The sequence below is a fragment of the Bidens hawaiensis genome, unplaced genomic scaffold, assembly GCF_021521415.1.
Source record: "Bidens hawaiensis isolate Kalapana, Puna unplaced genomic scaffold, B.hawaiensis_p1.1 tig00002935_1, whole genome shotgun sequence".
Classification (NCBI taxonomy): Eukaryota; Viridiplantae; Streptophyta; class Magnoliopsida; order Asterales; family Asteraceae; genus Bidens; species Bidens hawaiensis.
Genome location: NW_027491158.1, coordinates 2,274,969 through 2,347,057, shown reverse-complemented (window position 1 = coordinate 2,347,057; position 72,089 = coordinate 2,274,969). Strand labels below are relative to the sequence as shown.

The 72,089-nt window shown below is 37.2% G+C and overlaps 2 protein-coding genes and 1 pseudogene across 2 annotated transcripts; 1 reads left to right on the top strand and 2 right to left on the bottom strand.

Annotated features, from left to right (window-relative positions):
- Positions 1-42,412: 42,412 nt before the first annotated feature.
- Positions 42,413-44,840, top strand: LOC143621739 (small ribosomal subunit protein uS15-like). The gene is made up of 5 exons (XM_077093068.1): positions 42,413-42,528; positions 43,545-43,617; positions 44,119-44,257; positions 44,334-44,520; positions 44,612-44,840. Exons 1-5 carry the CDS (start codon positions 42,506-42,508, stop codon positions 44,643-44,645), a joined length of 456 nt encoding a protein of 151 aa, XP_076949183.1. The 5' UTR covers positions 42,413-42,505; the 3' UTR covers positions 44,646-44,840.
- A 3,123-nt stretch (positions 44,841-47,963) lies between these two features.
- Positions 47,964-49,784, bottom strand: LOC143621783 (UDP-glucuronate 4-epimerase 3 pseudogene; annotated as a pseudogene).
- A 10,193-nt stretch (positions 49,785-59,977) lies between these two features.
- On the bottom strand, positions 59,978-64,948 carry LOC143621782 (3-phosphoshikimate 1-carboxyvinyltransferase 2-like). The gene is made up of 8 exons (XM_077093103.1): positions 64,572-64,948; positions 63,442-63,686; positions 62,631-62,784; positions 61,800-62,014; positions 61,597-61,714; positions 61,308-61,518; positions 60,514-60,575; positions 59,978-60,419 (listed from the first exon to the last, which is right to left on the bottom strand). Exons 1-8 carry the CDS (start codon positions 64,887-64,889, stop codon positions 60,201-60,203), a joined length of 1,542 nt encoding a protein of 513 aa, XP_076949218.1. The 5' UTR covers positions 64,890-64,948; the 3' UTR covers positions 59,978-60,200.
- Positions 64,949-72,089: the final 7,141 nt, after the last annotated feature.

Below are 72,089 nucleotides of genomic sequence, written 5' to 3'. Positions count from 1 at the left end.
GAAGCAAGTAAATCACCGATTTGATATATATATATATATATATATATATATATATATATATATATATAAAGAAAGAAATTAAATTATTGCAAGAAGTGAGAGAAATGAATATGAGCCACTAGTTTTATTTTAGGTTTTAAATATTTAAAAATAAATAAAAAAGATGTAAATGCAATAATAAATGCACTCTCTCTCTCTCTAATTATTACAACTAATATAACCATCATAAATATCTCTAATTAATATATCTAACTAATTTAACTATAATAATTAAAAAAATAAAAACACTACTTTATTTTATTTAACATAAATATAATTTATTCATATAATACTATTTCTTTATATTAAAAAAATAATTTTCACTCAATATATTATCATATATCAACGTATTTAAGTTCAATAAATATACAACCCACACAAAGTTATATAACCTACACTTTGTTTTGAGCAATAAAAACGTACAACATACAAAAAGCATATAACTTACATATGTAATTCGACATCAACAATTGTATAAACTACACAAAGATACAAATACCCTACACATGCGTAGGTCATATGTTTTTCGTATGTAAGCTATATGTTTTCTTATTCTTAAAACAAGTGTAGGTTATATGTTCTTGTGTGGGTTGTATATTTTTTATTGACATTTAATGCAACCATGTGTAAGATAGTTTTTTGTATTATTCATCACAATGTAACTACGTGTTGATGGAATTGATATGTTGAATTTGAAGAAATTGGTTTTAAAAAGAAATTAATGTATGAAAAAATTGTAATTGTGTAAGATAAAATTTCGTATGTAGGTTATATGTTTTTTGTGTGTAGGTTATATGTTTTCGTGTGCGTGTGTATTTTATTGATGATGAATTATGTGTGTAGGTTAAATATTTTTCGTGTGTAGGTTATATGTTATCTTATTCTTAGAACAAGTGTAAATTATACGCTTTTGTGTAGGTTGTATATTTTTGTTGATATCTAATGCAAACACGTGTCAAATTGTTTTCTGGTATTATTCATCATAATGTAAGTATGTGTTGATGGATATTAACATATTGAGTTGGAAGAAATTAGTTTTGGATAGAAAGAAATTTTAATGTATGAATAAATTATACTTGTGTGGGATAAAAATTCAAGAAACAAAAAGTAAGTTATAAAAATAAATGAGTTCTTAATATTTTCTAATTATAATAATTTAATTAGTTATATTAATTAAATAAATAAGTATTATGGTTTATTTGTTATATTAATTGAAGAAAGAGAATAATTAATAGTTTCTTTATTTAGCTTTAAGCATTTAAAACTTAAAACAAAACTAGTGGTTCATATTCATTTCTTACATTTCTTGCAATAATATCATTTCTCTCTTGAACCAACCCTTATATATATATATATATATATATATATATATATGATTGATTGATTTCTTTTTAGAACCACTTTGAGTTTTAAGAACTCGAAAGAACTGAACGTAACAATTTTTTTCGAATTTTTTTTACACATGTGTAATACGTAAGTGTAAGTGATGTACAAGAAATCACGGTACTTTTTTACACACCGAATCGACTTTTTACACATGTGTAACTAACGTTTAAACTTGTGTAATTATCAAAAATACTTATTCTCTCTTCTGCTTCATTTTTTAATTAAATTTAATCTATGCCACATATTTCATATCATTTAATTAAATGTGTGGTTCATAATTGAGTTCTTAAAGTTCTTAAAACTCACCATGGTTCTCAAAATAACCCTATATTTATACAACCAACCTACATACATGTATGTAACATCATAAGAAAATGAGTGAAATTAGAGATTAATGGAATTACACATTCACTTCTCGCACTTCTCGCAATATCCATCCCCTATATATATATATATATATATATATATATATATATATATATATATATATATATATATATAATTATGATCATATGAGAACCATTTTGAAATTGTGAACTTTGAGAACAGTTTTAGACAAAAAAAACCACTGAGAATCACAATCCTAGTTCACTCGCCGAGTCTTATTGCGGGGTGGAGGAATGGTCAACTCATCACACTCATGATCTGAAGACTGCAGGTTCGAATCCTGTTCCCGCTTACTCTTTCGTATCACGCTAATTCAGTGCCAGCGGTTGGTGAAAGACCAGTAAGGAAGATTGAACCTTCTCATAGGGTGTGTTTGATCAAGATAAAACTAGTGGATGTTACCTCCGGATGAAAATGTATTGGAAAATCCCAAAGCAGAGTTTGACCAGTAAGCTAAACAAGGGTTCTCGTACGAAACAGTGAATGAGATTATGACAGCACATCGAAAGAAAGGGGTTGAATATCTTGGTAAATCAGAGATCAATCTCTTCGTACCAACTCTTTAAACACTCAATTGATGATGTGGAACGGAGAAAGGTCACCAAAGAAACAAGGTAGATTGTTTGGGTATCAAAAGAAAGTCCTTCGGTGGTCTTTTTATACGCCATCTTCTTGTTGTTCCTGAATGAAAATTGAGGGCAAGGAAGAAGTCCGTGTTTATTGATCCCTTGGGTCAGCTCGGCCGTCTTGTGTGAAGAGTCCTTGTTGTGGAAGTGCTCCTTCTCATTTGGTGCCATGCCTTGAACAAGCCAATCAATGAGACCAGCCAGCTAGTGCATACCTGTGTTTAGGTTCTATTGATCTTCTTAGTCGTATTCCAGGTCTTGGCAGCTATTCGGTGGTGTTGACTAAGTGTTGCAGACTTAACATTTAGGTTTCGGCATAACAAAGCTTGCACTGTCTTTTCGTACTTAGGAGCACTGCGTGCCATTGGTAATAATTCTACTACGGTGCCACAAATTCGCAAGCTGATCCTAAGTAATCGTTGTTGTTCATTGGATTCCGGAGGAACTACTTCGTTAGGATTGAGGAATTTGATGGTCAATTAATTTGTATATATTTTAGTTCGTTTATTGTTTAGTTTTAACTGTTTATTCTAGAACTATCGATACTTCATACGTGTATTATTGGATTTCAGATCACAAGTGTTAAAGTGCTCAATTTGGACCTATTGTGACACAGAATGAAGACCCGGGATGTCCAGCACGTGAAACGAGAATTATTGAAGTTTGCTAGTGACAAGCCTCATCACGATACGCGATGGGCTTGGTTGAAGGCCCATCGCATATCGCGATGGGTTTAAAATACGAGTTGACTTTTTGGTCCATCGCGATACGCGATGGACCATTGAAGACCCCATCGCGTATCGCGATGGGGTGCAGACGGGAAAATTAGGGTTAAATAATATGTTTCATTCTCAATAACCCCAACTCCGTTTTGACGAACCGAAGGCGATTCTAGCAGCTCCAAGAGGCAATTTCCACCATAATTGCTTGTGTCAAGACCTTCCGCATAATTTATATCATCCATATCGAAGATTCAATGATGTCACGGCTCGGCTAATCTCCTAGAATCGCACCCGGGATGTATAGTTTGTAATCTTTACAGTTTTTCTCATGTGATTAAGAACACTTGTGTATTATTATTGATGATTGATATATGATTATTGATGTTTGGTATTTTTGAGTGTTCGGTCGGTTTAGGTTTACGTTGATCTCAACGATCTGTTACCAATTGCTAGATAATTAGTCATATAACTATTTAGGTTTACGGAACCTCTTCAGCTACTAGGTCCCAAAGCTTCGTTTTTAGCAGGATTGGCTTTGCTGTTCAAAAGGGGGTTTCGGCGCAGCTTGTTGCCCGTTTGCCTGCCACTTTATTGTAATCGTTTTATAGTAAATTATATAAAACTTCGATTGTGATGAAAAAAAATACGATAAAACATACGATTGCCCTTAACTGAGTCACACTGGCAATGACTGTTTGATAACCAGTGCCGTGTATAAAGTGATTGTTGATGTCTAAGGTTTTGTCTGATTTTTTAAAGTTTTTTGTATTTTTATTGACAATTATAGTATATTAATTTTTTAAAGTTAAAGAAGTATAATAATATCATACTCAAATTAAAGAGAACAAAATTCTCGTTTTTATAAGGTAATTTGTTTAGAAAATTATTAACGTGTGAAAAAGTTACGGCCCCTAAAAAAGTCGTGGGGTAGTTAGTTTAGAATAAGGGTTAAATGTGTAACTATTATATAAATTAACAAAAGTTGATAGAAGTTCAAGTACCAAACTTGTAAATTCAAATGTAAAAGCTTCTATCTAGTTTTTTCTCAAACGTTAGTAATAGTAGCGTTCATATATGGAGCCTTTTTTACCAACCTAAAAGCTTAAAGCTACCTTAACCAAATAAAGTTTTTTATTGAATATGAGCTTTTTCTTAAAAGCTTGTAGCTAGAAGCTCCTAAAAGCTCATTGACAAACATACCCTATATGTTTTCTTATTCTTAGAACAAATGTAGGTTATTTGTTTTTGTGTAGGTTGTATCTTTTTTGTTGATATTTAATGCAAACACGTGTAAAATAGTTTTGGTATTATTCATCACAATGTAAGTACGTGTTGATGAATATTAATATATTGAGTTGGAAGAAAGTGGTTTATGATAGAAAGAAATTTTAATGTATGAATAAATTGTACTTGTGTATGAAAAAAATTCAAGAGACAAAAAATAAGTTATAAAATAAATGAGTTCTTAATATTTTCAATTATAATAATTTGATTAGTTTTATTAATTAAATAGATAACTATTACGGTTTATTAGTTATATTAATTGAAGAAAGAGAATACATTTATACTTTCTTTATTTATATTTAAGCATTTAAAACCTAAAACAAAACTAGTGGCTCACATTAATTTCTCATAGTAATTTCATTTTTTCTCATAAACCATCTCATATATATATATATATATATATATATATATATATATATATATATATATATATATATATAACAAATCATTATGTATTGTGAAATTGGCAATTGCATACAAGTAATGTGGTGTCGTTTTGCCATAATTAAACGAACACAATTGATGGCTACTAAGTCAGAGTATGATCCTACTATAATGAGAGTATGATGGAGCTCTCTGAATGCGGTAAATTAACAACTAGACCATTAGCACAAAATAATAAAATAAAAAGAACACGAATTTTAATGTGCTGACGGGTCCGACACAAAAAGACATGCAAATTTGAGATAACAATCTAGTATCAAACTCGAGAATAACCCAACTGTAATTATAGCTAACGAAATTACAAAACTTGAGCTTTGAAATAAACAAGATTTAAGCGAGCTGATGCGGGTTAGAATCCGACCAGTGAATGGGTTCAGGTTCTGGCTAACAGATGTAAAACATAAAAACAAAAATAAAACTCTTCTGGACCAAAAACTAATTCCAACCAGAAGGTTGAGAAATCGATTACATTAAACTTGCTTAAATTGAACCCTAAATGGGCCGATTAGCAATTGGCTGGAAAAATCCCGTCAATCATGAAAATTGATTAGGGCTATTGTTTGTCATATCAATAAGAACATTTCCTCTTTTTATAACTTGCCAGGATTACAAATAGAGAAGGATAGAATTCGAGTCAAAGAAAAAGTCTTGATGTTGGAAAGTCAAACCGAGAAAAATTTCAGCAAAACACAAGAGAACACCAATGGAGGTCAAGTTTTATTATGAAGGCTGCAATTGCAGAAGGGTTTTTGATGCGTTGGTTTATATAGCAAAGACCTAAATTAGTTTTAATTAAACAATTAAGGTAAACGAGTTCGATTTGGAAGGAGAATAATTGGGTGATTTAACCCAATGATTCATTTGATGTCCAAGAGAATGAGCCTAGGCTTGATACATGACCAAATTTCTTTTCTTGTGGCTCATTTTTTGTTAAAACACTCCAAATAGAACGATTAGGAGATCGAATAAAAAATAAATGATTTTTTGGCTGATCTGATAGTTGCCAACGTCACGTGGCCAACTTTAGGTATAATCCCCGCGCGACGCGGCTAACTCAGATCATCAGAATGTTTAGTTTTTGTCACATTTACTCCATATACTTCCCAATAGGGATGGTAAATTCGGGACTGGTGTCGGTACCAAATCGGTACCAACGTTTTGAGTTTCGGTACCGGTACCGGTACCGATACGGTACAGGACGGGTATTTCCCGAAATTTTACCTTAAATACCGGTACCATCCCGGTCCCGTACCGGTACCGGTACCGAACCGAATATTTCGGTACCGGTACCGGTACCAAGAATCCGCGATTTTCGGGACCGGTCGGTACCGGTACGGTCCCTATCTCATCCCTACTTCCCAAAATGTGGTATATAGTCATTTTAGCGATTTTAAAGGGTTTTAAGAGTTGTGTTGACGAGTTTGAATAACATGAGGATATAAAATGAATTAAACAAAATTAAATACTAATAAATGCAAGATTTTATTAATATAAAAGATCAAAATTACATTCCCGAATTGGGTAACATAAACGTATACAAATACGAAAATCCGAAATGTTATAGTATTCCCTACTTTTAGAAATTTCGTAACAGAATTAAAAAAATAGTTGTATCGAAAAGATGAGAACAAGCATGGGATTGCAAGGGTTGCGTACAATACAACAAGTCAACAAATTGTATAGAAATTTCACAAGATTGCAAGGGCTACGTACAATATCAACAAATGAAATGCTAAATAAATTAGACCAATTTGATCAAAAATTCAAAACCGGTCGGGGTTTCGGAAACTAATGTCACCTTTGTTACTTTGCTTCTAGTTTTTTATTAATTTAATCACCAATTTGGATCATTTCGTTAATTTATAGATGTAAGTGAACTATCATCCAAACAAGATACAACCTTTGATGTAAGTGAACTATCATCCAAACAAGATACAACCTTTCTGAGCATTACAACACTATTCTTTAAATCAAGTTGACCATAAACTCTAATGATTTTGACTTTTTATCATAAACCTGAGATTTTATCACTCATGTATTTGTTGCCTCATGTAGTTGCAATTTGTTATGAGTTTTGTTTGTTTGGTTGCTATGTTTGTCACGGAACTGATGGCTCATGGAAAGGATCATTTGTCTTAACATGGAAGCATTGGCGGATGGAAGCATACTTGAAAGGGAGGGGGGGTATAGACCCCACTCAACCAACTTTAACAAGCTTAAATATATTGATTAATTCATAAGTGCCCCTAAATAAATTCAAACAGGCCCCTTCGAAACCCACAAAAGCCCAGTACAAAACCCATAAAACAGAAACTTTAATCCATTTTGAGTTATCTATATACAAATGACTGCAAGCAAAATGGTTTTCTTAATTGACATTTTCTTCCATTCATTGATTACCTCTATTGATTTTCTTTAATATAATTGATTCGTTTTTGTTTTTTCCGAATTTTAGCATCACAAGTTCTCCACTATTTTAGGTTGTTTGTTTTACACACAGACAAATAATGCGTCTAAAACACACACACACACAAAATATATATATATATATATATATATATATATCATCTAAATCACACACACATACATACATATATATATATATATAAATTGTGTGTGTGTTTTAGATGCATTATTTTATCGTTTTAGATTTCCATTAATTAAACATAGTTAATCAAATAAATTATTATTATTTTCGCTCATTTTGACCGTCCCATTTTTACCATTTTGATTGTTGATTATTTACTCATTTTGTGTTGTCTCTGTTTTGCCCCCACTAACGGAAAGTTCTGGATCCGCCACTGATTGGAAGCCTTAATCCTTCTCATAGGCTAAAATTATACGTGTGTTGATGTTCATATTCCGTCACTTACTGTTTGTAATTAGATTGGTCTTAACCTTTAGTGTTAATTGGTCTTATGTGTTTGTGAGAAAGGTTCAAATAAGAAGTTTGATTTTCTTAAGAAGGCTAGGAATGAGGGTATTCTAGTCTACTACCTTAAAATTAAAAATCCACTTAATTTAATTTCAAAAACCCACTTAATTAATCTTAAAAACCCACTTAAATTTTCACTCATCTCCTACAACCACCTGTTGGTGCATAATGTCAGTAGTTCAGTATCTAGTGTTTTGTATGTGTCTGTAATCGTGTTAGATTGGTTGTTTTGGTTTTAGATATGGTGTCACACAAGTTCGCCTGATGTAAGCGAACTTGTGGACAAGCGAAGTTAAGACAACTTCGCCTAGTCTGTTAGGCGAAGTTGTCGAGGCCTATATATGCCTAACTTCGGCTTGTTTAGAATAGGTTTTTGGTGCAGAACGTGTAAGTGATATTGGAGATCACGTGTTGAAGTGTTGCAATACAACGTGTTTATTAGTATTGTAACGTGTGTTTGTGTATCGTCTCAACGTATTATATATCTTACGCTCGTATCGTATTATGTGGGGATTCCGCACCCTCGTGTTACGAGATACTCCTGTGTAGATCTGGCTGGGAACCTACAATTGGTATCAGAGCTTTTGCTCCTCGTGATTGTGTGGTTCGGGATTATCACACGGGTGTTAAGATCGTTCCGTTTGACTATTCGCGGAACGAGTTTACGTTGAAATACCTAGTTTTTGTGTCTTACCCATCTCCCACCATCAAATATAACACATTACACCTTCACATACCTCGCAATACGTCAAATTAAAACCTGCAAAAACCTTATGTTCATCAGGCGAAGTTGTCGTCATCGTTTGTAGGGTTTAAGCGAACTTATAAGGTTTAAGCGAAGTTATAGAGAAGGCGAAGTTGTCAACAGCGAAGTTGGGAAGTTAAGCGAAGTTAAGTTGTTAAGCAAAGTTATAGTGCAAGCGAAGTTAAGGACAAGTGAAGATAGGAAGAAGCAGCGAATTTAAGCAGGCGAAGTTAAGCACAACTTCGCCATCTGATCACAGTTCAAAATAAAGAAAAATTAAATACTTTCTTTGTATGTCGAGACGTGTTTCTTTCAACTATGACTTCGATAAACATTATAGAACTGGTAAAAATGGAGGTTGAAGCCGGTTCAGCAACTAAAGCTCCAAAAATGCTTAAGCGTACCGATTTCGTTGCATGGAAAGATCGGTTTGAACAGTACGTGAAGTATCAAGACGCTAAGATGTGGGTTTGCATTCAAGATGGATACATTCCACCAACATCCTTGTTTGAAGGTCGTGATCAAATTAAGAAGTACAGTAAGATGGAAGAAAAGGAAAAGAAAATGTATGAGGCAGAGAGTAAAGCTCATGCAGCAATAACCATGGCTCTTCCACAAGAGATTCTTCATACCTTCAAGAAGTACAAAACTGCTAGAGAGCTATGGGAAGCACTAGAAAATCGTTATGAAGGTAATGTGGGGATACGTACTTCCAAGGCAAAGCTGCTAAAAACCCAATTCTCTGTATTCAAGTACTTGAAAAATGAATCACTTGACGATATCATCACCAGATATTATCACTTGATGACCGAACTCAGTAATTACTCCATTGAATAAAAAGAAGAAAAGATAGTAGAGAAACTTCTTGATGCTCTTCCACCGAAATGGGAAATGTATACGGTTTTGATGAGAGAGGATAAAGAATTTGCCAATATTGATTTGGAAACAGCAGTCAATAAGTTACGAAATTTTGAACTTAACATGGTTCGGAAGGAGACACCAACTGATCAGGTTCGGGATCCGGGAATGTATGGTGCGAAAGTCACTTCAAGTTCAAGTTCAAAGTCAGAATCCTCTACCTACTACTCAAAGGGAGAATCAAATTCAAACTCAACTCGTGATGTTCATGTGATTCTCAATATGGATGGCGACGTATGTTTCGTAGCTGGAGGTAGTAATCCTTCAAAACCTCAAGCCACAACTGGAAATTTCTCGTCAAATGTTCCGAGCTACAACTACTCACAGATGCCCATGAGTGTTAAATCAGCTGAGCAACAGTTTGCTCTTATGCATCCTTCATTGCATCTTATGAGAACTACATCAAAGGTAAAATAGTCGACCCTGCAACTTTGGATGAAGACTATGATCAGATCGATGCTGATGATTTGGAGGAGATGGATCTGCAGTGGCAGATGGCTATGATAGTAAGAAGGGTAAAGAGATTCATAAAGAAAACGGGTAGAAAGTTCGTTGGAGAAAGACCAGGGTTTGATAAATCAAAGGTTCGATGTTACAACTGTCAACAGAATGGTCACTTTGCTAAGGAATGTACAAATAAGAAAGTCGAACGAAGTCAGAACAGGCCTGCACAACAGAATGGGGGTGGTAGTGAGAATAGAGCTATGGTATCTAGACAGAATGGTGGATACAACTGGAATATACAAGTTGAGGAAGTGTTCGAAAAGACTAATTTGGTAAACATCGAAACTGGAGGAAGTGAGCGGGAGACGGGAGAAAATCAAGCATATATGGCAGAAGTGAACGATCAGCTCTCTGAGGTAAGTTCTAAACCTCATTGTATACAATGTGAAAATCTGTCTGAACAATTGAAAACAGTAACTGATCAGTTTATTAGTTTGGATGCACAATTTAAAACGTTAAAAAAGAAGATCATCACTACACTAAAACTAAAGAAAACAGTTGCTCGGTAAAAATAAAAGCTAGTGAAAAGGATATCAGAAGTCTTAAAGCAAGTCTAGCTGATAAAATACAAGTAATTGATCTTAGTTATGAAGTGTTAGAAGAAAAAACCAAACTAATTGCTGAAAGAGATAAACAGATAGCTGATTACCAAGTAAAAGTGGTAGAACTAAACAGAAAAATTGAACAATTTAGAAATTCTTCAGCAATGCTTGATCACATCATAAGTGTCCAACGTTCCCCAGTTGACAAAGGGGGAATTGGATTTTCTGAAGTTCCACCACCGTATAACAATAACTATACTTATAATCCTAGTAATCAGAAATGTGCTGATGTGGAGATTAGTCAGACAGTTCCAGTCAAAATTCCGACTAAAGAACCTGAAGTTGATAAGAGCGAAACGAGTAAGCCAATTTCTAATGTTAAGATTTCTGTTCCTAGCTCTGTCTCATCAAATTCGGACAAGTCATCTGAATCGGGTGAGATAAAAGAAGAGGTAGTGTTACTAAAACGTGGGGAGGAATATAAGTCTGATGAAAAGAATTCTTCCCTAAACCCGTTCGTCCCACCATATGTAAAACAAACGGGTAGTAATGCAACCTTGACCTCTACAACAACTGTTAAGACGAGAGTTGAACACAGAAGTTGTTTCAGATGTAATCAAGTAGGACACCTTATTGCTGATTGTCCTCTAAACCAGAGAAAAGTTAGAGGTATGAGGCATCCGAAAACTGAGAATAAAATGAATATTAATTATAATAATGGTAAGAATGTGAACACACAAAATTTCAGACATTGGTCTAATCCAAAATTTCAAAGAAATCGATCTTAGTTTTTCCAAGTTAACAACCAAACCAACAATTATAACTCAGTTAATTCACTAAGGTTTGGATGACCTCATAGTCAATCCTCGAGAAGGTTTCCTTTCAGAACTTATAGAAATCATTCTCAAACTGACTTTGGGCAACCAAAGTACTGGATGCCGGTCAACAGATTTAATCGACCCAAGACCAGTAGGTCTTGGGTCCCCAGATTTTAATCTTTTTCTCTAATTGTGCAGGAACAGTCGAACAGGGCTGTAAACAATCTATGGGTTGTGGATAGTGGCTGTTCCCGGCACATGACTGGTAACAAGAAATTGTTACGTGATTGGAAACCTATTCAAGGAGGTAGGGTTAGTTTCGCTGGAGAGAGTGGAGGTAGAATCAGTGGTATTGGAACTGTGACGAATGGAAAAATGAAGTTAGAGAAGGTGAATTTTGTAGAAGAATTGAAGCATAACTGCTAAAGAATCAGAACATGAAGTCAACAACCGGTGGATGTCAGTTTCTGGGAGGAAGATTGGTGTCGTGGCAGTGCAAAAAGCAGACATCAGTAGCCATTTCCACCTGCGAAGCAGAGTACATGGCAGCATCGAACTGCTGCTCCCAGGTTCTTTGGATACAACAACAATTGCGCGATTACGGTCTGAATTTCACTCAAACCCCTATTTGCATTGATAACACTGCTGCAATCTCAGTAACTAACAATCCCGTCAAACACAGCAAAACTAAACATATTGACATTCGTCATCATTTTATACGGGATTGTGCTGAGAAGAATTAATTGTGCTTGAAAAGGTTGATTCGTTGGATAATTTCGCCGATCTTTTTACTAAAGCGTTTGACCGATCCCGTTTTCAAAATCTTGTTGAACTTAATGGGATGATCAATCCCGAGTAACCTTGTTTTCCGTTTTTCTTAAAAAAAAAAAAAAAAAAAAAAAAAAAAAAAAAAAAAACATCACTATCGCTTAGAATTATGTAGGTTGCTTCAATTTGAAGGACACATCTTCGGATATGTTTGGTCCTTACTTCTACTAGTAGATTATGAGGATAGCCATTAACCAGATGACTGAAAGTGACCGGGGCGGTTTATGATGGGTTTTTATTCTTTCGTCGAAAAATAGTCGTTCATACTTAGTTAGAAGGACACATACTCGTATGTGGTCGGTCTAGCTGATCCATTGGATCTTCAGGATAGCCGTTTACCTGAAGACTTTGACTTGATCGGGGCGATAGAATTTAAAATTTTTAAAGGGAGATGATATAATTTTTTAAGTCTATAACTTCGTAAGAAGTTTCAATACAATGTTTAAAAGAAAATTGATCCAACCATGGAAAGTGATAGAAAAACTAATTCTGTGTGCTTAACTGGTGAAGTTATTAGGCCTAAAAGACTCTAGAACAGCCATTGTATGTTATGGTAGCTTTCTATGGTGCGTAAAAGTAGAAGTGATACAAACTAAATCTCCTCGATTTAATGTGGAGAATCATTCTGAGTTGTGCATGTCTCCATATACATCTTTCCGAATGATAGGCAGAAAAGTGATTACCCAGTTATACACGAGCCCGTGAGTGTTCTGATTCCCGAGAAGATTGTGTCAAGTACCTGCAGTTATCCAGATTCGGGACTTGCAGTTGTCTATAAGTTGAAGCTGTGTTAATGTCTTTATTAACAAAAAAATAAAAATTAAAACATATATGTTGTTAAGCCTTTGGAGCTTATGTTATTTCAAATATCAATCAAGAGGCAAGAAAGAGAATGGGAAGTAGACTCTAAAGATCGATGTGTGCTTAATGTTTAATCAGACACTACGGGTCAAGGTCAATTCGGGGTGACTTAGGGAAAGCCAAATACGCTTTGAGAATAGATAGGAGGCATCACAATCTCTCATGTGATGTCCATCTAAATTTTGAGCTTAATTGAACCTAATCCGTATCACAGAAGCGATGAAAACCATACTAAGTTTTATACCTGCTTACAACCTGTTTCTTTATGTCATAATACCGCTGAACATGGATCTATGTGACAGCCACTTAATTAGTATGATTCCTGTTCGGATCTTTTCTAAAACATGCAGGTTCTCGTCAAGACTGAAATTTGATCCCTTTTATTTACTTACTACAATTTTCACACGCATATTTTGTTTTATGGTTTAAAACTTGGTCACTTGCTTATTTGATCATAAAGTTTAAATCTTTAACGGAGGATTTTAAAAGACGGTTGCACTTTGATCAAATTTATAAGGTCCTGTTTTGTAAATTAAGTTAGGCGAACTTGTGTTAAGGTAAAGAGGCGAAGTTGTCCATGCTTGGTGTTAAGTGAAAGAAAATGAAAAATCACAAGTACTCTCGAGCACACCCTTGCTACCGAGCACACTTTTGCTTCCGAGCACACTTTTGCTCCCGAGCATGCTTGTGTTAAGTGAAAGAAAATGAAAAATCACAAGTACTCCCGAGCACACCCTTGCTACCGAGCACACTTTTTCTCCCGAGCACACTTTTGCTCCCGAGCATGCTTGGTTTTATGTGAAAGAAAATGAAAAAGCACTAAGTAATCCGAGCACACTTTGTTTTCGAGCACTAAGTAATCCGAGCACACTTTACTTCCGAGCACACTTTGTGCTAGTTGAAAATTGAAAAATCACAAGGGTTTTGATTTCCGGGTACACTTTGTGCTAGAAAAGTGCTTCCGGGTACACTTTGTGCTAGTTAAAAATTAAAAAATACAAGTGTTTTGCTTTCCGAGTAGACTTTACTTCCGAGCACACTTTGTGCTAGTTGAAAATTGAAAAATCACAAGTGTTTTGATTTCCGGGTACACTTTGTTCTAGGAAAGTGCTTCCGGGTACACTTTGTGCTAGTTAAAAATTGAAAAATACAAGTGTTTTGCTTTCCGAGTAGACTTTACTTCCGAGCGCACTTTGTTTTCTGAGTACACTTTGTTTTCCGAGCACACTTTGCTTCCGAGTACACTTTAGACGAACTTGTAAAGAGGCGAAGTTGACCATGGTTGACCTTGAGCGAAGTTAATGACAATCTGTTGACCAGCGAAGTTGTCACAGGGGCGAAGTTAAGGTTGCATTTTCAAACCTATATAAGGGTCAACCTGGTCAAACCCTCGGCGAACTCATATACACTCCTAACCCTCGGCGTACTTAATCCTTGAATCCGTATTATCTGTTTCCAATCCGTGTTAAAGGTGTGTAGGCTCGGTATTACATGTAATTCATACTAATGGTGATAATCAAGGGCCGTGGTGATTCGATGTGTGACATTGTTTATGCTAACTTTTAAACAATTGATAAACCAATCTGTTTCTAATGTGTTCGTAACTCAGTAAATCGTCTAGATCTCCATAGTAACATCTTTTCATGTTTTCAATCACAAAAACACCAAACAAACCATGATCGGACCTCTGTTTTACGCCGTTTCAGATTCAGGCGAAGTTAGCTTTAGGCGAAGTTGTTCTCAACTTCGCCCTAGGCATAACTTCGCCTGCTCATAATTAATTAATTAATTAGTCTGGTTGTTCTCAGGCGAAGTTAGGGTTAGGCGAAGTTATACTCAACTTCGCCTTATGCATAACTTCGCCTGCTGCTAATCTTATTTAATTTAAAAGTTCTAGTTTGTTATCAGGCGAAGTTATGTTTAAGGCGAAGTTGTACTCAACTTCGCCATATGGTTAACTTCGCCTGCACATAAGATGTTATCATAACTTCGCTTATGGTACCAAGCGAAGTTATGATCTGCTTTGTCGATGTTCTAACTTAGACCGTTTGTTGTGCAGATATGGCTACTGTAGCAGGAGCTGGTGGTGCTGGTGGTGACAACAACCGACAGTTCTTTCCGGGTCACAACATGTACATTACTTTGGATCCGGATGCTAGTGGTATCGACGATTATCGCGAGATCATCTCCTTCCTAGTTCGCTCACGTATTTTTTACGCTATTACTACAACTCTCCCCATTTCTCTACCGAATATTGAAGATTTTTGGCGAACGGTAGAATATGACTGTAGAGTTGAGCCTTCAGTTATGCGCGCCACAGTGAACAATCAGGAGGTGCAGTTCTCAGCAGATCAGATCAGAGTCGCTTTGCAGTTCGGGACTGAAACTAGAGATGATCCTACAGATTTTTCAGCTCCATTCAGAGATGGTGCATTTTTACGTATGGGCTATTCGGGTCCTTTCGGTGACACTTAAAGGCGAAAGGGATTCTTGCTGGATCAGTGGCGTTTTCTGATGCACGTGATGATTATGTGCATGTCGGGTCGTAAAGCTGGTACTGACGGTATGGGAACAACGATGCAGTCTGCTATGACAGCCCTGACTTACAACAAGCCCTACAGCTTCAGTCAGATGGTGTTTTATGAAATCGATCGTCAGAGACGCGCGGTCGCTCGTGAAAGATTTTTAATGTACCCCAGATTCTTACAGATGATTTTGAATCATGTAGCACCTATGCTACCTCAACGACGTCCCATCCGTTATGTTGAGAGTGTAAGTAAGAGGATCTTTGCACAATGTAGTCGGTTATTTGGTTATTTGGTGAACCCTGCTTATATTGCTCCTCGTGGAGATGAATTTCGGGACCCGGCACAGCAACAGGCTGATGTTCCTCAACCACCACCTGTGGTACAGCAGGCTTTGCCTACTGATCCTGTTGCAGCTCCAGAGGAACAGGTAGATCTTGAAGCTGCTTTTGGTGGCCAAAGGTTCTTTGATATGGAGCAGATTGATCCAGCTGCAGAGGTTCAAGCACCAGAAGCTGAGGCATCTGGTGTGAATGTTTCGATGGTAGCTACGTCTGTAGCAGATTCTGAGAGAACCGACTCTGACTCCTCCGCTGACGATATCGCTGAAGCACGACAGATTCTGGTCACACAAGAAAGAATACATGGTAAGAGAAAGAAAGACTCAGATGACAGTGAATCTGACTTCGAGGAGGAGTTAGACCAGTTGATACGTCGATCAAAGAGGGCCAGAACTGGTGAGGGTTCGGGAGCTGGTGAAAGCTCAAGGGTGGTTCGTTTCTCTCCACCCTCGTTATCTGGTATGACCATGGTTCCGGCTTCGATGACTGTAACAGTACCGATCACCTCCAGTGTTCCCGTGGTGACAACATCATCATCATTTGGTATTCCATCAACCACGTTTCAGTTTTCGGCTCCGGAGATAGTTTCCTTGCCACCTCCTACTCTTACTCCATCGTTGGTTGTTGCAAGATTTGTTGAGTCGACGTTGGTTGCTACTGCGGGGTTATCTGTCACAATACCACCCGCGGTTACTTTTCAGTCTGTTTCTGACACTCCAGCTAGTTTGGGAATACCTCCACCTTATGCTCAAGACGTTTCTCATATGCGGTTTGATTTTGATGCTACCGTATCCGATTCTGAAAGGATAGCTGCTCTTGAACGGGTCGTTGCTGAACAGTCAAGAATCAATCTAATCCAGACTCAAGCTATCCAGCGCCTTGTAGCAGAGAATCAGATCCAATCGTCCCTCCTTGTTGAACATGGTAAACTTTTTGATGCTCTAAAGCAGTTCTTAGCATCTCAGGGGGAGACGAGCTGCAAGGGTGACGAGTTGAGAACAAAGAAGAGTCATGATAGAAACGATGATCCCAATGCATCGAAAGGTGCAGGTGGTGAGTTGCCAAGAACTGAACAAACTCTTTGGACTTCCACATCTCAGGGGGAGTCAACTGGTACAGCAGGTGGATCAGGTGGTGAAGATGTTGTGGTTGTGGATGATGAGGAAATGTTGGGTGATGATGTTGTGGGTGATGATGATGTGTTACCTGTCAAGGAGATAGAAAAGATAGGAGAACAGATTGTGATTGATAGTGAGATTGAAGAGGGAGAGATTGTGGATGACAGTGTAGAACATGATATTCCAGACGTTGACAAAAGTAATGTGAATCAAGATATGGATGTGTCAGATGAGTCTGAGTGGGAAGAGCAGCCGAGATGGAAAGAAGGTTACGCTCAGTGGTTTGTAAAGACAAAGAAGCCAGCGGTTCCTACAACGTTCAAAAAGAGTTACAATATCAAAGGGTATGCTGAGTCGAAGAAGGGTATTATATGTTGGTTGTATGATGAGCAGTTGAGATTATTTGTGATTAAACGCTTTGATAGGATTTAGTACTTTAAGAGGATGTTGAGATCTCTGAATACCTTGCCTGAGTGTGAGGTGAAGGATTTGGCTAAATTGGGGTTGATTAATAGAAGTGATGACAATATGGCTACAATAATTGGGAAGATTGTGTGGAAAGAAAGTGTGAAAGAGAAGAAGTTTGAATTGTTAAAGCCGTAGAAAGGGAAGCTAGTTGAAGATAAGGAAAGAGGAATGCGAGCTGATGGTAAACCTTGGATGGTGATGAAATATAAACCGGCTCGGTGTTTGAAAGAAGTGCCGATGAAGACAATGCCCAAGGATGTGTTAAAGAATCTAAAGTGGTGGTATGTTGATAGCCAAACAGCTTAAGCGGTTATGGAAGATGAAGATGAACAAGAAGTTCTGAGAGTGTATGATCCCATGCACTTGGTAAATTTGTCTCAAGCTGACTTGCAGGTGCTAAACGATAAGAAGATATTCTATATTCCTGCATGGAAAGATGAAGCCAAGAAGTACCAGAGAGTGGTCTCTGTTTGTGTTAGACAGGGCGTTCATGCTTGAAGACGGGTGACATGAGATTTTGGGGATTACTAGACACGTGAATGAAGATAGAGATATGAAGCTACTGCCAAGGGGGAGTCTGTTGGTGCATAATGTCAGTAGTTCAGTATCTAGTGTTTTGTATGTGTCTGTAATCGTGTTAGATTGGTTGTTTTGGTTTTAGATATGGTGTCACACAAGTTCGCCTGATGTAAGCGAACTTGTGGACAAGCGAAGTTAAGACAACTTTGCCTAGTCTGTTAGGCGAAGTTGTCGAGGCCTATATATGCCTAACTTCGGCTTGTTTAGAAAAGGTTTTTGGTGCAGAACGTGTAAGTGATATTGGAGATCACGTGTTGAAGTGTTGCAATACAACGTGTTTATTAGTATTGTAACGTGTGTTTGTGTATCGTCTCAACGTATTATATATCTTACGCTCATATCGTATTACGTGGGGATTCCGCACCCTCGTGTTACGAGATACTCCTGTGTAGATCCGGCTGGGAACCTACACCACCACCGTCACCCACCGCCACCACCTTGCCGGAAAAGTCTTCGGAAATTTCGCCGGAAAGTCACCGGTAAAACACAATGGAAAACACTATGAAAAAACACAATGGAAAAAACACTATGGAAAAAACACTATGAAAATAAAAAACACAATGACAAAAACACAATTAAATAACACAACGTAAAAAACACAATGCAAAAAAACATTATGAAAAAATAAAACACAATTGTATAACACAATTTTCGTAAAACACAATATGTAAAAAACCCAAGAAATTTTTTTTATTTTTGTATAGCAATATGGTACTCATATAAAAGATAAAAAAACACTCGTTATTAAGGTGAAATTGTTTTTAAAAAAAATGTCGTATAAAAAAGTTATGGACGTTTTAAAATGATGGGGGTATTTGACATGTGTCTTGCATGTGGAGAGAGAAAGTCAACAAATGTGTTATCCCTATTATGCCATTATCCTTGTTTTACACTTGATGATCTCTCTAATCTAATCTCAACCATTGAAGTCTAAAATGAATGGACAAGATTATTTCCTATCTTACCTATAAAAACTAATATTCTTATTATAACTCAACCCATGTGTGTTGTTATAATATTATGCCATTATCCTTGTTTTACACTTGATGATCTCTCTAATCTAATCTCAACCATTGAAGTCAACAAATGTATTATCCCTATTATGTCATTATCCTTGTTTTACACTTGTTGATCTCTCTAATCTAATCTCAACCATTGAAGTCTAAAATGAATGGACAAGATTATTTCCTATCTTTCCTATAAAAACTAATCTTCTTATGATAACTCAACCCATGTGTGTTGCTATAATATTATGCCATTATCCTTGTTTTACACTTGATGATCTCTCTAATCTAATCTCAACCATTGAAGTCAACAAATGTGTTATTCCTATTATGTTATTATCCTTATTTTACACTTGTCGATCTCTCTAAGCTAATCGCAACCATTGAAGTCTAAAATGAATGGACAAGATTATTTCCTATATTTCCTATAAAAACTAATCTTCTTATTATAACTGAACCCTGTTGTTGGCAAAATTTATGAATTTCACTTCTTTAGAAAGCTAACATATTTGGAAGTCACGAGTAACTCACACGTCCCACTTTACCACACATCGATGTATAAAGATGAAACTTTTTTTTTGAACAGCCAACTAAGTAACGCCGGGTATCTCGTACGCGGTTCCCATTGGCTAAAGGTAGCCCGAGCCGGCCACTAGTCCGGACGGACGGAGCCCCTAGCGGTCCACCTGTTGAGGGATTCACCGGATAAAACCCGACCCCACGCCCGCCAAATAGCACGACAGCGAGGAGCCGGTAAAACCGGGTGAGATCAGGACTCGAACCCTGGTAAGCCAGAGTCATCCCTCATATCTCCCATATAAATTGGTGGTAGTGAGATTTGATCCCCTAACCTCTCACTTGTAAAGTGAATGCTCTACCATTGAGCCACTACCAACTTGTTTATAAAGATGAAACTAGCTAAAACTTGTTTATCAAATAAAATAAAATAAAAATATGGGGTTAAAACTCTTTGAAGCTCGGCTGGAATTTTATAACAAACCACTTTGGAGAATTTAACGGCGTCTGAACCTCTGAAATCTGAACCATTCATTCGCGTGCTTGCTCTTCGATCAGGTTTCAAGCCCTATAATCAAATTTTATATAATTTACTATAAAACGATTACAATAAAGTGGCAGGCAAACGGGCAACAAGCTGCGCCGCAACCCCTTTTGAATAGCAAAGCCAATCCTGCTAAAAACGAAGCTTTTGGACCTAGAAGCTGAAGAGGTTTCGTGTACGACGCGCTGAGCCCTATAATCATTCCATTATATGCTATTTAATTCTCTGTACATCTCTCTGTAAATAAATAATATAAACCCTTTCAGTTTAGTTAATTGCAAAAAAAAGATTTAGCCCTGTTCTTTAAATATATCCAACACACCAATATAAGGATTCTAATTTGAATCAATTTGTAATATGGATATAATAGTCTTGATTCCTTATACTACAATAGTTTTATAGAATTTGTTGTAAACAAAGTATTTGGGTAGTTAAAATGTTATTCATAAATGAGTAGAAGGCAAGCGGGAAACAAGCACCCCCTTTTGAATTGCAAAACCTAATCTTTTAAGAACTGCATTGGCTTATCTTAGAGTCATAACATTACTATGCATGACCCGCTGATCAACTCGGCTAAGTAACTCTTATTTGGTAGCAGGTTACAGTTAGAAATGTCAGCCCTACAACATGAAATTGAAAAGGAAGGAGTAGAAGCTGGCTAGTCATTCTTGTGAACCATTGTCAAGCATTCTATAATGTGTCAGGTATATATGTATGTATCTTGATTAATTCCAGAAGCCCTGATTTTCCGGTGGCAATTAATTGTGTCATCTGATTTATTTATTGTTAAAGGAGATATTACAATTATTAATTGGGTATCATGTGCTTGAATATACCTGTCCTGGTAACTTGTTTTAAGAAGTGAATGAGATAAATAATTAAATATACATACAAATAATGTTCTGCTTTATATAATTTTATATCCACATCAGCTTCTGTAGACTTCAGTAACTTGATTATATGTTTTTCTCTGTTGGTATATTATCCATCTGAAATCCGTTCCGACCTGAAATCTATTCTGACCCGAAACATGTTCTGTACGACCGTACCTGTCCGATCCCGAAACCTGTTCCAAACCAAGCCCGTTCTTATCAAAACTCATCCCGACCCGAAACCCTTGCAGACCGAAACCCGTCCTGGCTCGAAACCCATCTCGGCCCGAAAGAAACCAATTCTGACCCAAAACCCAATCCGAATTGAATCATGTTGTGATCCAAAACCCTTTCGACCCTGAAACCTGATCCGAACCGAAACATGTTGTGATCCGAAACCAATTCCGACATGAAACCCGTTCTGACCCAAAACCTGTTCCAACCATAACCTGTTCCGACACGAACACGTCCCAACCAGAACCAAAGTATATCAGTGATCCTAATGATAAAATCATTATTTAGGAATGGCAAAATAAAGAAAATAATAAAAAATAAATTAAATAAATAAAACCAACGAGTGTCGATCCGTAACCTATTCCGACCACCCGGACCCATTCTGAACCTTACTCGTTTGGACCCTGATCAGGTCTGATCCGGACCCATTCCGACCTGAATGAAAACACCTCTTTTTTTATTTGACCTGTTTCAACCCGAACCTGTTCTGACCCAACCCGGCCCATTTGCCAGTCCTAATGACATGCGAGTATTCAAAAATATTATTTTGAATGGTCCGGAACTAAATAGTTTATATTGACCTCTCCTTACTGTTGGTAAGTTTTCATCTCTAACCCAAGGTGTAGATGATTCGACCCCAGCCTCATCTAAGCTAAAAAAATTAGGCCCGTTTATCGTAAGCTCAGATGGTTTCTTGCTATGTATTTATAGCTCGAATGCGTAAGTAATTTTTCAAGCTAGAGTTCGTTTTAAATTTATTAATAATTTAGTTATTTTTATCATTATTTTGTTTATAATAATAATAATATTTATTGTATAAATATATTTAACATTATGTTAATAATAAACTCGTTAGCCTAGTCAAACTCGATGTATAAAGATGAAACTAGCTAGAACGTGTTTATATAAATAAAATTATCAGGTCAAACTCTTTGAAGCTCGACTGCAATATATTTCATAACAAACCACTTTGGTGCAGTTAATGGCATCTGAGCCTCTGAATCTGAACCATTAGCATGCCCTATAATCATTCCATATGCTAGTTAATTCTCTGCCTCTCTGTAAACAATATGAACCGAATTGCTAAAAAGGATTTAGTAACCGTATTCTTTAAATCCAACACACCCATATAAGGATTCAAATTCGAATCAGTTTGTTATTTGGATATAATGGTCCTGATTCTTTATACTGCAATAGTTTTGTACAATTCGTTGAAAAGTGTAAACTAAGAATATGGGTTAGTTAAATCAGTGCCGGTTTTGAGGGGGACAGGGAGGGCGACAGACACCTGTCCCGATCACCCTGGTAGGCCCCGAATTTTATTAAAAATATTTATATATGAATACTCTTTTTGAAAAAAAAAAGTATGTAATCTTAATGCTAAACGCCTAAACCCAATTACCCAATTCATTTAAGCCCATTTTTATTAAAAAAAATTACACAACCCAAATCATAACCCAATAGGCTCATTTAAAATTTTAATTGTACTAAAACCAACAACAAAAACCGTTTTACATAAGGCCCAAAGTTTTTCTCTCTTTCGGCCCCAAGTTTTTTAACGATTATCAGGGACAGACCTGAGTTAAATGGGTTACAGGTTAAATTGGATTTCAGAAATTTTTTCTCTCTTTCGGCCCGATAACCGACCTATATCTTTATTCGGTACATCGGGGTCGGGTTTTTTGGGTGTTTGGGTTGCAGGTTACAGTTGAAAATATCAGCCCTACAAGATGAAATGGAAAAGGAAGGAGTAGAAGCTGGTTAGTCATTCTTGTGAACCGTTGCCAAGCATTCTATAATGTGTCAGGTATATATTGTTCTTGATTAATTTCAGCAGCCCTGATTTTCCAGTGGCAACTAACTGTGTCATCTGATCTATTGTTTATGGAGATGTTACAGTTATATCTTGTCCTTGAATATACCTGTCCTGATAATTTGTTTAAGAAGTGAATGAGGTAATAAACATACAAATAATGTTCTGCTTTATATAATTTTATATCCACATCAGCTTCTGTAGACTTCAGTAACTTGATTATATGATTTATTCTATGGGCATATTATCTATTTGAAGTTCTCTATCAAGTGAATAATATATAGGCGACTTATTGACTACACGCTACGAAACTAAGGTGTACGTTTTATGTTTGGTTAGCCTACTTTAAAGGAATGAGCTTTCAATAAAACTTTTTTATCATATAAAGACAATCTGCAATTGTATCTCAACTTTATACTTTATTTAATGTAATTTGTTAATGCAAGTTAAATATGATAAAACCTCGTTAAAACTTCCAACCTGAGTTTGGAATATAAATGGTGATTTGTAACGTTTTGAAATTTGTTTTTTAAATAAATTTATTCTAATTGAATATTACATTCATAATAATGAGTTACCTTGGTTGAAATAAATCTGTTTAGATATTTCTGTGAATTTATCGTCGTTGGAGATTTGTCTTAAGTTTAAGCAAAGTTGTTTCTATGCCATATCTTTTATTGGAATTCTAACATATTCATATTGTTTCTATGCTATCTTTTTGAGTTTCAAGATCATTTTGGTGTTTCTTTTGAGTTAAATCATATGGCCACTCTAAGTTTATAAGAAATGTCTTGTGAGGTGTTGCTATAAAACAATACCTTGGAATAAATGAAAAGTGTACTTTATGTATGTACACTTGATTTGGATAATAAAGTTGTATGCACACAATTTAGCGGTGTGGGCACAATGATCGCGTGCATTCACAACACGGCATCGTTTTACTAAGGGGTATTATTGTAATTTCAATGTCAAATTCAACCCTAATCCCCAATATCAATCTCTTATATTTGTGCTTAGCGGCTCATTAGTCACAATTTTCGCAACTACATTATCAGTGCACCGTCTTTGCGATTGGAGGTAAATTTTCTTTCCTAGCTTCACTCTTGATTGTTTTCTTTTTTGCTTGTAGATTTGTCTTCATGGATTCTTTTAATTACAACAGTTTGCCTTATATGCTTTGAGGTTTAAAGTTTGATCAACAAAATATACTAAGCTATTTAGTTGCTTATGGATTTCAATTTACAAATCTTATACTTATGTAGCTCACTTAATTTGAGATTTTTCTCTTAATTGCTTGTGTGTGTCGTAATATATATAATTTCGTTAATTAACGGTGGTATATATGTGTAACGGTCGGTAGCGATGAAATTTGGTTTGCAGAATGAGCAATTGTGATCTCTATGACGAGTTAATTGCAGAATGAGCAATTGTGATATAATTTCTTACATCAAAGCTGTAATTGTAAAGGGTCATGTAAACTTATGTATAAAGCAGGAGTTGCTAGACTTGCACCTCTCCAAGGACATGATCGAGATGCTAGTTCTTGGAGGTGTTCCTTTAGGGTTTTGCGCAGGAGTATATAGATTTGTCTGCGGTCTTAGCTTCTGTTTTCTTTTGTTTGTCTTAGCTTCAACCATGCGTTAGTATTGTCTAGGTGTATAGACTTTTTAAAGGGGTGTACAGATACCTGCATAGGTGTCATCACTGTATCCACTATAAGTAGTAATGCATGGTTGTTTGCTTTTTGATTCTCTTAGCTGCATGTTGTGCTATCAAGATTGTTATATTGTACTAAAATAGGAACTTTTCCGAGCTGGGGGGCTCAACAGGTTTAGCCTCTCTATCCCCTGTGATAGAGGTAAGGTTTGCCCCATCATGACTCCCCAAACTGTAGCACTATACCAAATGTTGTATTGCTATGAATGGGATTATACTATATGTTTGCTTATTTTGTTTTTGTTCGTTCTTGCAACATTTCGTAAAGTTCGATTAGTTTTGAAAATCGTAGTATCCGTATATAAATATGTGGACTTTTTATTTACCAAGAGCTTGAATAATTAGTTTTCTTCTAATCGTGTAGAAATGGCTGTTACAAGAAGTGTGACAAGAAAGAAGAATGAAGATGAGTACCACAAGAAAAAGACCAAGGCTTTGGAAGACATTGCTTCATCACCATGGTCAAATCTTATGGGAGATTTTCTTTTCTTAATTTTATTGAGGTTGGGAGTTTCTGATTTCGCATCATTTAGTGCTGTTTGCAAACGGTGGAGGTCGATCGCAAACTCCAACAGGAACATGTTCATAGCAACGAGACAGCCAATGTCATTGTCTTTCTCTACCGCCGTTTACAAGAAACATTGCTACTTAGAAGACATTGATAAGAGTAGAAAATTCAAGATCAATGTTCCTCATTGTATGGGCAGGACTTGTGTTGGAGTAACTTGTGGTTACTTAATATTATATGGAACAAAAGCCTATGATTTCTGGCTTGTGAACCCCTTCAGAAGACATGAGCTGCATTTTCCTTGTTTCTCCGTTCAAGATCCAGCAACAGACATAAAGGGTATCCTTGTGTTTTCCCCTTCAATGTCAGGGTTGGTGTTTTTGGTCACACGGAGACCATTCAAAGAATTAGCATTCTGTTTACCTGGAAAAGAAACTGCCCATTGGAAGCATATTTCCTGCAATTTCCCCATCCAAGATATTCATTTTTTTCAAGGAAAGATATACACCCTAAACGAAGGTGGTCGTTTATTTGAAGTGCGATTCCAACCTATACCCCATTTAACACTAGTTGAAGTTAATACCTTGAAGGGGGGCCTCTTACATAAAAAGCTAGTAAGTTGGGGTGAAAACTTGTATGTGATGGGAACTACTCTGGATGGTGATTATGGGGCGTTGTTGCTAGATTTTGACCAAAAGAAACCGGGGTGTTCTGTAAAGATGATAGATAAACATGCATTGTTTGTAAACATGTCGAAGTGTTGTGGTGGTGGTAATGCGGGTCTATGGGTTGAGCCAGATGAACAATACAAGATGTATGGTCCCTTCCATGGAAATGTTTATCGCACAGGCAAGGTGTTTCATGCAAACATGTGGTACTTCCCACATGACTGCTTGAGTGATGTTAATCGCATTCTGGAGTGATCTATCGTTGGTTTTCTTTGTGTTAAGGATGTTATCATGTACTACTAAACTTGTTTTTTGTTTCTTGATTTGCATATCATATATCTAGATTTTATCTCTTCTTATGACATTTAGTTTGAGTTTTATGAATGCACTGTTCTATTATGATCTATGAAAGTCTTTGGATTCATATTATTTATGAGTACAGGTCCACTATTGCAACTGGCTACCATAAAAACAAATATAGCAGAACCTACTCTGACCCAGCCCATATCCATTGGACCCGGCCCGTCTACTGTAACATTGTCATTTGGTTCTCTTTGGAGGACTTGGTCCATGGTTTTAGGTTTTTTCGGTTATTGGCTTATGATGGACCACCTATTCATTTGTGAAAGATGATTTGATCATCTCAACTGTGAGATGTCAATGCTAGGCCATTATTTCTATGCATAATAATTCTGTAGGAAATATGAATATCAAATCAAATTATATATAGGTAAGTAGAATCAATTTCTTGTTTGAAAAGCGGATCACCCCAAATTCATTCCCGACTACAATTCGCTGCATAGACTTGTGTGTTTATTTGCTTACTTTCTCAAAGATTACGTGCATGGATTACTTCAAGATAGTACGATCATACGCCCCTTTGCGCTCAAGACATTTGTTGTTATGAGTGGAAAATGGCCTCATTATCCGAGTACGTTGGTGCACAATCCCAACCGGAAAGGACCTTACTTGCGCTTATCTGAGTACGCTGGTACACAATCCCAGCTGGAAAGGACCTTACTTGCTCATTTACACTTGTTCATGGAATTGTATGATTTTTATGTACTTATATCAAAACTTGTGTGAACTCACCAACTATTCATTTAGTTGACTTTATTTTATATATAAGTTAAAGGTACAATTATTAGAGAATGAAACAGAGAAGAAACTAGAACTTAGGTTATTAATAAATGGACAAGTTGTTAATTGTTCTCGTATTTTCCTTGTATTTCTTGTTACAAACTTGTGTACTTGATGTTTAAATTAACTAATGATAATATTGTCACTTAATAGTGTCACATGTGTTTTAAGCAATCTGTAGGTCACACTCGAGCGTATTTCACTTTAGCCGGGGTGTTACACTCTCGTATTTGGGCCATGGAAATGATTATTCACACTAGCCTTAAGGCCCAAATTCTTCAAGCTCAAGCCCAAGTGGTAGCCCAAAACAATTTCAAGGCCGAATTGGATTGTGGAGCCGAAAAACAGTTTGAAACTAAGTCCGATGGAGTTCTTTACTTCATGGGACGCATATGGATTCCAAATTCCTAATATCTTCGAAATCTTATCCTTGACGAAGCACACAAAACTCGATACTCGATCCATCCGGGATCCGATAAAATGTACCACGATCATAGGAAATTCTATTGGTGGCCTGGTATGAAGAAGGATATAGCCTTGTATGTTGGGAGGTGTCTCACTTGCTCCAAGTCAAAGCCGAACATCAGAAACTCTCGGGTTTACTTAAAAAATCCGAGATTCCTCTATGAAAGTGGGATCAAATTTTCAAGGATTTCATCACTAAACTACCAAAAACCACTCGTAAGCATGATTCTACTTGGGTTATAATCGATCGTCTCTCCAAATCTGCTAATCTCATCCTTATTAGTGAAGCCTACAAGATGGAGAGGTTGTCTCAAATTTACATCAACGAAATCGTGACATGTCACGGTGTTCCCTTATCTATAATCTTCGGCCGTGACAGTCGCTTTACCTCCAACTTTTGGCAATCCCTACAAAAAGTTTTGGGGACTCGCGTAGATCTTAGCACAGCCTATCATCCCCAAACGAATGCTCAAACCGAGAGAACCATCCAAACATTGGAAGGCATGCTTCGTTCTTGCATAATCGAGTTTGGAGGAAATTGGGATGATCATCTACCTCTCATTGAATTTTCCTATAATAACAGCTACCATACTAGCATCAAATATGCTCCTTTTGAGGTTTTGTATAGTAGGAAATGTCGAACACCCGTGTGTTGGACCGAGATTGGTGACTCACAAGTTATTGGTCCTGAAATCGTTCAAGCAACCTCCGATAGGAGTGCCATCATTCGAGAAAGACTTAAGGCGATCGTGATCGACAAAAGAGTTATGCTGACAATCGAAGGAAACCACTTGAGTTTCAAGTCGGCGACCAAGTCTTACTCAAAGTTTCCCCCTGGAAAGGCATTGTCCGATTTGGGAAAAAAGGAAAGCTTGCTCCTAGGTATGTTGGACCTTTTGAGATTCTTGATACGATTGGTCCAGTGGCATACAAACTCAAACTACCCCAGGAATTGTGCGGTATTCATGATACTTTCCATGTTTCTAACCTCAAGAAATGCTTAGCCAATAACACTCAACCTATTCCCCTTGACAATATCCGCATTGATCATAAACTTCACTTTGTTGAGGAACCTTTCAAGATCGTGGATCGTGATGTCAAGAAACTCAAGCGAAGTTGAATCCGTCTAGTAAAAGTCAAGTGGAACTATAAGCAAGGACCCGAGTTTACTTGGGAACTTGAAGATCAAATGAAACAGAAATACCCTCATCTTTTTCAGTTTGGAACAATCTCCACTATTTAATTACGGGATGAAATTCCCTTAAATGGGGGAGACTGTAACACCTATGGATTTTTTTTTGCTAATAAACGCTAGGTTTTTGTACTCATATTTAATTATGTTCTCATATTTATTTCATCTTCTACATTTATTATATGTTATATATTAAATAACATTAACTTTGTATGCGTAATTATATGATCATATACTCATTTCATCATAAACATGCTTAATCGTTAATATGACAGGTTGAACCGAAATGCCTAGATTAATATTTTATAACATGTAACAAAAAATTTTGTTATTATTATTAATGTTATTTTTATCCAACGTATTTAAATAAACCATGTGATTAAAAAGTGTAACATTCTAGAACCTTCGATCTTAATCTTGTTCCTCAAATTTCACTTTATCTATTACTTTTAATTTGAAAAAGAAAGAAAATAAAAAGAAAACAACTTTTTTTTTCAAAAAGTGCCGTGCACTTTATGTGCACACACATATACATATTTTTTTATTATTATATTATTATCATTATCATTATTAATATTAAGCTTATCATTTAATCTTTAAATAAGTTTTATCTCCATCTAAATCGTATTCAAACCTCAACTTTTGGCCTATAAATAGAGCCTCTCATTCTCATTATTTTTCACACCAAACCCCATTCTCTCTTTTCTCTCTACGCATAAACAAGTAAGTCTTTATAATTATTTTGCTTTTCATTGTTGTTTTTATACTTTTTGTTTTCTATTATGAATTTCTTCTTGTTTGTTCTTATGCTCTTGAGTTTTCCTTTGAATCTTCATAGTTGTTCATATACTCTCACCATGATTATCATAAATTGTTAATAAAACCCTTACTTTTCGCTTTAAAGATTATGATGATCATGTTATTCCAAGAAATCACAATTATTTTCTCGAGATCTTGGATCAAAAGTATAATTTTCCCATGAACAACCATGAATATTCTTATGATCTTCAAAAACTCATAAACTCATCATAAATATCCTAAATTATAATATTTACACTTTAAACCTTATACTTTCATAAATGTCAATAAACATCCTAAACTTTTATAGTTACACTTTAAACCCTATACTTTCATAAATGTCAATAAGTATTCTAAACTGTAATATTAACACTTTGAACCCTATACTTTCCTAAATGACTATAAATACCCAAAACTAAATGATATTACACTTTTAACCTCGTACTTTCTGATTAATCAAAATCATTCTAAAACATTTGGAGTTAGTATACAAATAGAGTATTAACCGGGTATGTATGTAATCGATGAGCAAATGGTTCTGCCTAAGGCAATAGTGGCGTAAATAATCCCATTGGACCCATGACTCTTATCTAGGAATCAACTTGCCGGAAGTCATGCTCTTGGTTTACAACATTCTAGTATGCAACACTCTAACTAATTTAAAAATCAAAACTTAATCTAGGGCATCCCGTGACCGGTTCAACAAACTCTTGCTCGTAATCGTGTTCATCCATCAAGCAAGGTGAGTTCATAGCCCCTTTTACATGCTTTTAAACGTTTTATACTTTGGGGTGGAAACTTGCAACTTATTTATTATATGTTTTATAATATTCAAGCTTTATTCATAATATTCATTGTGTGTGATCATTACAAGCATATACTTAATTGCATGTACAACCATTAACTTGTTAAGCCCGTGGTAGTATTATGATATATCTATTGGCCCGCCGCCCATTCAGATCTCGAGTAGAGGCCTATGTGTTCAGAATCCGACGATCATTAAACATTAAACATATTAGTCTAATCGTGGATTAGATGACTATATAATCGTGTCAGAAGTTTGGTTGTAATCACTTAAGTATACAAGTAACGCAACACATATGGAATTTTTTCAACATAAAACATATTTTTCTATTATTTTAAATTTTAAACCTATGTTCTCACCAACTATTTTTAGTTGACACTCTCGCATGTGTTTCAGGTGATAGAAATTAAGTTATGAAGATTCATGAAGTATTACTTAGGGATGTGTCAGACCTAGAAGTTTAAATAAATCAAGTGCTATGTCATGCTTGTTATTTGAATTACGTTTGGTTTAAACAATGTGTTGGTTTATTTTAATAAGAGTTTCAAATTTAATACCATGTGCATGATTTCAATCTACGCACGCCCCGGCGTTTCCGTCTTCGGCCTGGGGGTGTGACGCGCCACACCAAAGATCACCACCAGAAAACTGATCACCGGTGACCGGTTGCCGGAAATCAGATTCCGTCCACCACATCCGCTTCCGCTAACCGACATCACCAGCTCCACACTAGACCACTGTCTCTCATCAGCCTTAGGGTCACCGACCACCACACTTGTCACACCCCGACCAAAGGCGGCGGAACATGCCGGGGTGCAACGTGATTGGACAAATACACAAGACACTATCTAAAGTGACAATTTTTAATCAACTCATTTTATTTCATAAATCAATAAACAACACATCTCGTTCATACAAACAAATTGAATACAAGTAAACAAATATATTGTTCGTTTTACTAATATCCTAATAGTCTTGGTAACGTTTTTCGTCAAGTCCTCGAGTCAACAAAAGTCAAACCTGTAACATTTCATAAAATAAAGTTTGTCAACACAAAGGTTGGTGAACAATACATAAGTTTGAGCATATAAGTATATAGTAAGAAAATCCAAAAAACTTGTATACGAAACGATAAATAAACGCAATAACTTGGATAAATAAATATCGCTAATAGAATTACGCTAGCGACACCTAGCTATAAGGGGATGCCAAATAGTCTAGGATTTTATAGTTATCGTTAATTGCATTACGTTAATGACACCTTGCTATAAGGGGATACCAAATAGACTAGAATTTATAGATCAACCAACCAAAAGCGATAAACACATAGGCATATAATCATAGAACACCAAATCGAGCATTTATTTAAGTAAGGTATACAAATAACATTTGTGGTTTAATACACAAGTATAAAACATTTAGTTTAGATAAGATGAAATGTCACCCCAAAAATAAAAGATAGAAAACGGGGTATAAAGTTACTCACGTTCAAGTAATAAACTTGAAAAGTTGGTAATTTGAATATTTGCCTGAACGACGAGTTAATGTATGAAGCCTAAATAAAAGAAAGTCTTGGATTTAGAAGGTTGTCTTGAAGATCTTTAAATAAAATAATTGTTGCAAAAAGTAAACAATTAAAGTTCAAGGTTTATAATGTAACTATTTAAGAATTTATAATGATAACCCTTTAAAAATGTAAGTTTGCTCGAAACCGGGTTAAAGTATCTAACCTTAATATTTACTTAACCTATGTTAAGTAATAAGGTGAGAAAATGCTAAATGCAAGTTCCTTTGGGACAAAGATACTAAAACGGGTCTTTAACGAGTGTTCGGGTTGCTGGTTCGGGTCTTGATAATTGGTCAAACCCAAAGTCAACTTTCCAAAATAATGAATGTTATGAGATAACTCAATAAAACTTTATAAGACTTAACCAAGTATGTAGATCTATTGTTTAGAACTAACAACGTACGTTAAGCGAGTGTTCGGTTTTGTCGGTCCAAACTATGTTATGAGATCAAGTTGGATCCAACATTTCCAAGTACTTAAGAAGATAATTAAAATTAGTTTGCAAACTATTTTTAATGAAATATACAATTCTTGATAGCTAAAAACACACTTGTGTGTCTTAAGCGAGTAAAAATCGGATCGGTTCGGTTTCCATCTCACAAAACGTTCCTTGATGGTCTCCACATGCCCAAATAACCAACAACTTGTATAAATGAATTTTAGAAACTTAAATCTAACATAAAGCATGTTTAAAACAATTATTTAACAAAACTAGTAACAAGTTCGGTTCACGGTTTGGACTATTTACGGTTAAACCGAGGTTAGTCTCTACAAACCCCCACCATGGAACTTCATAAATATGACAAACAAACTAAAAAGAGCATAAGTTAAACAAGATTAATATGTGCAAACAAGTTATGTGTGTGTGTGTATATCAAGAACACGAAGTCCTCCATGAAGCCTTGCCTTACAAGGTCCGAAACTTAACCAACCGGAGTAGGAGAAGTAACTGCCAAAGGTAACAAGGGGTGTGTATTATATATACGTTGTGTCACCATAAACAAGCATTAATAAGACTACATAAGCTAAATAGAAGAAAATATTAAACTTGGTTTGACATTTGGAAATCAAACCTTCAAGAACACATAAATAAAACAACCTTGGATATATGGAGAATTGAGAGAGTTTTTGAAGATATAGCAAGGAATAATGAAAGGGAAAAGGTGTGCATATATGGGATAATGTTGGTGGTCAAATATGGGTGTTAAACACAAAAAAGTTTCATGCAAAAAGGGGTCAAAACAAGCACAAAACAACAAAAACCCATAGCTGCAGCTAAGCAGCTCGCGCCGCACGACCGTATGAGGCTCCCCCGTCGCGCGGCGCGACAGGGTGGAGGCTGGAATATTTTTTAAACCTTCAAAAATGACAGTTTGGCCCCCGGAGTTGGTTTTAAGTGTTTTTAACGCGTTTTAAGGCCCGAAAAGGATGTTTTCAAGACCCAACAAGTGTAAAACAATATTATAACATAAAAATCATCATTTTGAATATGTCGAGGGTTTCGGTTTACAAAGCGGGTCGGTCTACATAATAAACGAATACAAAACAAAAATACGATTGACCCGAAATTGACGAATGTCACAACACTGTATATCCTTTGCCGGAGTTCCACTACCGGTCACATCCCTCCAGATTCGGCCCTCTGGTCGGAGATATAACCACTCTTCCGCTTTAGTTACCGGCGACTTAGCAGCCGTTCCACCAGAACAAATTTCGGGGTGACATAATCATCCGCTTTGGTTGCCGGCACCGTTCCTTCGAAATAATCTAGTTCCAGCAGCCGTCATCCATCACGGGCCACCTTTTGACCCCTGTCGAACACCGCTTCACGTCACCGGCGTCTCATCCCACCGGAAAACATTGATAGGCTTATCACCAACCACCATTAACCAACACCATCGGCAACCTTTCTAGCCGGAAAATTGTTCTCCAGCCAATACCCATCATCGAACACCCCATTTTCTTGTCGATTTAAAGCATAATCAACACATCTGACTTTTATCAGTATCGACTCTTTTGAACGCACCCACTGTTCTTTATCCCACAGTTGCAACAATCAGAGATAACCGACACTCACCAAACTGAATATCGGAGTTTGATGTGTGCATCTCCAATAGCTGAAATCATCGCCGAAGAAGAACCATAGGCTCGTCGGAATTTCGGTGCATGACGGAACAGTCCCGAAATGCTGAATCTACAAAGAAGAACTTCTAGCACGATTATTTCCAACTTTATTTTTAAGATTTTCAAACTTTATTTTCAAAACTTCAATGGGTCTTTAAGAAATTAACGTCTTGGTTTGGGTAATTGCGGAAATAGAACTCAAATATCAAGAACAAAGTTGAATCAGTTGATTCAAGCCCACTCGGATACCACTTGTAGGTCCTGAGCACCGGGTTTGACACAAACGAACGGATTTTGTTCTTGATCTACGATCGAGACGGGTGCGGTAAATCAAACGACCGAACAAATAGTATAAAGAAAATATAGACTATTAACGATCTTGTTATTGGTTGCAAAAGATTAAATATATAATAAATGAACCGACCTCACCCAAGGTGTGCTCCCCTTGGTTGGGTGATATACAGCATTGAAACACACACTAAAATGAAATAAAACCCGATTATCAAGAACAAATTTGAATCAGTTGATTCAAATCCACTCGGATACCACTTGTAGGCAATGTTGTAAAACTTGTTAGGTGTTCCCTAGGCGGCCGACCCCTTGTAGGGAGTACTCGGCTTGTACTCAGACATGATAGATGTAACATAAAATAATTATTAGACATTATATATATATATATATTAAGATAAACATAATTCATATCAAAATAAGCATAATTCATTTGAACAAAAAAACATAATTCAAAAAATTCATGTATTGTTGTTAGTTTTAATTTTTTACTAATAATAAAAAAATCAAAAAATCAAGAAAAATAAAAAATAATTGTGGTCGAGTTGACCTTGGAGGCCAAGTAATCCCGTGTACTCCGACTTTTGACCGAGTTGGACCTTGGGGAGTAATGGTGGCCGAGTTGGGAAAAGGCGGCAAGGTTGATGTCCGAGGACCTTGGAATCGCCGATTCCAAGGTCTTGGAATCCGACTTTTACAACACTGCTTGTAGGTCCCGAACACCAGATCTGACACAAACGAATGGATTTTGTTCTTGATAAACAATCGAGACGGGTGCGATAAATCAAACGACCGAACAAATAATATAAAGAAAATATAGATTATGAACGATCTCGTTAACGGTTGCAAAAGATTAAATATATAATAAACGAACCGACCTCACCCAAGGTGATCTCCCCTTGGGTGGGTGATTTACACCATAGAAACACACACTAAAATGAAATACAGAGTCCTATTTATAGCAAAAACAATAATATTCTAGAAGCCCTCCTCGTTGAAGCTAAACGCGTGCATCGAAGCTCTCGTCTCGTATTTGGATTTCCACCCACTTTAATTATTGACTTGGCCATAATATATTTAACGGGTTTCGTTCTTTCGATATCTTAAGTCACATTTTTGGCCTTACAGTTTCCTTTGGTTCAAACTTACATCTAAATGCCAATAGATTAGTTTGTCAGTTTTGTGTAAGTTCTCCTTGATGTAGTTTATAGAAGTTCACATTTCGAAAAAAATACATCACACTGGAATTTAGTCATAACGTAGAAGTTGGTGGTAGATTAATCCCAGTTGGTTTAATGACTTTTAAATATTGGTTAGAGTATAGTGTAAAGACGGATAAAGTATTTTGCTTGGTTGGTTACATGTTCAGTGAAAACAGTCAAAAATATGCACTTGTGCACTATAGATATCATAGTTGGAACACAAAGAAAGATTGGTTGCTCATGTAGGTAAGCAGAATAGTTATCACAACAAAGCAATTAAATGGAACCTCGCCTTGACCAACTCGAAAAATCTGAACATTGAAAAAATGAGACCCCATTGAGCAAAATTCTTGAGTCTGCCACTGCCTATTAACTTATTCTAATTCTTACAAGAAGTAGGGGTGCAAATGAGCCGAGCTGCTCGTGAGCTACTCGAGATCGGCTCGTTAAAAAGCTCAATCGAGCCGAGCTTAATCGAGCCCCAGCCCGAGCCCGAGCCTAAAACTAAGCTCGTTTAATAAATGAGCCTGAGCCTGAGCCTGAGCTTCACTTGTCGAGCTCGAGCCGGCTCGCAAGCCTAAAAGAGCCAGCCAGTTATATATTTATTTTAAAAATATATTTAATAGTTATTAGTTATTATATATATATAATGTTATGTAAAAATAACTAAATAATATATATTATTTAATACATAAAAATATAATAGAAAAAATATATAAAATAATTATAATTATATAAAATAATTAATAAATAGTAAACGAGCCGAGCCCGAGCTTATAAATCCATTAACGAGCCGAGCTTGAGCTCAAGCTCTGTGTAAGTTAAACGAGCCGAGCCAGGGCCTAGTCGAGCTCGGGCTCGGCTCATTTGCAACCTTAAAAAGAAGTATATAAAACATTTTTCATTAAAGAATCTTAACAAATCGGCACAAACACAAAAACTAAAAATACAATGATGCATGATGTAGACAGGGTGCACCGTAATCCATTAGTGCACCACAATTTGTCTACATTAGATATAATACACAAAGGGGGTGTTTGAGATTCCTTATTTTTACCTCCTTGTGACTTGTATAACAATAAGTTATAAGTTATAAGTTACAAGTTTGTAACTTATCAACTTATCATCTCACATAATATTTTATTCCAAACACTTTCTTTTCTTTTTAACTTTTTAATAAGTTATAAGTCATAAGGAGCTAAAAATAAGGAATCTCAAACACCCCATAAGAAATGTAACAAAACTTCAGTCAAAATATAAAAGACATGGTGTTAGCTTGATGTAAGCTCCTTTAGGAATAAGATTCCCGAAGTTATTTGCCCTCGAGAAATCTAAGGATTGCTTGGTGGCGTATAGACTATTCATGTTAGATTGTTGGATTTGTGGGGTTTGGAAGTGGGTTGAGGAATCAGGCCGGGTTTGAGGAAATAAGGAGCTTCGTGAAATTCTCAAATTGTGTGAAAATGTTGTGTTAGGGATGGGGAGGACTCGATTTGCTGGTCTCTGGACACTTCGGGAAGTTTCACCGTAAATGGGTTGAAGAATTGTATTTTGGATAAATTCAGTTTTGGTTACGGGGTATGTGTTTTAGCGGGGAACAGGTTCGTACCAAAGAAGGTTAATTTTGTGGCTTGGGGCTATGCTAAGTCGCTTGTTTATGTTTGATATGTTGAAGAAAAAGAAATATTCTTGTGCTAACTGAAATTGGTCCAATTTGTGGTGAGGTTGAGGAGTCAATGGAACATTTAGTTGTTTCGTGTGGGCTCACCCAAACTATGTGGTGTATAATAGCTCAATGGTGTAAGCAACTGACAGTTATCCTATTAAGCTTTCAAGACGCTATGGATATGCGTAAGTTTTTGTAACATCACGAAAATTTCGTACCAAAAATACCAAAGTCCCAAAAATCCAAGGACCAAAAATGAAAAATTTTGAATTCGCGGCCGATAGCGATACGCGACTGCCTTGGGTCGCGTATCGCGAAGGCGATATCTGACAACCCGACATGTGTCTTGCCACGTGTCAACACGTTTCACTCCAACTGACACGTGTCACCACGTGGCATAAAGCTCGCCACGTGTCACCGTGTCAGCCACGTGGCAGATCTACATGTGACTCACCAACCCTACGTCGCGATACGCGACACGGTTCTTATCAGACCAGCGCGTATCGCGATGGCTTGCCTGATCAGCCTATAAATAGAAGGCTATCACCCTCATTTTCATTCACCCATTTCACTCTCTCTCTAAATACTTTCTCTCTGTCTAAAAATCACCTCATTAAACGTGTACCGACCACCTCGTTTTCTGTGCCAATAAATCGACGATACCCCGAAATACCGATGACAATATCTCGAAGTACGCGCCGACCCGATACGACTCAACGATCTGCCTTGAAGTGCGTGCTGACAAGACTTGAAGACCAGCGTGCCTCGATTTGTGTGCCAAAGAGGTGTTGATCAAGATTCTCGATATACGTGCCAACGTCGAAGTGCTGCCAGTGAGTTTAGAAAAAAATAAGCCAAACAAGGTAGGCATAATTCCCGAATAAAATATTAATAAAATAATAAAGGCTTAGACCCTAGTCAAGGATATAGTCAATACCTCGAAATTAAATAAAAGAAAAGCAAGGAAATTAAATAGAGAGAGATATAAATATAGCTATTGGTTATATATAAAGCGAAATTATTATTTAAAAGGAATTTAGATAATAATAAAAGAAAAGAAATAAAAGAAAAGTAAAATAATCTTTATTAATAAATAAATATAGAAATATAGACAGTGTATTGAAGTTGATCAAAAAGAAAAGGCTATACTCGTACTATATGTGCGAGATAGCAATGGGAAAGACCCTCGGACGGTGTATTGAAGCCGATCCAAATCGAAAAGGTGAATACGGCCCAAACTTTTAAACTTGTTTTCAAACGAGTCAAACATGTTATGTGAAAAGCGTTTACATGAGACTACGTGTCTCTAAAACATTTATAAACAAGAGTAAAACCCTATCCCTCAAGCTGTCGTGTACGTTTGCCTGGATCCTTACATATGTGGTAGTACGCGGTGTGCGCATCTCACCACACCTGGTCGTAGTACGCTTTCCTGCAGGGAGCACGACCTTGTGTATACGAACGGTACTTAACTAAGTTGAACGCTGCGGTGTTTGCTGGGGTACTTAGGTAGAGACTTGAGTTTGTAAATAGTATTATAACTTTGTTACTCTTAAGCCAAGATGGGCCGAGGCTTGCGTAACCCTCGAGGGGTAACAAAGTAAAATAAAAAAATTTTAGAGTCAGCGTATTCACCCGCTTATCGCTGACGTATTTTCTAACATTTCAGGAAATTACAGTATCAATAATTGGAGTCATTCATGAAGTGGATGTTCGCAAGGTAGAGATGAATCATAGTTTTAAATGAATAAAATATTGAAAAAAATATTTAAACAAGTTTTATAAACTCGAAACAAGGTTTATAAATCAACCACTTGGATATTTATTATCCGAAAAGTTTTCTAATAAATAAAAATGTTTCATTAAGGTATACAAATAAACTAATGTTTTAAAAATATATAAATATATTTTATTATAAATAAAAGTTTATAAATAAATTAAAATTTCAGAATATAATTTTTATAAGAATTCCGCTGAACTCTGATACATTTAAAAAACCAGTACCAACTGTTGGTCACACGCCTAGGCACTAAGTCGGGGTGTGACAGTTTTGTTCGCTCCCGAAGGAGAAAGGAAAGGTACTTCATGCTATTTGTCTAATTGCTACCTGGTGTTTGTGGAAAAAGAGAAACGACTTGGTCCACTCGAGGAACCTAATTTATGTGTCGACTTTGGTCCAAGAAATAAAGGTGTTGCAATATTTGTGGAAAAAAATAGGGCAAATAAACGTGGGCTTACATGGAAAAATTGGTGTGGATTCGGATTTAACAATTGTATGTGGGTGGATTAGCCATTGAGTTTGTCCATGTTTTGTCTTTTTGGTGTGTTTGACTAGAATGGTGTTTTGGTAGCTATCTAGTGGCTTGCTAGTATGTTTAATAAATTTTTTTTTCTTTATCTTATTGCCATTCAAATATCTAACTATCTATATAACTGTCTACCATAAAATCCTATGTGTCGCTCTCAGGTTATTTCCCACATTCTCTAGAGCCACCAAATTGCTTGATTTCTAAATGGAGACTTCTCATGCATTTGACCCGAATTCACGGGTATGGGTCTTACCAAACCCGGATAGTATTTAAATGGGTTATAACATCTCATATATTTATGAAACTTTCATAATCAAACAATAATTTTTGCGGGTCATGGGTCTCACAAAATATGGATAACTCCTAAACGAGTTATAACATCTCATTTATTTGTGAAATAACCTCTTAGTTTATCTCCTTTACATGTTCTTTGTTGCTGGTCTTTCATCTTAATCGCCGGTTAACCTTCGATACTACCCACCATTGTCTACTACATTAACATCCCCTTTGTCATTAGACAAATATTTGTGTTCATGTTTGTTCATTTAAACAAATCAACATGCTCGTATATGTTTATGTTTGTTCGCTAAAAATCTGAAAAACCTACACATCTCAATTGAAAAAACTCAAACGCTAAAAAAATATAATAACAAACTAATATATATGTATAAAATTAAAACTAAATTACGTTAAAAAATAAAATCATCATAAAATAGCAAAACGATTAAAACAAAAACTTGAATAAACCCCCGTAACACGGGAGGATCAAACTAGTATATCTATATATATATATATATATATATATATATATATATATATATATATATATAAACTCAAAAAGTTCAAAACTTTTTCGCTTTTGAGAAATATATTATTTCTTACCATAATAGTAATAATACCAAGATCATATGTAATCACACGTCTCAAATTTTCCTTCATCTGTCATGTCATACTATATCAATTTCCCGCGCATCTATTCTTAGACTATGTGTTATCATCATACCATAGGTGTGGATGGCATGCCAGATCAGCAACTCGCGCCCTACACCACCGTTACACACTACACAGTGACGGCGATGACAACACTAGGCAATGCCATGGTTTCTAGCCATAGCGTGGTGTGGAGTGGGGAAGAAGATAAACAATGTAGGTCACCTTTAATCAAGTGAAAAGACACGCCATTGGATTAAAACATTTAATCTGAACCGTTAGATATTGTTGAAAAGCAAAAGGGTATTAAATTCTTAATAAATTACATACTATTGGATATTGTTGAAAAAAAAGGGTATTAAACAATGTTTAAACAATTTTTTTAGCCCTACCCTCTATTTTTTATCAAAGTTGTCCGGTCGGTCTGACCGTTTCGCTATCCGATCTGATTATGAAAACATTGGTATTAAATACATAATGTATAAATTTGTTTGAATCTTAGAGAAAACAACAAAGTTTAATAATAATAATTCTACACACTATTTATACACCACATTCTATAATTCAAACCCATGATCAAGTTCGATACATATGAATAATACATGCCCCATAGTTGGTATTACCCGATTCACAAAGGACATGGGTAACTTGATACACAAACCCAATACAACCATTTTTCCTATTTACCCAACCGAACCCGAACCCCTACCTAAACCCGGCCACGACCAAATTATGTTTATCTTATTCATACTTCGTGATTTTTTTATTTTTTTTTGTGTTCTATTTGAGTTTTCTTTTAACGCCCTGCTTGTGGTGCGCGCATATAATGTATATATGTGTGAACCCTCGGGTGGGCAAAAGTGAAATTGCACTATTTTTGACGTTATTTTACTATCTCGTGAAAATAACGTTAAAAGTGGCGGAAGGTTAATCAGACATCATGTGGTGGCGTTGATAGCCGAAAGACAAGGGTACATGCACCGATCAGCCAGTGTCCCGATGATTGAGTGTTATGTGCCTATGTCCAAGGCTTGATGCAAAACTACTATCGAGTCGGGGGTCTCACCGGAAGCAGCCTCTCTATCGCTATGGGGTAGAGGTAAGGCTGTCTACATCTTGCCCTTCTCAGACCCTACCATAGCTTTGCTATTGGTGGGATATACTGAGTACGATGATGATGATGATTTGAGTTTTCTTTTCTATTTTAGTTTTGTTTTTCTAATGAAACTTGATACACAAACCAGGTACAACCGTTTCTTTTCTATAATTTTGATGAAACTTTACCTTCTTAAAATTTATAAGTATTCAATGATATATATTCAAGCCCACAACCAAGCCCCTCATATTTTACCTATTTTGGATATTTATGGGTGAGAAAAAGTGTGCCTATGTATCGCCTATGTGACAACATATTTTTCTCACCCAAGCCCTCCTAAGAAGCCCTATAATACCTAGTCTTACATTTATATATGTATTTTCAAAGTCTCGCCTTCTACCTTAAATTCGATAACTAAATGCTTAATAAACTATATGTATTTTAACATAATATTAAAAATATATACAATATCTTTAAACATATTACATAAACAAAAATAGAGGTGCACAAAATACCTGGTTCCGAACTCGTACCCGACCTATGGGTACGACATGATATATGGTTTCTCCCCATACCTACACTCAGAACCGGACCTGGACGCAACTCGGACCCGCCGAAACCGGTTCTGAAAACCCAGTAAAAACCCGACTCGACCATACCCAAAACCCGAAAAAATCTCGGTTAAATACCCGACTATACCCGGAATTGATTACTACATGACAACCCGGCTTTTTTTCACCATACCCAGAACCGGTTACTAAAAATAGCCGGTTTATGCACAGTAAAACTAAAAGAGAGATGAAAAACTGGGCCTGTACAAAAATATGAGGAAAGCCCAGCCCATGTTATAACTGGGCCTGTACAGAAACACCCAAAATCACAGTATAAAAGCAAGTGACCCATAAAGCATTAACACTCCTCCGCCTACATTTGTATTCTAGGGTTTGAAGCAGCGGCGAACACTTCATCTCTGTCACCATGGGTCGTATGCACAGCAAAGGGTAATCTTTCTAATCCATTCTTCATACTGATTTTGATATTATTTTGTTTAATACCATGAAAAGTTGAGTGCTTTGTTGTTATTATTGAAGTTTGTTTTAAGATAGGTTGAAAATGTTAAGATTGTGGTTCTTTGTTGATGTTTTAGCTGATATAGATTGGTTGTAGCATGAAAGTTTCTTGATTTATGTGTAATGAGTGTATGAGAGTATTATTTTGATTTTTGAAAACAACAAAGTTTGTGTTTTGTATTAATCTGATATAATAGTTATGTTTAAAATGAAGAAAGTTTGAATGATTTGTTGTTATTGAAGTTGATTTCAAGTTAGGCTGCAAATGTTATGATTATAGTTCTTCATTGATTTCTTGTTTGTGTTGATATATGGTTGTAACATGAAAGTTTGTTCATTTATGATTAACTAGTTTTTGAGAGTATTATTATGAATTTTAGTTGCAAACGAGTTTATGTTTTATGCTGAAAGTTTGTTGATTTATGCGTGGTGAAGTGTATGAGAGTATTATTTTTGATTTTTGGATGCAAAGAAGTTTATGTTTTATGTTGAGTTTGATATAATAGTTATGTTTAAAATGAAGGAATTTTGAATAATTTGTTGTTATTATTGAAGTTGATTGCTAGTTAGGTTGAAAATGTAAAGATTAAAGTTTATTGATTTTGAGCTTATGGTTGTGACATTAATGTATTGTCAAAAGATTAACATTTGTTGATTTGTAAGTGTGCATGGTAATTAGTTTGTTTTGTGATAATTGGTCAAAATTCAATAATTTATGGTTGTTGAAGCTGAATGAAAGTTAGGTTGAAAAGGTTTAGATTAGAGTTCTGTATAAGTTTTTAGCTTATGCAGATATGCTTGAAATACAAATGTATTTATGATTTATGATTTATGATTTATGAGTTATGAGTGTACAATTTTAGTTAGATTTGAGATTTGATTATTGTTTTTGTACTCGTGAGTGTTTTTTAGTTATATTTGAGATTTGATTATTGTTTGATGAACAGAAAGGGTATCTCAGCATCAGCAAAGCCATACAAGAGGTCTCCACCAAGCTGGTTGAAGATCTCTGCTCAGGATGTATGATATCTTTCATTTCATTCTTTTTAATGTTTTTAATTTTATCCTTGTTATGATAGTATAATATAATCTTGACAACTCTCATTTTTTGAAATCCTTGATATTGTCTTGTTTGCCTTCATCATGATTTTGATTTTGATTGTGTTAAATTAGTTTTCTTGTTAATCATAATAGAGTTTTTCAAAAGTAAATCATATGTTTGAAATTAATAATAAATTAACGATATCCCACTGCGATAACCGATATCTCAGATATCGATCCTTGACTGTTATCTGATATTTTTCCGCATTAACTGCTTAGCTAATAGTGTTAATTATTTTTTAGTTAATCACAATAGAATCATCTATAAGTAAAATGCATGTTTGAAATTAGTAATGAATAAGTTGTTTTGATTGATAGTCTTTGTTGAATGGAAAAGCCCTTTTGTTCTTTTATTCACCTTACTTGTTTCACAAGATTGAGTTGTTAATTGGAGTATAATTTTTTTGTTTATATGTTTAGGTTCAGGACAGTATCTGTAAGTTTGCAAAGAAGGGTCTAACACCATCTCAGATTGGTGTTATTCTTCGTGATTCTCACGGTATTGCTCAGGTCAACAGTGTAACCGGGAGCAAGATTCTCAGGATTCTCAAGGCTCATGGTATGCATTTATATCACTCTATTTGTATTTATTCTTTTTATATAACTTAATAACTTTTGTAAATTTAAAATTACAGGACTTGCTCCTGAGATCCCAGAAGATTTGTACCACCTCATCAAGAAGGCTGTTGCTATCCGAAAGCATTTGGAGAGAAACAGGAAAGACAAGGACTCCAAATTCAGGTTGATTCTTGTCGAGAGCAGGATTCATCGTCTTGCCCGTTACTACAAGAAGACCAAGAAGCTTCCACCTGTCTGGAAATAGTATGTTTTTGTCAATAATAGTAGTTTTATTAACATGAGTTGTGACATATGCATTGTTTAACTATTATGTGTTTTTTTTTATGTTTTGCAGCGAGTCCACCACCGCCAGCACCTTGGTGGCCTAGACATGAGAAAGGCTAAGTCTGATTTTTGAGTTTGATGTTATGTTTTTTAGTTGAATTATTTGTCTTTGTTTTGAGCATGAAAAGATTGTGTGTTGTTTGAAGAACTTGTTAGAAGTGTAGCATCAATTCATGCACTTTTCATACATTATGGCATTTAACTGTTTTAAAGCTCATTTCCTTGGGTGCTTTAAATCATCTTCACTTTTAAACATCAACGTTACAGTAAAATGTGTTTATAACATAACTGAAGTATAACTGATATTGTAGTTTTACTTGAATATGTTTAAAACACTTGTATTTTAAGGCTAAAACAGTTTTGGTTTTAACTTGATTATTGTAGCTAATTCTTGAAACATATGGTACACTGTTTATACTGGATGACTTCAATGACTGTTTAATTTAATTATAGATTATATTTTATCTTTCTATTTGCTCTTGACAACAACTTCAGGACATAGGACCAGACGATACTGGTTTCGGATCTTAACTGCCTTGGTCTAATCATAAATTGTGTCGTATCACTCCAAAGTAGACGTGCACAAAAAAACCGGTTCCGGAACCTAACCGGTGGAACCGAACTGGAACCGGTTCCAGTTCCAACCCGGTTGGAACAATACCCGGTTTGGGTATTTTTGTACCCGAAAATCGTACCCGGTTCTAATATTTATATGTCAGTACCGGTTCCAAACCGGTTCCTACCCGGTTCTTAATTGGAACCGGTTTGGTTCGTACCCGGAATAACCGGTTCTGATGGATTTTTTTGAAGGGTCAAACAAAAGTCAAACTAGCCGTTGGAACCGGTTCCAACGGTAATATAGCCGTTGGAACCGGTTTTTTTAGACACCAATTAGCCGTTGGAACCGGTTCCAACGGTAATATAGCCGTTGGAACCGGTTTTTAAGACAATATATCCGTTGGAACCGGTTCCAACGGTAATATAGCCGTTGGAACCGGTTTTTGGGCCAAACCTATATATATGTTGTTTCCATTACTTGTTTCACCACCAAACTCAAAAACAAACTACAATACTACTCCTTTAGCAAACCCGTTCCTTTACCCGACCATCCAACTAAATATTATTATGGCACCCATCAAAAAAACTAACAAGGCTAAGAAGAGTGTTTTTGTTGCCCCCGTTCCTGTTACGGAGGACCCAAGGGTTGTTACGGTAGTCAACCATAACCGCAACCAAGACGTATGGAAGAATTGGGATTTGATTGTGGATGACGAAGGTTATCAAAAGGCTCGTTGCAAACTATGTGGTTCAATATTAAAGCACGATTCCAACTCTACTTTGAGAAAGCACATCGAGAAGCCATATTGCAAGGCGTTGAAAGGGATTGGCGCGACCGATCAAATTGACTTGGGTAAAGATGGTACACTATTTCGTTACAACACGACTCAAGTTCAAGATAGAATGGCAAAGTTCGTTATTCAACGAGGTTTGCCGTTTAACCACTTTGATGACCCGGAGTTGACGTCGTTGATTCGCGAAACTCTACAACCGCGAAACTCTACAACGAGGTTTGCCGTTTAACCACTTTGCAATGACCCACTTATAAACTTGATGAATGGGATTCGTGAATCGGCATCTAAGAGGCAAAGAGGAAACACACCAAGTAGCGAACTTGGTCGATATAGTGGAGCAAACTATGTTGAGGGCGCAACGTCGACGAAATTCGCAATATTGATTTGTTGACTTGGTGGAAAGGTAAACAAAACGAATTTCCCATTCTATCCGCCATGGCTCGTGACTTGCTTGCCGTACAAGCCTCAACGGTTGCTTCCGAATCGGTTTTTTCTCTTAGTGGGAGGGTGTTATCTATGCGAAGAACAAAACTAACTCCCGAGTCTCTAGAGGTTTGCATTTGCCTAAAGGACCATTTGGATGCGGTGGATCGTGTACAACACAAGGCGAACTTTGAAGACGAAATACCAATAGAGCGTCATATTCATGATGAGGAGGCGGAGGACGGGGTTTCTTCCGATAACGAAGACGAGGGTGAAGACGAGAATGAAGACGAAGAAGAGTTGTAATTATTTGTTTTGGTAAACTTATTTGTAACTTGTTCAACTAATATTTAGTTTTGATTTGTTTTTTTATAATTACTTTTGTTACTCATGATTTCAACGGCTATAATGTTTAAATTTCAAAAAAAACCGGTGGAACCGGTTTTTACTTAAAAACCGGTTCCGGTTCCAACCTACCCGGTTCCTAAAAGTTTGCATTTCTGGGCATCGGTTCGGGTCGGGAACCGAACCGGTTCCTGACTGGAACCGGTTTCATTTTCTACCCGGTGTGAAAAAAACCGGTTCCGAACCGGTTCGGGTTTTCAAGGTGAACCCGATTTGTGCACCTCTACTCCAAAGTACTCATTCAATAAACCCTGTGTCGTATCACTCGAAAGTACTCATTCAATAAACCCAAACATACAATCTTGTTCGGTTGTTGTAACACGGCGTGAGCCAGAAACTCTTACCAAGCTATTCTAATTTTTTGCACACATTTGTCAGACTTAAAACAGAAAGCCTTCGCACTTTATTAGCATTTCAAAGTTTACATGTGTAGAATGTAAACCTGATGACGGGCCGTTTATATTTCTTTGTTGATATATCTTACAGTCTGGTAAAAATTAAGCCAAGATGACACATAGCATAAGGAAAGTTTGTGTACAAGAGTATTTGTAGTTGAGATTTTAGGTATCTATAAATGTCAAATTCTACCAGTACAAAGCATGGATCCTTGAAACAAGCACACACACCAAACAAACAATATTGTTACTTAGTTAGCTACCTCATCCAAAACTGGTAGATGTTATTTTTGATGTGGGACCCACAATTAACTGATGGTTGCAAGTTTTAACCTTTCAACCTTGGATTTTGTCAGCTATGCCAATGTTTATATTAGCTTCATCAGTCATAACTCACAAGTCAAATGGTGAGGTCACCAAAACACATGTTTATTTAAACTAAAATCAAGATATTCATAACATCCAAAACTGTTGGACATTTTAAGTCATACTGAAGATTAAGCTAATATCACACTTGAAACTGAAAATATTAACCTTCTTTTTGTAATCATTAGAACCCGTTTCCAGAAAACTCACAAGATCCTACCAATATCCTGCTAACCATGAATCTTGAGATCTATACTCGAGGGAATCAGGTGCTTACCACTACACGATCCCTTGAAGCGTATATTCAATGTCCAGTTACATGCAACATTAAGATGAACAAGAATTTGATTATAAATAAAATCAAGAAAATCAAGAAAAATCAAAACTTTATAGCATAGATTCAGAAGCAAGAGAAAAAAAATAACATTAGCATCCATGAATTATAAGGGTAAATAAATGTGTTATATTTATTTGAATTCCATAAAACGATACAAATACATCCAAATAAAGCAAATCTCTTCTTACTCATGAATTCTACAGCAATAAAACTACAACAATTACATAGAAAAAAAACAACACATAATCTTAATTTCTTTCGGTACGCATCACAAAAATCGTTTCTTCATCTCGCGATTTCTCTCATTTCAACCATCCTTATCAGTTTATCATCATTAAGATACATAAAAACAAACATCACACAACTGAACATAAAACAATCATGTGAATAACAAAATGAACAAGAATTTGAAAACAACTTTACCAAATCAATGATCGGTCTTCTTCCCCGAACCATAGTAACTAACATACCACCTCACAAATTTCTTCAACCCCGTTTGAAGATCCATTGTCGGCTTATAACCAAACTCCCTCTGAGCGTAACTAATATTCGCATGCGTAAATGGCACGTCACCATTTCTAGGCAGCTTCATCACCGTTCTTTTCGCTTTCACTTTCAACAACTTTTCCAAAATACTCACAAGATCCGACACAGGAACCGGCGACGTATTCCCCAAATTAAAAACCCGTAACTGTGCATTACCTTTCTTCTTCCCGCCACTTCCGGTACTCTTTTCAGCAGTATCCAAAGCACCCAAACAGCCTTTCACAATATCATCAATATACGTAAAATCACGCGCAACCGTCCCATGATTCGCACCTTCAAAGACGGGAATCGATTTCCCTTTCAAAATATCCCGAGTGAAAAAGAAATAAGCCATGTCCGGTCTACCCCACGGTCCATAAACAGTAAAGAATCTTAAACCGGTTAACGACAAACCATAGATATGATTATACGTATGCGCAATTTCTTCACCGGCTTTTTTCGTGGCTGCATAGAGACTCGCGGGCTGATCGGTTCGGTCTTTTTCCGAAAAGGGTACTTTAGTATTCAACCCGTAAACAGAACTAGACGAAGCCCAAACTATCGCAGGCTGCGGATCCGCACTTTTGCAGACTTCAAGAACATTAACCAAACCAGCAATATTACTATGAACATACGAACTAGGGTTTTCCATCGCATACCTAACACCAGCCTGAGCCGCTAAATGCATAACATGAGTAAACGAAACCACCTCGAATAACTTCTTAAGCAATTCGGCGTCGTTTATGTCGCCTTCGACAATGTAAATCCCACTCCTTTCAAGCAAAGCTTGTCTAGCTCTCTTGAGTGATGGATCATAGTAGTTATTAAAATTGTCAAGCCCTAAGACGCCGTCCCCACGGCGTTTCAGGGCGGCGCTGACATGGGTTCCAACGAACCCTGCAGCGCCGGTGACCAAGACCGAGAACCCGTTAGGGGATCGGATCTTGGCGGATGATTTGACCCGTTTTTCCCACCCGGGTTCGCCCCAAGATTTGGTTTTTAAGGATCTCCTATTGAGATCTGAGTTGGTTGTGGATGTGGATGTGGTGTTGGGTGGTGACTTAAAGAAGAAAACAAGTATTAAACCCATAAACACAAAGCTCCAAAATGTGAGTTTGGCTAAGGATGAATAGTGCCATCTGAATCTATAGGATTTATCTATCTTGAATTTGCCAGGTGTTGATGGGATATTATTATTATTATCCAGATGAGATGAGGATAGCTTCATAATAATATGAGTAAATCAGCAATACCCAAATCTTGATTTGCCCTAATTTCTTGAAAAGATTCAAGAATTCTTGATTTGCAAGAAAGAAAAAGATTGGACTTTTATTATAAAACTCACAGAGGTGTTGATGTTTCTTGATTGTTTGATGAAGGTATCTTATCTTGAGGTTTCTTGATGTGGGTATTCTTGGTTGTGGAGGAAGGAACTGGTAAAAGATGACAGAGAAGAAGGATCTTGAAAAATGAGAGAGTGGAGGTTAATGGAGAGAGTGGACTAATTGTATTGTATATAGTCAAAGTCAACAGTGATGTGTAATCAAAGGTTTAGTTTAGGTGTGCTTTTTTACTTTTTAGTTTTTAGTATTTAGTTATTTACCATAAAAGTTAACCTATTTTTTAAGTGGGAAAAAAGAATTTTAACGGTTAACAAACAGAAAATCGTTTAGTTACTTTGTATGGGTTGATTCAGTTGCATAAGACCATCGTCGACTGATCCAACTCAGCTGTATGGAGCTATTAAGCGCCTCCGGTTTATCTTCAGTTTTGAGAAAAACCCACTGGTAATAAAACTCGGACGCTCTCAAGATCGAACTGAATATCACAAAAGTCATAGTCTTCCTCTCAAAAATGTTGTAAGCTGGGTTTGAACTTGAGTCTATGTTAAAAAAACTCAAATTTCCTATCGCTACACCATCTTAAAAAGGTTGAAGTGGGAAAATAGTATATCTTCTTATTACTGTTTTTAATTTATTTTTTTGATGTAAAAAATAATATTTTATATCCTTTTTTTTTCATGTGTTCTTTTAATTTTATTATTTATCTTATTAGAATATTCTTTCCAATTTTCAATTTTTGTGACGATATATTTTAATTTTATTATTTTTCTTATTAGAATATTCTTTCCAATTTTCAATTTTTGTGACGATATATTACAGGTTAATCGGCGAAACAACCAAATCGCCTTTGCTCACTCTAACCGGTAAACACTCTTTCATTCAAACCTAATTCCGCAAACTCACTGCTGTGCAAATTCACTGCTATCATATCCTCGAATCGATTACTGATTCATCCTCAAACATCTCAACATCAGCCACTAGATTCTTTGGTTTCTATTCAAATTATCTATTTTGGTGGTTAATACGTATTGCATGCCAGGTGTTCGACGAAATTACGACTTAGGTTTGGATAAGTTAAAGGTTGTTTACTTGCATTTGGGTGCTTAAGGGGGTATTTTGAGTTGGAGTTCTACCCAATTTGCTTTATTTTGGAGTTATACATTCCTCCTCTTATGCCTTAGCGGTTGTTGTGGGGTGCTAGATGGGGGGTGAGCAACCCGTGGTTGCTCCTCTCCTTCGAGTGTGAGGGGTTTGGTCTTTGATTCTTGCTCTAACTCATCTTGAGTCGGGGTCTTTAGGGGTCCGTTGTCTTTTGTGATTTGTTTGTTTTTTGTTCTCGTGTGTACATGGCTACCATAAAAAGATTTCGAAACGTTAATACAGGAGGGCTTGGTTCTAGCTCCACTTACGGTTTAAGGCCATGCCCCTTTAAGCATTTCCACGAGTGTAAGGATGGTAAACCTGGGTCCTCGGGGTTTTTCCGCCTACTTGAGCACATGCAAAGTACCCATTTCAAAACGGATACTCGGAAGAACCTTTTAAAAGATGCTATCTCCAAGGATTTGGACCTTTTTATAGATGTTGGGGAAGCCCTTCGGGCGGGGGATAAATGGTTATGTGGGAGGTGCATGACGTTGCATGCCCTTAGCAGGGGGTGCAAGCATGTTGATGGTGTCTATTCTTTTTCTGTGGATTCTGGAGATGTTGGAGAATTCATCGTTGGGATCCAGAAACCTAATCGTGTGCCTGTGGATAGGGACCCATGTCCATCTGTAGGAGTGGTTGGGGATGTATCCCTTTTGGAACGGGTTTTCTCCCTTCCCATTCAAACGGTTAAGAGCATCCCCCCAAGTTGTCGTTTGGCGTTTGCTCAGACTTTGGCATGTGCTTTACGCAGGGTAGTGGATTCACCAGGCTCGATTGAGAATTGGGTCAAATTACTATTGTTGCCGCGTTGTACTTTAAGGGTGGTGAAACCTTCCACTAGGCAGGAACGCAGGTAAGGGAATCGAAAATCTTTACAATGTAGTAGCATTCAGCAATCACTTGCGGTGTGGAAAGATGGATCTGGTTTTGCTGACTTGGTTCTTTTTCTCTTTGATAAGGTGGGGGGAAGCACTTTTTCTAAAAGAGAGGTGGGAGGGGAGGAGGGTTCTGAAAAAAGCCTCAATATTAAACAATGTCTTAGGAAAGTCAGGGATGGTCATTTCACAGCTGCAGTCAAGGTATTATGCTCAAGTGGGGTTGCCCCTCTCGGATATTCAACCATGAAAGCCCTCATTGATAAACACCCAGTGGTGCCGCCTCTGTCCTTGCCTTCTAGCTCTGTCGCCCTGCCTACTCTCTCTGTGGATGGGGACTGTGTGCTTAGATGTATCCGATCATTTCTTAAAGGGACCTCATGCGGGAGAGACGGGATGCGGGCGCAACACTTGTTGGACGCTCTTAGCGGTGAGGGATCAGTGACTTCCATGGGTCTGCTCTCAGCCATCACTGAAGTCGTCAACTTATGGCTAGGGGGTCTGTGCCCTAAGGTGCTCGCTGAGTTTATTGATTCGGCCCCCCTTACCCCTTTATTAAAGTCGAATAATGGAATTCGGCCCATTGATGTAGGGGCTATCTGGCGTAGGTTGGTTTCTAAAGTGGCTATGAAGATGGTTGGGAAGGAAATGACTCAGTATTTAGGGGACTTTCAGTTTGGGGTAGGGACCCCTAATAGGGCAGAGGCGGTGCTTCACAGCGCGAACCGGTTTCTTAACTCCTTTCACGCGGACGGTTCTTTAGCTATGCTTACCGTGGACTTCTCCAACGCCTTCAATATGGTCGACCGCACAACCCTTCTCCGGGAGGTTCATCATCATTGCCCCTCTATCTATCTATGGGTCCAGTTCCTTTATGCCCAGCCGGCTAGGTTGTACGTTGGTGATGACTGTATAGGGGCTACTACTGGGGTTTAGCAGGGAGACCCCCTTGGGCCCCTCCTCTTTGCCTTAGCCTTACACCCTCTTGTTCTCCGGGTACAAAATGACTGTAACCTCTCATTTCATGCTTGGTACTTGGATGATGGGACTATCATTGGTGGTGCCAACGAAGTCGCCAAAGCCCTAGACATTATCAGCTCGGAAGGGCTATCATTGGAGCTTCACCTTAATATTAAAAAAACCGAGGTTTTTTGGCCAACGTGTAATGGAGTGAAAGTTAAAGATGGGATTTTCTTTTGTGGGATTAGTAGACCAGAGAGAGGGGTTAAGCTCCTTGGAGGGGCTGTTAGTCGAGATCCCTACTTTATTAAGGAGTTGGCGAGGCGGAGAGCATCTCGTGCGGTTGATCTTATGAAACTCTTACCTTGCCTTAGGGATCCCCAGAGCGAACTCCTCTTTCTTAGGTCTTGCATGGGGGTTGCTAAGTTGCTTTTTGGGTTACGAACATGTCACCCCTATATGATGGATGATGTGGTATCCTGTTTTGATAAGGGGCTTCGAGAAGCCATCGAAGACATAGTTGTATGTGGAGGCCCGTTCTTTGGTGATCTTCAGTGGCGACTTGCATCTTTACCGATGCGCTTGGGGGGTTTAGGCCTTCTTTCGGCTCATGATGTTGGGGTTTACGCTTTTGTAGCGTCGAGGGCTCAGTCTTGGAAGCTACAGAATCACATCTTAAGGAATAGCGGAGTTGTTGACCTGGACTCAGACTACGTGCAGGCCCTGGAACGCCTAAATGGCGCTCTCCCAGACTTTGACATTGGCGGTTTCTCTAACAAGGACACCGCCCCACCAAAGCCTCAAAAAACTTTGGCGAATGCCCTTTTTGGCAAAATCGCTCAGAGCCTGGGAGAAGTTTTTGGATTGTCCCCCCGACAGAAGGCGGTTATTGAATGCTTACAAGGTCCTCATGCCCAAGATTTTCTGACCGTTATCCCGATTGATGGCTTGGGCCAAAGCATGTCTGCGCTCGAGTATAGGGTCATTCTTAAGTATCGTTTGATGGTCCCAATGTACCCAGAAGACAAAACATGTCCGATCTGCCGTAAGGCTTGCCTGGATAAATTCGGAGAGCATGCGGTCATTGCAAGGAGATGCCTGGGTTCAAATACCGACATGATTGGGTGCGGGACGTTCTTTGGGACATCTTAAGGCGGGCTGGGATATCAGCTAAAAAGGAAGCCCCCGTAAACTTCCTTACAGACCCCACGAAATGGAGATCCACTCTACGACCGGCAGATTTGCTCGTCTTTGGTTGGGCCGGGGGAAAACACGCTTGTGTTGACCTCACAGGGGTATCTCCTTTAGCTGGTTTGAGGGATAATGGGTTTGTAGCTGGACAAGCAATGAAAAGGGCTGAAACAAAGAAGGTGGAGAAACATGCTAAAGCCTACGAAGAGAACCAACATGTTTTTGTCCATTTGGCTTTTGATACCTTTGGCTCCTTGGCACCGGAAGCTATCTGTTTCCTAACCAGGGTCCAACGGGTTGTGCATAGCAATGTGTCGACTCCAAAGGGGCAGGGGTATGTCTTTAGAAGGTTAGGGTTTGCAATTCAGAAAGGGGTGGCGGCGCAGCTTGTTGCCCGCCTACCTGCTATGTTGATGTAATATCTTTGTTTCTATATAAAAAATCAAGATTAGAAAAAAAAAATTCTTTTACTTAAATATACATATATATATATATATATTACTAGTAAACAGACTTTTACCAATAAAAACGACAGAAATATATACATTAGCTTTTTCGGAAGGTATTTATAGTTTATTTATTACAGTTTTTTATTAATAGATAATATTATTTTTTGTTAAACGTTAGTTGTCAACAATGAAAAACTTTTTCGTTGATAAAACGGAAATAATCATAAGCATTAATACAATTTAGTTATTTTAAAGGCCAACTTTTATATAAAAGCAAAACCGAGGCCAACTATTTTTTTGAGCAGCCAACTTTTATAATGATAAGCATTAATACAACTTTTATAATGATAAGCATTAATTCAATTTTTTTAAAGACCAACAAATTCATTCCAAAACTCTAGTAACGAGCTAGAAAGGTTTACAAACATACAACATGCTAGAAACAATCCAAATACCCACACCAACTATGACTTACCAAACGACACCGTTAAAAGCTAAAACAACACCATTTATCCCATGTAAGATTGTTTCGCCTCCCTTTATTTTTCACCCACACAAGAAACCCATTACTTTTATTTCCTTCACAAGTCCGGCTAAGTCGATCCGGCCCCCACCATGAACCAATAAATTCTCCTTTTCCACAAGCACCAAGTTGCAACTAAGCACACCGCATAGACGGCTTTCGCTTTCTCCGAGGACACGGGTACAAATTTGTGTAGATCCAAAACATCCTGAAAGGAAAACAAAAGTGGAGGAGGAACCTTACACCATTGGGCGACAACACTCCACATCGCTTGAGCCATGCTACACGAAACAAATAAGTGTTCCACGGATCCTCAAACTCATTACAAATCGGACATAAACGGGTGCTCACCGAAATTCCCCTTCTTTCTAGAGCATCAAAAGTCTTAATACAAGTGAGTAGTGATAAATTTGATAGCATGATAACTCATTTTGAAAATGTGCATTTCTAGTAATTAATCACAAACAAAAGGATTAACATTTATTATAAAAGAGAATGATTTTTAGTTATTTTAGGGCTCCATATTATGAAATGAAGCCATAGAATTCAGTGGCCTCAATTGTGTGTTACTTAATTTGGCAATTTATGTTCATCTTGGAATTTGAAATTAGTGTGGGGATTTGTTGAGAGATGAAGTTTATGAGATCTTGATGCTAATTCTAAGGAGTGTTCTTAGTATTTACACCATTGGATTGTGTGAGATCTATGGGGGCTTGCAAGCTTTAAATCTTTATATAATTTTGTAAAATGATGATACATTAATGTTTAATCTTATATAAAGTAACCAACTTTTCAAAGGGGTGAGTGATTATATATATCTTGTGTTTATTAAGAGTTAAGAATATGAATAATTGTTAATACAAACTATAATAATACTTATTAAAAAAAAAGGTTACTGTGTTTTTGGTGGGTGGCATTTTGGTTGATTCAACTTCACTCCATTGGTCAATTTACTTGATAAGTTTTAATTTAATATGAAAAGTGGGACTTAAGTCATTCTATGAACTCCACATTTCATCAATATGTTTTCTTATAATTTCCAAAACAATTTTATATGCAAAGGAACATAAAGTATTATTGTAAGATGACACTAAAATGGGTTAAAAGGTTAACATGAATTGTTTATTTTTTTTAAGTTATCTTTATTCCATTAAAGCATTTCTTTAATGTTTCGTATAATTGTTAGATAATACTAAAAAGGGTTTAAAATGTTAACATGAAAATTTAAATAGTTACTTTCATTTTATTAGAACACTACCTTTTGAGCCCGTGTATTACACGGGATTTATTAAATGATAAAAATAAATAAGTTCTGTTATTTAAAAAAAAATAAACAAAATGAAAGGTAAAAATAAATTTAAAAAACCAGGTATGATATTTTAATTGTGATTCTTAAAATATTTTTCATGATTAAAATTACGTGTAACTTAACATACCATATAATAAATCTAAAAGATTCATTGATGACGATAAACCGAGTTGCTATAAATGCAAGTGCCTACACAAGCCTTTGAGGCTATATTAGTTTTTTTTGAAGTTGTTTTGAAATGAACCAAAGTCACCATTTTTTAAAATGATCCATACGTATTCGATGATTACCTCATGTCAAAACAGAGCGAAACATGTGATACAATTGTAGTCCGAAATGCGACAAACACAATTTGGTAATATGATTGCATGTCCAAAATATGTCTTCACATTAAGCGCAGCATGTGATACAAATTTTGTATACAAAGAAGTATTTTCAATTTTGTAAACACATTTTAAGGTCTCATTTACCTTGTAAATTATTAGTATTAGACAAAGTAAACGATTTATGAATTATAAATTTTTCACGTTTCACGACTTATAAAATGTATCTTCTTCATGTTTCACTATGTGTACTACACATGGTGGATAATATGAACTTAATGTAATTTTTCGTGTAACAATGTTTAAAAGATGATGATCAATGTGCATATAGACAATAATCTATAGTATAATGTCATCAGATTACATATATGCACACCTTATATAGTTTATGCAATGTGAAAAACCACAACCAACCCAATAATTGATTATAAACGTGACATTTATACACCTTTAAATAGTTAATAAAATCCATCTAACGATGCCATAACCCAATTGATAAAATGGTTTTGACTAATGGATAGTTAGGATGAATGAGATGAGATATTAGGAATTATGATGAAAATTTAGGCCATGAGTGAATGTAGGCTTGACACCTAAGCATCAATACTTTGTTTTATTAGTAGAGTAACATAAGATTTGTTTTGTTGAAACTGATTATGTAATAAATGTTTATGAAATAAAAAAACGAAATTTTACAGTTTTCAAAAAACAAATAATTCGGTTTTATAACTTTTTAGAAAAAATCTAAATTACAGGACTCCAAATTTCTTTAGGTATAACTAATCATTGTTTCAATGGTTAAAAGTTTTTTTTTAAATGACTACATTTATAATTTTAAACTAAAGATGCAAAATTAATAATCACATTAATTGAAAATTTAAATTAAATAGCATAATCAAAAGACAAGGATAATGAAATAAGAATTAAGCCCATGAGATATAATCCAGAAGATCAAAAAGAATTTAGCACCCAATTAAAAGAACTTTTAGATTTGAGATTAATTAGAGCTAGCCATAGCCCACATAGTTCTCCTGCATTCCTGGTAAGAAAACATGCAGAAATAGAGAAGTATCGTATAATTCAAACTGAATTAATGAGTCTTTATTGTTAAAACATGTATTGACATTTTTAATAAAAAGTAATGTATACATTAAGCAAAATTATGTTTTAGGGTTTATATTATTGTAAATAGTCATTAATGTATGCATTATATCTTAAGATGTAACTCATGGGTCAAACCATTTTCACCAATGACCCATGGATAGCATGGATTAAGGAGAAGAAAGATTAAAAGATTAGTATGGAATTTTTAATTTAGGAATGAATGTGGTTAGGACACTTAGGCATCATTATTTTTATTTATTTAGTATTGTATTATTTTTGATTATTAGTATTGTAAGATTTATTTCCAATTATATTTCTGGGATAGTGGCTATTAATGGAATGTTGGATATAACTTGGATCGTGTCCATCAAATTTTCTAAAAAGTATTATTTTGGCCTGATATTTCTCTTATATGTTAGATTAAATCTTTTCTTTTTTAACATCTCCTAAAGTACAGTTATTAAATCCACATAATACCATATTTTGGTGATCAAACCTTCATCCCATAAGATATACGAGGACACCAATACCGTCATGCTAAAGCCCTCTGATAGTTAGATTACGTACACTCTAGTTTCATGTTGAGAAAACTTTTGCGTAAAATACAAAGAAATTGTAACTATATTTGTGACTGAATTAATGACTCCATGTTTATACGACCAAGTTCTCTATATCTCTGTGTGTGTCGTGTCTTTTTATTAAGCATTACACATGTTTAAAGAAAAGTCGGTTGATGCTACACTCACCCATTCTAACGAAATTTTTACACGTTTTTGTATGATCAAGCTAGTTCCGGCACGTATACCGGGTCATTTAAACCAGTCCATATATGTCTTGAAAACCATTTTGGTTAAATTGTTGTTGGACTTTATAATAAAGTTAATTAGCATTAATAAATCTGTCTTTTGTCTTATATCATTTAATGACTCATGAAGGAGAGGTGTGGAAGAAAATAAAAACTGAAAAGGATTCCAAGAAACATGCCATGTGAGGATGGGATGAGTCATGTTTAGTGTGAGGTTAACAAAGAAAGCACACACACTTAGAAAATGAAAGGATACCCTCATTTACATTTTTGTGTTTGGTGTTATTGTCATGGTTACCCTTTAGATCTAATTGTTTGTGTATTTGGCAATAATGGTCATTTGATTTTCTCATTTCACAACCAAAGTCCTTGACAAAATGTAGTTTTTAAGGACAAGTTACGAAATATGCATAATATGAAATATCGGTAACATCTAAAGAAGATTTGTTTCACTCGAGATCATTTCAATGCATATACAGTAATTAAAACCTATTAACGTGTAAGGGAACACAGCCCTAAAAAATGGCTCTTCATAGAACCGAGGAACCAAAAATATAGAAAAACAAACTAGATTGCTTTCAAATCTAGGAACCCGACACGTTTAATCGGATTTAAAACCATACACTTGGGGTTAAACTTAGGTTTGGATTTTGATTGCAATTTAGGTAAACCTTTTTAAATTTTTTTGTCAAAATTCTCAACTTTATTGGTTAGGGTAGCACCTACATCATGTGAGCTTGTATGTTTAAAAAAAGGCTACACCACCAAACTTCGACTTATTGCAAACTTAATTGAGTAAAGAGTAATTTTCAAGTATCATAAGTCCCTAAGTTGGGCTCCACATATTTTATCTTCTTACATTTTTTTCTTATAGAATTAAACTTCTAATTACTGTATATTATTACTGTTTTTATTATATTATCACATTCTTTTTATCTTTACTCAATTTTTAACCACACTTGTATTTTTCTAATTTGCTTTATTGTAGAAATTTCAGTTCAATTCACATCAGAATTCTAACTTATTTTTCTGTAGCTAAATATAACGAATAAACGGGTTCTTTTTAATTCAGGCTACAATTGAATGTTCATTAAACATTTAAGATTTTTAGAAAACTAAAATATTTGCTCAACTCATCTCATGGTTATAATAAGTTAATAACTCGTGCAAATGATATGTCAGGATGAGCAAAACACGAAGATTAATCGTCCAAAATTTATCGTTTTAACTGCCATTAAGTTATATTTTTATTTTTATTTTCTTTCAAAACATTTAAACTCAAAAATTTGAAATGAAAACAATAGATGTTTGAAGAATCATGATTTGGTTTATAATATATCTTCTCAAGTATCTTTTAGACCCCACTAATCTTAACTTGTAAGCAGCATAATATAAGGTTTATGAGAAACATGAGCTCAAACCCACTTTTATACTATTCTAAGTTTTCAAGATTGACAACTCATTGTTTGTTAGCAACATATACTTTATTCAACACTTAAAAGATCAATAATTTAAGCCACCATGTGCTAAATTGAGAATCAAGATTAAACCTTCACACACCCTTTACAAATCTTGTCTAGATTCAACCCAATTTTATTTTAATAACTCATTAAATATGCATCAAAATTCATACAATGCTAACATGTTCTTGCAAAAAGATACAAGATTACATAAAAAATATCAAATATAAGCGAAACCCTTGTGACGAAACGCAACTTTTTGAAGGGTAAAGTCATCAAACTAGTATTTCAGCCGTTAAAGATTCTGTTTAATGCTTGGTGAATCTTTCAAGAACTTCAAAGTAGTCTGGGAAGGTCTTGCGGGTGCAACCGGGGTCCTTGATGGTGACGGGAACGTCTGCACACGCAGCCAGAGAGAATGCCATGGCCATTCTGTGGTCATCATATGTGTCGATTGATGTCACGTTCAACTTCTCTGGTGGTGTGATCACACAATAATCCGGTCCTTCTTCGACTGTTGCTCCCAGCTGAAAGGTTACAAGGGCAAAAGAGTCTTTTTAGCATTAAATGAATGGCGGGTAGAAGGCTGTTTAAGAGTTACATGGCTAAAATGACTTGTACCTTTCTTAGTTCTGTGCAAATGGCAATCATCCTTTCGGTTTCTTTTACTCTCCAACTAGCCACTGTCAAGTATCGAAGGAAGATAATGTTATTATGAACTATCATTTAACAAATGAGTCGTGTTCGCGGGTTGACGCATTGAACCCAGCCATGACAAGAACACGAAAATGTGTCACACACATGAACCCAAACACTACACGCGATTGCAAATTAGCGGTACGAGTACAGCTCGTTTAACCAAGAAAAAATGCATTTACTGTTTTTCATATTGACAATTTAATTTTTAAGTTTACATACTATTTTATTTTTTAAAGCAATTACGATTAAACCATGTCAATTCAATTTTGAACTTCTAAATTTTGGCATAAAAAAAATACCCAAATAGTTTAAGCTATTAGTCTATTACATAAAACATATTTTTAAAATAACTAAATAAGTTAACCCATGAACCCGTCAGGTTGACATGCACACAACCCGTTTAGATAAACGAAACGTGTTCGCTGGGTTGACCCAAAACTGACTTGAACTCGTTTAGACTAAAGAACCCAAGCCCGTGAATTTGTGTTGGGCTCAAGTCATGTTTTCATGTTGTGTCATAAAGTCACACCCCTAATCTAAAGTTTAATATATAGAATTATAGATACACTACTACATTCATTCCAAAATTCGATACTCGTGTTGGTTTATGTGATCACCAAACTAGTCTTAAATTTCATCTAAAACAATAACTCTTTAAATTAAGAATATGTGATAAAGAAATATATACAAAAAAAAATGTAATGCCAAATCATTACCGTCTCTAATGGCAGTGGGACCATCAGCATAAAGGGCAACAACAGCAAGAGTCATAGCCACATCGGGCATCTTGTTCATGTTAACATCTACTGGACGCAAGTGTCCCCTTCCGGAAGGGTTCCGTGGTGGGCCCTTCACAGTCACCGAGTTCGCTGTCCACGTCACTTCGGCACCCATTTGTCCAAGCACCTCAGCAAACTTCACATCCCCCTTTTGAACAAAACCAATAAAACAGTAAGTTTTATATAATGATATTATTTTACCACTAAAAGTCAAAGTTGTTCAAACCTGTAAACTGCTTGTTCCACAGCCTTCAACCGTAATAGTGCCACCAGTGATGGCAGCACCGGCTAAAAAGTAACTTGCGCTTGAAGCATCACCTTCCACGTAAGCGCTTCCAGGTGACCTGAAAACATATTATTACCAATTTACTATATAAACCACGTTTATAATCTTTAAAAAATATAACTTTTGTGTAAAGTTCAACTTACTTGTACTTCTGACCACCTCGGACATAAAACCTGTCCCAACTGTCACTATGTTCTACAGTAACACCGAACCGTTCCATTAGTTTCAGTGTCATTTCTACATAAGGTATAGATATTAATTTATCTATAATTTCTATCTCTACGTCTCCAAGTGCAAGAGGGGCTGCCATTAGCAAAGCGGTCAAATATTGACTGCTAATAGATCCAGATAGTTTGACCTGCAATTTGAAGACCAACAAAAGGCTAAAAAAACTAGAAATATTAAAAAGGTTCTTTATTAATTAGATTATTATGAAAACATTTATATTCAGTGAATTGTTCGGCAGTAAGTTTGTTTATGTTCATTTATTTAATAAACGAACGAACTCAAAGAAAACTGTTTGTTCATTTGGTTTTACAAACAAGCATGAGCAGTTGAGCACATGTCTCATTCGTTCATTTATGTCCGTGAACATTCATTCATTTAAATTTGTTTATGTTCAGTTAGTTTACATTTTTAAGTTTGCTACTTTACATTCATTTATATATTTATTTAAATCTTTTAGGTCCCATACAATTCAGTCTAGTTTATGAAATTCAAATATTCACCTATTACAATTTAGTCTAGTTTTATTATCTTTTTAGGCCCAACGTATTGATTTTTACATTTACTTTTAATAAATTTTCGATCAGTTATGTTCGTTCGTGAACCATCATTATGCTGTCAACAAACAAAAACAACCACATTCATTTACTAAATGAACGAATACGAACAAGAAAACCTTGTTCTTTTAGCTGTCTGCGTTCAATTGTTTTTCGGTCTAAGTTAAACGAACAAACGAACATGAACATTACCTTTCCACCTGGAAGGCCTCCATTGGCAACTACACGAACAGGTGGACAATTTGTACCAAGATAACAATCAACATCTGCACCAAGTTGTTTAAGACCCGTGACCAAATCACCAATCGGTCTCTCTCTCATTCGGGGAACACCATCTAGTACGTAGCTGAAAAATATATTCAAAAATTAGTTTCTAAATCTGAAGTCAAATATACAAATCTCTAACGCATGAAACGGGCTAAATCCATTCCACGAGTCGCGCAAAGGTTTTTCAATGCTATTAAAATAGTAGATTAATATTTTAACTATAGTTTATCTTATTTAAGACATTAACTACTTAAAAACTTATTAAAAATGGATTAAAATTTTTTTTTGACCCTCCTGAGCAATCCGACCCGTATTAAAAGTGACCCATTTGAACCCGAACCCAATAGGCAACCTAATCAAGCTACCTATTTTCCCACCTCTAATATTAATTCTCAAATCATACCACCTCTCTTCAATGAAAATAATTTCTTATTTTAGTGTATCTTGAAAACTGTTCATTATTATGTAGAATGTTCCATGTCACGACCCGTATGGTTTTTTATCCACACGATACCTTTATTTACATCTAATTCGGAAGGGTATTTTAGACATTTAGCAAAACACTCAAAATATTTATATTAAACTTTGTGCCATCATCCAGTAAAAAAACTGTCACAACTGTATGTCATTTCAAGATTGTTTCAAAAAACACAGTTCATAAAACCATAAGCCTTAGGGCTGACAATTACGTAGTTTAAACTAACAAGTAAAATTTAAAAAAGTTCACTCAAAATACCTTGAATTACCACCAGCAGCGGTAACTGCAGCAGTCAACGGACGCATAGCGGTTCCTGCATTTCCAAGAAAAAGCTGGATCTCATCCTTAGCTTCTTTACCAACCGGAAACACACCACCGCACCCTTCGACGGTTGCCCTTTTAATTTGACCATTTTCTTCGACGGTCAACCCTAAAGCTCTTAATGCCCCAAGCATATAATGAACATCATCACTATTCAATAAGTTGTCTACAACAGTAGTCCCCTGCAAAAGCATTTCACTTAGATTCATTACACATTCCCACTATAACAAATGGTCAAAGCCTAGATGCTCATGACAAAAAACAATATTCAAAACGATCAAATAAAAGATCCACATTATGAAAAGATATGCATTCAGTTGAAACAAAGGTGAAAGCATAATATTAAAAAAAACATTTTTTGGGGTTTTCATGTGTTATTTTAAGGCTTCTTTAGGCTGTTTTAGGTTGATTCCAGGATTATTTAGGGGTTCAAACAAGTCCAGACGATTTTGACAAGAACTTCGCCGGTAACTGCGTTGGTCGCCTAAAACTATGTTTTCAGGCGAGGTGCTTACTTAGCATTGCGCTGCGCTTTTACACCTAATGCGCCTTTGACAACATATCTATGAATAGCTAACTATGTAAAATATAGGTGATGAATAGCATCTTTTCCTTTTCTCGTATGTTAGTGCTATGTAGAATGAAAAACCAGTTCACATACCGCTAAATATGTAAGCTTTAAAAACTCTTTAGAATAATGAACTCTTCTTTGTTCGGCCCATGGAACGGACCATCATCAATCTTGCAAAACTTCAAAAAAAAAAATAAATAAACAAAATCTTTGACTAAGCATTTTTAGTCCAAATCATAGATCCTTACATCATGCACTTTTGTTTTAAAATATTCTTACAAGATCTAAGATTCGGGCCTATACTTAAAAAAGTCAACGGTCAAAAAGTCAACAAACTTCTTGTTTGCATCAACAACTATATCGATATTCAATATTTCAATTATCAATACCATATATAAAATACAATCAAAAAGTCTCAAACTTTACACTCAACTGCAAAATCCCAACCATATAAACTCATCAAAATCAAATCTTTAATCAAACCAAATTACAATACCTCAGCAAGAGCAGCTAGAAGCAGGATCCGATTAGACAAAGACTTGGATCCGGGCAAATGAACCGTACCCGAAATCTCTTGGATGGGTTTCAAGACAATCTCCTCGGGCGCAGTGGAGGGCTTCTCGGCGGTAGCAACAGAAGCTGAAACGGACCACTTGTTAACGTTTTGATTAGAATTAAGAGACACGTTGATCATGGGGGTTTTGAGGTTGGATCGAAAGGATAAGAAAGATAATGGGGATGATTTGGGAGATGGGTTTTGAGTGTTGGTGAGATTGGATGTGAAATTGGCTAAATTGTTAAGGTGAATCGCCATTATTGTTATTTGTCTGCAAATTGTTTGGAGTTTGAAGGTTTTGAATTGGGGATGATGGTAAACTGGTAATGGTGGTGGGAAGTTTGGTGACGGCTTTTTAAGAGTGCCATTTCCTTCACCAACCCCCTGCATCCTACCCAACCCATACATAATATTATTATTAGTTTAAATCAAATACATGTTAAATTAACGTGCTAAGTTGCTAACAATGTGAATTAGATAGTGTAATTATATATACAATATAGTGTAATTATACTACAACGTAATTATATAATTACATGACTTGTAAATATAATTAGAGTACTTAATTCTCACAATTATCACGTTAATTTAATTTGTACTTTAATTTTCCCATATTATTGTTGTTGTTAAACAACACTATGACATGTGATTTGATTTGATTTGATTTTATATAACTATGTAATAAAATCTGCTGCATTACAAAGATGTCACGACGTAAACTAGATCGTTATTAGTGAAGTCTTTTTTATGTTCCTAACATTAAGTGCATAAAATAAATTTATAAACGTCAAAAATAGTATCGATACACCCATGAATTCGGTCGATATAGGTGAGGTTCGTTATATAACCAACACTAAAGTCTAAAATGGTAAAACACGAGCGTTGTTGCGGTAAGCTACTTGAATTTGATCGGTATCAGTTAGGTTAGGTTCGATATGATACCATAATTAAACAAAAAAAAAGCATATTCAAATTCAAAACAAAAGGCAGTAAAACCCGAGTGTTATGATGATACATGACGAGATACATTTTAGGGCGGTACTTATAGAAGGGGACATGTTTCTACTCATCCAAACTTCACCGTTATTTCGCTATACCAGTGACTACTCTGCTTCACATTGCAGCAGAATCTGAGATGTGTTGGTAAATACGATCCACGTTTTATGGTTTATCGTTTATCCTTTTCTTTTTTTTCCGTTTAAATATTGTTATATGTTAATTGAGTTTTAATCATAGACTTATTTGGCTTTATTCTCCTTCTTGTGGTCTTGGAAAATTTTCGGTTGTCTTGAATAAAACGTATCATCTAAATGGATTATGCTCTCGGAGGGAAGGATATTGTGGATGTTTACCACATAATGACTCTTGCGTAACTAATCTGAATATAAATGAAAATAGAAATTTACAAAATTTTAAATAAATTACATTGTCTTTATTACTTTATATTATGTGACGTATTGTATGACTTTGATCATGTTTTTAAATCAATAAAACACTTATTTTTTATCATTAACATGTGATAAAAAAAATTCATGAACTACATACGAAATACACATTTTATTCTTTAAAAAGAAAAGAAAATGTATGCATCCCATCCCATCGGCCCTCATCTTAATGGTCTAAAACATAATTGTAAGAAAAATACGACAAAATGTGCATTTGCATCGTGTATAAAACATGTGCATTGCATTGTGGGTAGATGATTATGTGATCCCCGCTTCATTGCTCATTATCGTTGTCCACATCACCACCAGCTATTAAAATCAAACCTAACCCTAACAAATCAACCATTTGCATCCAACCTTCTTGTAATCAACTAGGGTAGCTCTGAGTTTAACCTAATAGTATATGGCTTTTGTTGTCAGATTAGCGTAAGACTGATTAAACAGTTCAGACACTACTATAGAATACATAGCACATTGATTGACCAAATCAACAATAAAATGAGTAAAATGATCATTTCACATAATCTTAGCATATATTCTAATGTCTATCAGGGAAAAGAATCTGAAGAAACACTAACCGGACCCCGGACAGATTACTGGTAACCTGGGGGTTGGAGAGATGTTTCCCACGAGGGGTTAGACCCTTGGAAGATGGTTCCTCTGATAACCTGCAAAACAGACACCGTGAGCTCGTCACTGAGAAGGGGGGGGTTCCTCCTTGTGACCACCCTCCGGCGTGAGAATCAGACTAGATTGCTCTTTAAATATAAAAGTATATTAAGAGATTGCTAGAGCAGATATCAGGTATAATATGATGATAATGTAGTAAGATCTGTCCAGATGATCATACCATTTGGGGTATTTATAGCCGAAGGTAGGTTTCCAAGGAGGTATGGCCGGCTGCAACAGTGTTCCTGTTCATCAACAGTAGCCTACGCACGTGCCCTGCTGGTAGTTGGTGGGTAGGCAGCGGCTGATAGTGACCAGGCCTGCTGTATACTATTCCCTTTCCACCAACTGCCGGCTACGCACGTGGTATGACAGTAGTTGGTGAGTAGGCAGCGGCTAGTAGTGATACAGTACAGGAGCATGCTGCTCGCCATACTGTATCAGTGAGCTGTCGTATCTCTGATCAGATCTTTCGCCCATACCTCGTCAGGTACAGTAAAAGGTCCTTCAGTATACAGACTGGCTTATTTGGGCGGGAGTATTCCCCCTCCCGCCTCTGTGCGGGATTGCTCCCGGCTTTGCTCATTCCTTCAGGTGACACTGATCGAGAGCTAAGCACCTAATGCATGTAGCCATGCTGCGCGGGTGGCCTTCCCTCATGGCTTGTATCCGAGGCTGCGGGAACAGGCGGAGTCCTTCACCATGGGAGGCATTTCCTGCGGGACCAGCTTGCATACTGCGCGTAAGGACGTCACGTCTCTGAGCATGGTTGGTCCTGCGGATCCATTTGGTCTCTGCGCAGACGTCCCTGTTTAAGGTGAGTCTTGCGGGTCCAACTGGGCTCTGCTGGGACCTACCTCTTCAAGTCCCCCTAGTCCAATGTTCTTCTCATGCGTGTTTAATAAAGTGAGGTGAACTTTTGGACTTAAGCAAAGGGTTTTGAAAAGGGTTTTGTAAGGTTTTCCATGGGAAGTCCTTGTCACTTGCAGAAATGCCCGAGTTTCCTGCTTGGTCTTTGGGTATGATGCGGGTAGGTCTGTAACCTCCTCGCAAGTCAGGAGCATTGAGTCCCAGTTGTATGTATTTTCCATGAGGTTTTGGTAGTTTTGAACATAGTGATCAATTATGTTAAAACCATCAATTCCATCTTGGAACTTCCAACAACGTAGTTCTCGACGTTCCCGCTATGCGGGGATGTTATTTCCGTTTCCGCAAGCATTGCCCAGAAGATCCTTCTTGGTTTCAATTCCCAGCGGAGCGCTAGGTATGTGAAGGGTTTTGCCTTGACACTGTACCTGCGCTCGTCTTACGGTTACTTTACTTCCAAGGTATTCCTGGCGTCAATTCCCTGCGGGTGCTAGGTATGTGGAGGGTTTTGCCTTTACACTGTACCCGCACCCGTCTTGTAGTTACTTGGTTGCCGAGGAATACTTGGCTTCAATTCCCTGCGGGTGCTAGGTATGTGAAGGGTTTTGCCTTAACACTGTACCCGCGGCCGTCTTACGGTTACTTGTTCGCCAAGATTTTCTTGGCTTCAGTTCCCTGCGGGTGCTAGGTATGTGAAGGGTTTTGCCTTTACACTGTACCCGCATCCGTCTAACGGTTACTTGTTCGCCAAGGTTTACTTGGCTTCAATTCCCTGCGGGTGCTAGGTATGTGAAGGGTTTTGCCTTAACACTGTACCCGCATCCGTCTTACGGTTACTTGTTCACCAAGGTTTACTTGGCTTCAGTTCCCTGCGGGTGCTAGGTATGTGAAGGGTTTTGCCTTAACACTGTACCCGCATCCGTCTTACGGTTACTTGTTCACCAAGGTTTACTTGGCTTCAGTTCCCTGCGGGTGCTAGGTATGTGAAGGGTTTTGCCTTTACACTGTACCCGCATCCGTCTTACGGTTACTTGTTCACCAAGGTTTACTTGGCTTCAGTTCCCTGCGGGTGCTAGGTATGTGAAGGGTTTTGCCTTTACACTGTACCCGCACCCGGCTTATGGTTACTTGTTTGCCAAGGTAAGGGGTACTTTTCCCGCTTTTTAATATTTTCGAATTTTGAATTTTGAAATTCGAAGAGTTGGTGAAAAGATAAGAACAGTCCAAACCTCTGAAACGTCGTGCGACGGTTTCTTCTGACTGTGTCAGGACGTGCAGGAATTTATGGTGACGTGACAGAACATGGTCATTCCAGTCGCTTTTTCAGGCGCGTGGGCGTGATTTTTGGGGCGCGTGGCCGCGAAATTACTGGCACACGTCCTTTCTACAGCTGTTGCCAGCTTGCTTTTTGCCACGTGTCATAGTTTCATTGCATCGTTGATTTCTCTCTCCTCCGCATTAAATTCACCGCATTAATTGCGATTAGTATATAAAGGGGGAGAGGCCTCTTTGTAATCCATACTTTCACCTTTCTTCTTCTTAGTGATTTCCGGCAAATACTCCCCTTTTTCAGGCAAGCATTTTCCCGAAATCACTCTTCTTTCTTAAATGTCTTCTCATGATGCTGAAGCTGTAGCCGACGATAGGAGTACTGCTGGCGAGTGCCAGTGTGCTCTACCTGTCGATCAGTACCAGTACATCGTCAGGAAGTTCATGCTCGAGTCTCTCGAGCCTGAGTTTCCTGAATCCCACCAGACTGTGTACGATGCCCCCAGTGGCAAGATCGGGGTATATGCTGCATTCTTTGTTTATGGGAACCTTAGGCTCCCATTGACAAAGTTTGTGTACCGTGTCCTGGAGAGGCACGGGGTGCACCTGACCGAGGTGCATCCGATGGCGATTGCCAAGGTCCGGCACTTCGAGTGGGTGTGTCGGATTCTGGGTATTGAGCCCTACGTGGACCGCCTGATGACCTTCTATACTTGGAGGTGCGTCCAGGGGTGGTACACCCTGACAACCCGTATTAAGGGTTTGAAGATCTGCGTGACCGAGCGCAGTCTCCGATCGTGGAAGCGGGAGTTCTTCTACATCTCTGCCCGCGCCATCCCCATTGCTATGAAGTTCAAGAAGGGTCAAGCGCTTCCGAGCCTTCACGCTTCCAGCTACCAGGAGGCGGAATGGTTCGCAAAGATATCCCGGGTCCAATCTCCGGTTTACCGGTTTGCGGAGTCCGGGATGGTGCTGCTGGGGATGAGCCGGGTATGGAAGGATGCGTCCCGGTTTCCCATCCTTCTTGAATACGGTTTGAACTCTATTCCTTATGGTATGTCTTGTCTTTCTTGCTGATATTAGTTAATTTTCTAACTGTTCTTTTTCTCTCAGAGGGGAATAATTTGGAGTCGCTCCTGTTCCCGCGGGAAGCTGACAGTCCCGTGCGGGTGGGCACTCGTGCTCTGGACGACAATGAGTTGCCCATCCTGGAGCAAACGGCGGATAGGTTTGTGGAGGTCTATCCGCCGGGCCAAGAGATCCTGAGCCACCGGCGGCCAGGTAAGGAGATATTCTATCCTGAACCCCTCAATGCTGTACCCGTTGCTGGAAATCCTCACATCCTGTCTTCTTCTGAGGAATCCGCAGATGGTCCTCCCCTTGTGCGGAAGAAGGCTGCTGCAGGCGTGAAGGGGAAGGAGAAGGCCTCCACAGCTGATCCAGTGGTTCTATCTGACTCGGAGTCAGATAGTGAAGAGGTGGGGTGGAAGCCCGGTGGTGAGAAGACCACTGCTCCGGAGGCCACGACCGTTACCTCCGGAGAACCAACGAAGACGACGGTGACCGGTACCAAGAGGCCGGCTCCATCGGGTTCCTCCCCGCCCGTCCGTACGTTCAGGGTCAAGAAAACCCGTAAGTACAATCATAGTTTGTCTTTGTAGATTTATTACTTCATAAATTTATCTAACACTTTCTTCTTTGTGCAGGCGTGGATGTTGACGCATTCCGGGGTGAACCGCAGGGGAGTATCTCCCCGCCAATGACGGTAGGCTCGGTCAGCCTTCCTGAGGCGTCGACCCAGGCGCCTGCGCCTGCATCCGCTGGTCCAGTTGCTCATTCCTTTGAGCCAACTGTTCCGGCAGAGATGACGTCACCGCCGGCCGTGAGTGCGATTTTTACAGCATCCTTCACAGAGCCGGCGGTTACTGCTGCTGCTTACAAGGCGGCGACCACGGCGGCGACCACAACGGCGACCACGGCGGCTGCCACCATGCCCGCGCCACCGGCACCGATGGCCGGACCATCAGGTACGCGCAGGGCTTCCCGCCGATCTTTGCCACCTTCCCGTCTGCCTGACCTGTTGGATGGATTTCCTTTAGGTTCAGGTGATGGGTTTGACGGCTATCGGCCTGTCATTGACCCTACAGGTGCGTAGGGTTCCTTTCTTTTTCCCTTATGTTTTTTATCATCTTTTCCTTACTGCTTTTGTTTCTTTTGCAGTGTCGGATTCCAATGAAGTGTATGTTCCGCGATGGAACATACGCCGAGGAACAACCCTTCGCACACCTGTGGAGTGCGTGGACTGGGCTCGCCACGCTGCTCCTCCGGGTGCGTTGGGGGAAGCCATGGTTATCTACCAGGAGGGTAGGCTAACTAATGAGCTTCGGGTTCTCCAGGCCCGGATGCAGCCGCGCGTCGAGCTGCTTTGTCGTGAAAACGACAAGTTGAAAGCAGCTCGTGCCAAGGACATATCTGAGGCGCGTGCTCTTCGGGAAGAGAACCAACAGATGGCGGCAGCTGCCGCCGACAAGGAGAAGGCCTTCAAGGCCCTCGAGGTTGAAGTTCAGGCGCGACTCGAGGCCCGCTCCAAGGCTGCCCAAGCTGTGAATGAACATCTTCGGCTGGCCAGGGAGACTGCGCGAAACGCAACCGAGAGGGCTGCCAAGGCTGAAGCCGTTGCTGAGCCTTTGCGTGTGGAGAATGAGGAGCTCAAGGCCAAATTAGAGGCTCTCCAACGCGCTCATGATGCCTTGGCAATGGAAGATGCCAAGAAACTCCAGGAAATCCTGGACCAGAGGGGGGTGCTTGACCACGCCGAGCGGAAGCTTAAGGGCGTCGAAGAGGCTGCCGCAAAGGAAGTTTTACTTGCCAACCTTAACAAGAGCGAAACCGAACGCGCCCGTAACGAAGCTCAAGCTGCCCTCCAATGGCTTCTTCGAGAAGCGTTGCCTCAGGTATGTTTATTTTTATCTTCACGCTTTTCTTTTGTTAGAAAAGGTTCTAATACTTGTATTTTCTTTGTAGGTTGTGCGTCGGGTCTTTTCAGAGACCTCTTACGATGATGCTATGACCGCAGCCCTCAACGCTTCTCATGAGGATGGGGAAAAGGCCGGCTTCCTGCTTGGTCTAGGGTTTGTTGAGAAAGGCGTCCCGCCTTCCAACTTCCCTTTGTTCGATGTGGATACCGAAGCCATTTATGACCAAGCAT

Coding starts and splice junctions, on each gene's coding strand:
- LOC143621782 (XM_077093103.1), bottom strand. CDS start 64,889: ATGGCGATTCACCTTAACAATTTAGCCAATTTCACATCCAATCTCACC. Junction 61,715..61,799: donor CGAGGTGGTCAGAAGTACAA/GTAAGTTGAACT, acceptor ATATGTTTTCAG/GTCACCTGGAAGCGCTTACG. Junction 60,420..60,513: donor TTTGCACAGAACTAAGAAAG/GTACAAGTCATT, acceptor GTAACCTTTCAG/CTGGGAGCAACAGTCGAAGA.
- LOC143621739 (XM_077093068.1), top strand. CDS start 42,506: ATGGGTCGTATGCACAGCAAAGG. Junction 43,618..44,118: donor TGAAGATCTCTGCTCAGGAT/GTATGATATCTT, acceptor TTATATGTTTAG/GTTCAGGACAGTATCTGTAA. Junction 44,258..44,333: donor CAGGATTCTCAAGGCTCATG/GTATGCATTTAT, acceptor TTAAAATTACAG/GACTTGCTCCTGAGATCCCA.